Source organism: Sciurus vulgaris (assembly GCF_902686455.1).
Source record: "Sciurus vulgaris genome assembly, chromosome: X".
In the NCBI taxonomy this organism is placed as follows: Eukaryota; Metazoa; Chordata; class Mammalia; order Rodentia; family Sciuridae; genus Sciurus; species Sciurus vulgaris.
In genome coordinates, this window is record NC_136471.1 from 8,652,594 (window position 1) to 8,724,682 (window position 72,089).

The following is a 72,089-nucleotide window of genomic DNA, read 5'->3' on the forward strand; positions in this document are numbered from 1 at the left end:
AATTGGAAGCAATAATTACTGGGAAGTCACTTCCATAAGGAGGTGTGACATGCACGTTTCTTTTCCCTCTCTCCTGTTTCGTTCTCTTATTGTTTCATACATGACAGAAACAATGTTTTTATATTTTGGCGAAACTGAGATGAGCATATCTTTACTTCTCTCTCCCAATTTATGTCTCTCCTGTCTTTCTCTCACTCTCTGTCTCTCTCTCTCTCTCTCTCTCTCTCTCTCACACACACACACACACACACACACACACACACACACGCAGATGCATACACATCTTCAGTGCCATCACATACTGGGAACTTTCCATCTGTAGTTCACCTCACCCTAGCACTCAGCACATTGTACTTTAAGTACTCACTAGGTGATAGTAAGTTCCATGAGAGCAGAAACCTCATCTATTTTATTTACCACTGCACCCAGCCTCAGGCATAATATCCAGCAGAAAGGAGATTCCTAGTAACTATCAGGCGAATGAGTGAACAAACGATTATGGTATGAGTTCCTTGAAGAATTGTGTTGCTTTAAAAAAAAAAAAAAAAAGTGTTTGTACTTGTAGATGAACCAGAATGTCTTTTGTTTATTTTCATGTGGTGCTAAGGATCAAACCTCAGTGGCAAGTGCTCTGCCACTGAGCTACAGCCCCAGCCCAGTTGTGTTGCTTTGATTCCAAACCAAACTGAGGAGAACTTTTTCCTAGGCAGTGTTTGTGCCTATCTCCCCAACCATTACAAGGGTCACCACCCTGTCTGCCTCGTTCACACAGGATTCCAGTTCTCAGCAATGTGCAGGTGCTTGGGTGTTGGTTAAATGTCATAATTAATATATTATGGAATCATTTAATGAAGCAATGGTGATGATCCTAGAAATTTAAGGAAAAACTCTTTTAATATAAAATAAACCCTTTAAAATAACAAAATTAAGAATCAAATGTAATTTATAACTAAATTGTAAATCTCTACTTAAATGCTTTCTGATTATTGCTGTGTATAAGAGATGACTGACTTCCAAATTCTATCGACCTTTTTCCTAAAAATATTGTTTTATAATAAACACATTATGGAATTTCTATATTCTGTATAGGATTTATATTCTCATATAATCACCAAGTACATGTCCATACTAAACAATGGTAATTATATTGAGGAAATGTTAGCACATTTACGAATTAGGGCATGTCTAGATGCTTCTGTTAAGTATGGTCATTTTTGAAGCATGATATTTATCCACTAAACCCTTTAGTGTGTATGAAGAAGTGAGGCTATCTATACTTCCCATAGATAATTTAGAATTCCACAAAAATGGAATATAAGCTGAATAAATGCTTTTCATGCAAAGCATTAACTATATGAAAGTATTCTAAGTGATATCAACGTATCAGGATTTGAGCCCTCCCTTTTTCTTCTGATGCAAAGACAACAATAGGTTCTCTAACTGCTTACCTCTCTTTCTCATTAGGGCTCCCATACCCTAGATTCAGCTGCTCCAGCAACTATATTAACTTCTAAGTTATTCTTTCCAATTCTGGCTTTTCCCCACTCTAGTCCTTTATCCAGAACACCAAAATGACTTTTCTAAATACAGACTTGATCATACTGCTACTCTGCTCAAAGCCACATTGCCTATGATTGCCTTAGTTTGTCTTCATGATTTGTCTACCAAGCCAGTCTCATCCTTGCTGCCCTCCCCTTACACCCTAGGCTGGAGTTAACACTTCCAAAAAGAAAACATGCTCATCCTTGCACAGGTCTTTTTTTCCTGTTGTCATTCTATTTTTTTAAATTCTCTTTGTTCTTTATAGCTATACAGGACAGTAGAGTATATTCTGACATATTTATGCCAACATGGAGTATATCTTATTGTTCTAAATCTGCTGTTCCCTTACCCAACTTTTTCAGCCAAGATAATTCTAGCCACCTCTCTAGGTCTAGCTCTAGGACAGCTTTTGGTAGGTCTTCTTACCCAGAGTGCCTCCTATAGCTGCCTCCTATTCATTCTCAGTGCACCCTGTATATCCTTCTTTCATGGCATTTACAACTCTGCATTAGTATTCGTTTAATGCATGACTTTCTGCACCACTTGATTGTGAACTCCTTGGGGATTACAGCTGGAGTTTTGTATAGTGTTTAATAAATGTTTGTTACATGAATGAATGAATGAGTTAATGAGTTCATTATTTCCCTCTGCTATGGACATTAGCATTCAAAACAGTTCTTTTCCATTTGGGAATCTCTTTATCTCCATATAGTATAATGAGGCCTCTTAAGTTTACCAGAGGTCTGGGAAAAGGAAATGTAATAAATGGAGAGTATTTTTAAGTGGGCATGTGTGGGCATTAGCTTAAACCTTTTGAAGACAGACGTTCCACTCCAGAAAACATTATGAACAAGAATGTTGAAAAAATGGTTTGTTGCATAATAGCTGGAACTGAAAAGTTCTTTTCTTTGTCCCTGGGGACAATAAGGTAATAACCTACATTTCAGTACTCTTCCACCCACCTGTTCTTGATAGTGTTTACTATATGAAGAAAAAAAAAACCTTAAATTCTTTCATAGATACTTCTGGTCTCCTCTGAAAAGTGAAAAGAAATATATTTTCATGTTAATTGTTCCTGATTTTCATAATTTTATGAAGATCAGGTGATATTTACAAGTATCTTGTAGTGTTTAAAAACTAAATTGCTAGATCCTTTTCTGATCCCTAAGCATGATGATTGGGATTTTACAGCAGCCTGTGAGATATGCCTCCCTCAAATCCTGTTACATTATCAGCACATTACCAATCTGACATGAAAAAGCAAATCTAAATTGCTGGAAGAAGCTAAGAATTATTTCTTCAATTTACAAAAATGTGGAAATTTTGCCATCTGAAATCTAATAGACATGCTTGCTTTTGTGTAATTGGAATTACAGCACAATATTTTTTTTGTATTGGGGATTGAACTCCAGAGTCTTGAGCAGGCTAGGAAAGTGTTCTACTGATGAACTACATCAGAGCCCCCATGTTTTCAAAAATTTTATTTTGAGACAGTGTCTCCTTAATTTGCCCAGGCAGGCCTCAAACTTGAGATTCTCCTGCTTCAGTCCCCTGAGTAGCTGGGGCTATAGGCATGTACCACCACATCCAGCTTCATGGTACAATTTTGGGTTTTGGGTTTGTTGTTGTTGCTGTTATGTTTTTGTTTCTTTCTTTGTTTTTGCTCTGCTGGGAGATTAAACCCAAGGCCTCATGCATACCAGGCGAGTGCTCCATCACTGAACTACATCCCCAACCCTCATAACAAAATTTGTAAATTAAGACACAGAATCATGCCTTTTTTTTTTATCACATGTAGTCTGAGAACCATTTTTGCCCAAAGTAGCTGACAGATTCAGGGAGACTTTGATGTCATTACTACTTATAGGGAAAAGAGACAGCCTTTGGCAATATCAAACATAATGTGTTTTTAAAAAATCACACTGTAGTTTTTAATCTACTAGAGATAGCAAAAAGTAATTTTAAAGAATCCTCGACTTGTCTATTTAAGAATTAAACCAGAGAACTGGGTACTTATTTACCAAATCAGCTTTTAAAGTTTAGTTCCATAATCATTACTTGGTTTGATTGTCTGTAGCAATCATGCCTGGATTTCGATAACACTGGGGTTATTAGGAAAAAGAAATAAAATGAAATAGATAATGCTAGAAGTTTTATAAGTCATATGCTAGCTCTCTACTGTGATTCAGCAACTTTCACAGTTGCAAAGCAAAGCTTTCTCAGTCTACAGCCATCTGACCAGTTTCAGAGTCAGATTACGGAGGTTTTTGGTGCCTGAATCTACCCTTCCAGGAACAATGCAGCCAAAAGTTGTAGAACTCTCTTCCGCAGGCTCAGGGATTCTACATTTCTTGGCACTACTGGAATTTTGTCAGGCTAAGAAACCAATCGGCAATGAGTGGAGTGTTTTATAATATAAAATGGATGTAAGCCATAAGCATTGAGCCTTACATGTGGCCTAAACTTTGTACGTCACACAACAGATTCAGCACTTCAGTAGATGATGCGTTTTTAAGTCAGAAAGACCGAATACAACGTTTAAAGACAATGTTGTCCCTACAACTCATTCATTTGCATTTCAAGTAGACCCATGGTTTGTGTGTCAGATATACACAGAAGACTGATCTGTGGTCCATAGTCTCTGGTTTCTGAATATTCCAGGCTTCAAAGGCAGCTGTGAGCTTTTGTAGGAGCTCCTCCTGAGTGCCTGACAAAGCTTGATAGAAATCTGTGCATGGGGGTACAGGGGAGTTTTTGCTTCTACAGTGCTGTCATCCTGTGACCTTTCTAATTTACTATTTAAGTTGTTTTGCTATGAATAACTGTGGAAACTTATCCAGGTGCCATTGAATAGAAATCCTCCAAGCCTTTTCAAAACAATTTCATTTGTAATCAAGCAACAGAATGTAATGGAAATATCCCGATCCTGTCAATCAGGATTTCATCATTTCCACCCCTGCTCTTAACTTATGTGTCAACTTTCCCGAGTTCCATTCTCTTCAAAATGTTTTTGTTTCTGGATGGTCTTAAATGGAGGAAATTCTGCTCCCTTCTTTTTCCTTAGTTTTTAAGGCAGTTCTGATGAGTGACATCTGGTCCCACTGCAAGTTATTCTTATGGCCAAAGCTCACTGAGGTAAGCGAAGAGTTTTTAAATGTACACAATTTCTTCCCTATGCAGTGTACTTACATCATACCAGATCATTTTTTTTACCTGCCCTAAAAAATCAAATTGCTCTTCTCACACTGCAAAATCATCTGACTACTCTTATGAGCAATGCACTGTGGAGATAACAACAGGGTGTGCACAGAACAGACACATAGAAGACATGGCATTTCCCCAACTACTGCAGCATTAGCACTGTATGCTTTCATTTTTCTTAAACACACACATACATTTTGAATGCACTGAAAAGATATGTAAACTATAAATAAGGAGAATATAAAAGGAGAAGAATCCATACTTTCACTTAGTTCAGGACCTCATATGACAGGACAATGCAATTAGATACAGGCAGTTAGAAAAACAAGAGGTTGTAGGATGTTCATAAAACAGTGGTCCTACTAGAAACAAATTTGCCTTAGACAAGAGGAATTTGTGGCAAGTTATTTGAATCACTGGTGTCATAGACCCCAAAAGGGTTATATGTAACTTCAGAGGATCAGTGCAGAATGAAAATGCAGAGTCCCCTGTTCAAAAGTGATTCACAATTTCAAGAACCATTAGAGCAGTAGAGCATCAAAACCAAGTGCCAGACACTTTGAGCTTGAGTCCTTCTGCATCTGTTATGTTGGCTCTGCACATAGCTAAGACCTGGAGTGCCTATGCCTGAAATTCCTCTCAAGGTGGCCTCAGGTTACTCCTCTCCTCCCATTACTAAAGCTCTTCAAGGTTCTTTTTCTGTAGAATCCCTGAAGAAAATTCTTGCATTTTTTTTTTTTTTTACTAACTTTGCCTTATGCCTTTCAGTAGAAAATATGAATATCATTATGCGAAGGATTTGCTCATGACAAAAGGTAGATGTGTTTATTAAAATCGGCTCTCTAAATGATCAATTCGTGCTCTCAGCTTGTGGACCTCCTGTGGTTGAACACAGGAGGAGGGTCTCCTGTCATCTCTGCAATTCCTTAAACACAGGGACTCACTTCCTTTATCCTGAATCACCAGAGCAGCTTCCTGGATTCCAGTCCCCTCTCCTCCCAAAGCTCAGATAACTCTTTCTTCCAGCTGGCCTATAGGTCCTCTGTTTTCATCCAGTGGGACTAGAAATGAACAGGACATGAGTCAAAACTCAGCCACAACTGGTTTCAAGTGATACACTTCTCACTTTCTGTCTAGTACAACAAATATGTTTTATTATTCAAATATTAACTCATTGACCTACCTTGTCACTGTGTAAGGTAAAGATGATCATTGCCGCCTTGTTTCAGATAAGGAAACTGAAGCCCAGAGAAGTTAAATAAATTGCTTAAGGCCACACAACTGGTGGGTAGCAGAGCTGGGTTTCAAATCTTGGCATGCTGGCTCCAGAGGGACTGCTTTTCAACAGTCCTTTGTGTTGAATCTTGTGGAACAAGATGGCCTTTCCCTATAGTCACTAGGTTACTGGGGCTAGTACCCAAACTCCCTAAACCTCAGTTTCCTCATTGAAACACAAGTATAACAATGTCAAGCAATGATTACAAGGGTTAATATTAAAATGCATGTGAAATACTTTATAAGGCCCTATTCAATATTTAGTTCTGTTATCTTTGTTTTGCTTGAAAAGCATTTCATGATTTATGGAATCAAGTCTGAATTTCATATGCATATATATAATGCATATACATACATATTTTATATATATATACACACACACATGCATGTACACACACATTGTCAATGGACACAATACCTTTATTTTATTTATTGACTTTTACTTGGTGCTGAAAATCGAACCCAATGCCTCACACGTGCTAGGCAAGTGCTCTACCACTGAGCCATAACCCCAGCCCCTCTATGCTTATTCTTGCCTTTACATTTTCAACCTTTCTGATTCCCCAAGCCTTCAATTCAAGGCTCTGTACATGTTCTGCCTGCTCCATGTAGCTTTCTTAGATAATGCCAGTCTTGTCTCTACTGAACTTTCGCTTTTCTCATCCTGACTTCCAATATCCCTTTCAAGGACAAGTAACTCCTTTTCTCAAAGTGGTTATAAATTCCCTGAGGATAGGCACCATGCTTTATTTGGAGAGTATATCTTGTGTCTCTCTGATGTAGAGGTGGTCCTGAAAGCAAACATGGTGGCTAACAAGTATTCCATTTTTTCTCCAGCATCTTGCCTCACTGCTAGGCACACACTTGGCCTTCAGGAACACTTGTGGATTTGTTTTAGATGTGCACAGCATCTGCTCAAGTGTTCAGCGCACAGTGAGCACTCCATAAATTGTATTTTTAGAGACAAGCTGTTACCACATAAGGACTACCAGAAATTACTCATCCTCTTTGTGTAAATGGATTTATACAATTATAATGTTTAAGAGCTGAAATAAGGATGACAGAAAGAAAACCATGAGGCTTTTTTAAGCCCAAAGGAGCATTAGAACTTCTAGCTCAAATGTTTTCAATGGTATGTCATATAAACAGGTGTGAGCTTTGTTAAAAATAATTTGTTATTAAGGATAATGTTTCAAGTTTGAGAAGGATTTACTATTTTTTAATAAATTAACGTGGATTCCAGTGTTTCCTAGTAGTGAGCTTGTTTTATTCAATGGATTTCTTGTGCATGAAGGCTAAATCCAACCTAAGATGAGGCAGTTGACTCTCAGAGAAGGAAAAGACATGACCCAGTGTCACCCAGAGAGTTAGCAGCAGCAGGAAAGATAAATCCTAGGACTTCTGGTCTTTTATCTAATGATCCACATTCCCAATGTCCTCAGATCTTCCTTGGTCAACAAATAAGAAGAAATCTATATTATTTGTGAGTAAATTGAGGCAGCATCTGGTAAAATTCAGACTTACATACTAAAAATACTTGTGTCCTGGTCAGGAATAAGATTTGGGAAAGATTTCTCTTGGAGAGCAGCAACCTTAGTTTGTGAAATTCCCTCTTTCCTGGCTCTCTGTAATAAATCATTTGAGAAAGCATATATTTACCCCGTTCTTCCTAAGACTTTACCATGCCCTTATATAAATATCCATCCTTGGACAGTTGACTTTGTTCTAGAGAGGAACTGAGAAAATCTGATTGAAAAACATCAACACAGGCAGAGCATTCTGTGGTTTTATTCTATAAGAGCTGAATAATTAGCTTATTCTTAAAATTCACATTTGAGCTTTTTGCATAGTACAAACCAACAACTTCCTACTGAATTCACACAGAACAAAATCTGAATAAATGCAGCTTAAGATCAATGAATTGCTCCAATAGATCTGTCCTCCAAGTTACCCAGATTACTACTTACAACATTCTTGCTTTTCAGAGATCAACTTCATCAATAAAATACATTTGGTTCCAAACTTCCAAGATCAGCATTTGAAATGTAATCTTACTATAAGTCCTTAGTATCCCAATGGTATTCCTTTAAATTTACTTTTTTTAAGATGTTGGTTTGGACAAGGATAATCTGTATTTTCTTTTTCAAAACTTGCTGTAACATGACAGAAGAAAACACACAGCTAAATGTTGCTGGATTTCTTTCATTCACTGATGCCGTTAATAAGCTCCTCAGAAACCTCTGGGAAGCAGAGAAACTTTGGATGCACACTTTTTCCTCTTTTCACTCTTGCAAAAGATCGTGTCGGTAAAATATTATCAGATTGAGGGCTTTAATTCTTTGTTTCCAGTTAAAATCTATTTGACCAGATAGAGACACATTGGCTCAGCCATAAAACTATGGCTGAAATTTATGATCAGGAAGAGGCCAAATACCACTTGTCAGCTAAGAGCTTTGCTCACTGAAATGAATCATTGAATTTCTGAAGCTCTGCTGATTTTTCCAAATGTACATCAGTTTCCCTGATGATAGGAAGCTTGGCAGTATTCACTAAAGGGGTGGGATAATGAACTATAAAATGGGAAAAATACTATTTTCCCTGTAATGTTATAATATGGTCTTTCTAGATAGATTCATAGTTTAATTTTCCTAATCATTAAACAGAATAACTCATTCATCAACAGAAAAAGACAGCTCCTTTCAAAAACAGATAAATGGAAAACTCATCATAATCCTTCCCCAAGTAAGCAGTAGATTGTTGTGATTTATAAAGAAGAAAACTTATTTGAATCTTTTATACTCAAATTTAGGAAGAGGGATTAACCCAAGATGAATAGTACATTTGAATCTAGTGGAAATAAATCAGTTTAGGGCTATGTCCAGTCTTGATAACCGAAAGAAGAGGTATAAGGTTTCAATAATAGTTGTCTCAAGATCCAACTTAGTTTTGCGTGCAGCAGTCATTCTCAAAGTAGCCTAGAATCATAGACTGCGAAAGTGGGATATATCAGTTGAGTTCAAACAATCCAATACTGTTCCCAGATGGGGAACCTGTAGGTTCTTATATTATATAAATAGGTCTTTATGAAACAATTCTTCTCTGATGGAAATATGATGTAATATGGTCTTGAGTTCAAAAAATTTTTCTGCAACCTAGAAGACTAAAGAAATAAACCAATCAACTACACAGAGCCATTGAAAGAACTGAATGAGAAGTTCTGGAAGAATTCATCGTTCAGGTTTGTCAGGGAGCACATTTTCTCTTAACTGGGAGTGTCCCAATTCTAAAAGTGAAAAACAGGGCAATCTCACAGCTCAGCAGTAAAGCTACATTTAACTCTAGAATGAGATCATTGGGTTCAATGGACATACCAAAGTGTCCCTGAAAATTGGGCCTATCTGCATGTAACAAATGTTGGATCTTAACTTTGTGTTAGCATAACTATTCTGACATTTGCATGTGGTATATCTTTGCATGTGTGTGTTTCTTATAAGCTTTAAAAATGTTAAGAGTAGGGCTGGGGGTATAGCTCAGTTGGTAGAGTGCTTGCCTCGCATGCACAAGGCCCTGGGTTCGATCCCCAGCACCGCAAAAAAAAAAAAAAAAAAAAAAAAAAAATGTTAAGAGTAAACATTTTTAAAGATTTCCTGAAACAGCTGGTGATCCATTATAATTATGCCATGAACACAGATCCTCTAGTTTTCAACCTTTCACTTCAGTGTTCATAAGAGAGGTGAGTCTCATCCATTCATCTATCCATCCATTCATTAAGGAACTATTTATTAGAGAGTTATTGTACTCCAAAACACCACCAGGTTTAAACAATCTGAAAGTGAAAGAGGCTTCACAAGGGAGGGATTTAGCTGAGCATCACCCACAATAGAAACCACTCACTAATTCTGTGTGCCTGGCAGTCACTTTGTGACCTGAAAGGTACCATGGATTGCATGTTGTAGCCAACATTCTGTCAAGATCAAAATGTCCAAAAATGCCAGATAATAATCTGACAGATACCTAGGTCAGATGTTTCTTTTTATGGAAATGTTGATAGCAAACATAAAATATTTTAAAAGAATAAAAATAATGTGTAACTATTTACAAAGCAGGTGACTAGGCAAACACAAATCAGGTGCATTTCCAGCCCCTCCAGGAATATGAAAATCTATTTTCATGGTCTTTTTTCCAGTATCAGCAATGGCATTGTGGAATTGTTGATGAACACTTGTATATTACATGTGTTCATAATGAAGAGCTGTATAAATTTTATTCCCTTTTGTTCCAACTGATCTTTTCAAAGGATGGAATGATCTGGTATACTAACACTGATTCTCATCCTTTAACAAAATACTTTCCAATGTGGCTGCTCCAATTGTTTTGGCTATCCTGTGAATACTACATGAGTAAACAGAATATATTGCACATTATATTAACAATTTCAACAGAATTTAGTCTATTTTAAGCCATCATGTCCACCAGAGGAATCTCAAATCTTTTGTTATATTATACATATGTAAATGGTGTATACCTGGCAGATGTTGATTTTTTTCACCAAGTGCTAATACCAAAGAATTCAATTTGCCATGATACCACCATAATCACAAAAACAAAAAAATACATCTCTCTCCTTTTCTCTCTTTCATGTTCTATCATTTGTCTTAATTCTAGTCTTTATGAATATAGTAACAGCATTTCTGTTAAAGATTTCACCATTTCAATTTCTCGGATTTGCATGTCAGCCTCTAAAAATATGAGGTTATCGGATCACTTGTGGTATTACACCGAATTTTATAATCAAAAACAGCTGATTTCAGTGTAAATGTGTGTGTGTGGAGGGGTGACTGGGGATTCGGTGAACATTGCTTCAGTTTTTAGAGAAATCTTTACCTAACTGCTTTCATTGGTTTTGTTTACTTCCAATTTTTAAAAAATATGATTCTAACGCATATTCATGGAGAAGTATTAATACATGTTTTTAACAGCTCATTTTACCCTAAACATAAATAATAAAAACCCTAATAGGTAAGCATTTGAACATTATATATCAAGGCAAACAGGATGGTTGGCGCAATATTTTGTCTTGAATTCCTAAAGAATTTTTCTAACTAATTCGAATGTTGATTTTTAGTGAATATTTATTTATTAACTGAAATCTAACTACAGCATGAAATAATTGTGTAAACAGTTTGTCCAATAAAATACAATATTTGATTTGATCACATTTCCAATATTTCATTTTGCCTATTAACAGCCCAAAATATGACATTTATTTTCTTAAACAATGTCTCTATTTGGCACAGAAGTCTATATACACCAGAGCTCGTTTCGTTTAACATTTATTCCAAGAACTTGAGAACAATTATTTGCAACTAAATCTAACAGTATTTGTACAAGTACTTTCAAGCTAAAATACTGCTAAAAAATTCCAACACACATGCAATTCAGTATGTTTACATAATAACATATATTTATTATAAAACCTGTGACTCTAAGCACTTTGCAGAATGTGAATACAGGAGTCACTCTACCTTCTAATGAGACATTGTCATATCTGGGAGAGGAGATGCTGCTGAGCAGAAGAGTCCTGTGTCCAATTGAATTGAGATGGGTAGGCTACTTGGACTGTTCAGGAAGGCTACTGTGCCATCAGAGAATCGCTCGATAGCTCAATTCACACGAAACTGCAGCAGACTTTCAAGTATAAGCCCTTAGCAACCAAGAAACTGGTAGCACAAGCAGCACTGGCAAGACACACTCTTATTATGCACATGGGCTCCGTTTTAGGTAAAGTCGATATTGAAAATCCAAACATACAAAACAGATAAATCAGAGTGTGGTTATTTGTATTATAAAATGTTTTTCTTCTTTATAAAAGGATTCACAAGTTTCCTCTAAATTATAGCTCCCTTAATGCATTAAAATACAGTTGGATTTACAAAACTTCAAATTTACACATGACTTTTTGCACAACCATTGTGAGAAGCAAAGTACACCTATATACAGTACTTAATTTTCTCTTTCACAATTAAGTGTCTTAATATTGTATTGGTAAAAGACACTTAAGCCAAAACATTACCTTTTAAGCCACGGGAATATAAACTAAATATTGCTTCTAAAACATGAATATTCCAAAAAATTTAAGTAGGTCTGTGATTTTGTATTTACAGTCTTGGTAATCAACTTTACAAAGTAGATCTTTAGATAGCACAAACATATAGCTATCATCGGGCTCATAGTATTGGGCCCGATTCTGCAGTAATTTGTTTTATTTTGGTGTTTTTTTTTTTCCTTTTTAGCTGTATGACTCCAAATAGATGTTAATAGTGGCTACGTAATAGCCAACCTATTTATGATATATCAATTTTATATTGTAGTGCACAGATACATCTTTAAAAACTCATCCCTCGGCATTGCATTACTGTTTCCACTGCTACTCTGAGTGATTGTCATTCGGGCAAAGTTCTCCTTTATTTGCACTAAGCTCCTTGCCAGGTGGGAGAGAGATCCTGTGAGGGGGAGGGGGATTGGTAGCAGTGGGAGTGGGAGTGAGGAGGGTGGAGTGAGGGCAGCAGAAATCCTGTCTGCTCATCTCTGTGCACCCTCCACACACAGCATAGAGCCTGGCACCTAGGAAGCAAGCATTCAAAAAATACTTATTGAATGAATGAGATGAAGAAATGAATGATTTCGAATTGTCTGGAGGAAGGTTTTCTTTACTCTAGCAACCCAATCCAGTAGGTTTCTGGAATGTGTACAATCAAAATGAATTTTCAGCATTCAAAAAATTATAGAACCTCCCTTGTCAGTTTTTAAAAAGAACTTTAAAACCATAAACTATTGAGCCCTTGATAACATGGAATCACTTAGAAAAATTAAGTCACCTTACAGGAGAGATGACAAAGAAGAGGAAATTCAAGGTTCATTTCCTTATTCACCAAATGCTGGAGGGAACTAACAAGGCACACAGGTTGACCATCCATACCAAATTAGACTCTTGGCAATGGTGTCCATTCTGCAAAGTGGTACTTGAGTATTTCAATACGAATTTAGCCAGAAGTATACTCGGGAACACTGAAAACAACTAAGAGCTAGAATCAAAGGGAATTACCATTTGCCATTTGTAGGGTCAGACATCTAGATCTGTTCCAGGCAGGGCCCTGGGAACTTCATTCTGTTGACTGGAACCATTTGTGCTGTAGCTCACACCCTTTAGAAGCTGCATGTGACGTGAAAGGGAACTAGTAAAATCCAGCTGGAGGAGATAAAAATGAAAATCCTAAAATAAAATATGTTTGAAAGCATTTGAACAGATAAAGCAAAACCGTATAGTCAGTGGAGATGCAAATAAATTAATAAAACTCAAAGTGTTTATGATTACAGTAGAAAATAAAGCTTCAAATTATATGGTATATTATGTTTTTATATGAAATAGTCTCGACTACATTCAAATGATTTTATCTTAAAACCTAATGCAAATGAAGTATGAATCTAAGAAGCATAAGAATATAGAACAAAACCATAATTTTTAAGCAAAAGAGTTTAAAAGTTTGAGTTCTTCCAGGAGGCCTCACTGTGGAACTAAATTAATGTTAAAGTATCTTTCTTTAAGATTAATGAATGAAATTTTCTAAAAACAATAGCATTTTATAGAAGAGGCTTTACTTTGAGGATAAGAACAAACATGGAAATGAAATCACTATGATAATAGCTCTAGTCATATGGTTTAAGCCTAAAAACTAACTTAAGAGAATATCTGTTGTCTTCATAATAACATTGCAACATACCTACCTCTGTATTTTGTATTTATAATTGTACCACAGGAGGATTTTTTTTTGAAATTCATATGACGAGGTGGTATCCAGGAGCTTTCTCCAAGTTCAACTAGTGTAATCTCTAGCTCATCTTCTGTAGAATATAAAATTTCTATACATTAAACTTTCCTGCAGACCATTTCAGCCCACCATTTTCAAATTTGATCTAATGGATTTAAACAGGAATTTTGATCTCTTATCAAAGAATGTTAGCTTCTCACTATGGATATTCATATTCAGAAATTTTAAATTGTTAAGGACATTTTTTTCCTGAATGTATGTACACAATTATCTTCTATTGTTTGAAAAAGTGTTTTGCACCAGTGATTATTAATCCTAACAATTTGGATTAAAGTAACTCCAATTGAAAGCCTAGCACAGGAATTGTTAATAGTGACCAACAATATACTATTAGTCATTTTAAAGCTTTAAAATAAGTTATCATGATCCACTTCAATCTCCACATGATAATAAAGGATTATTATGTGCAGTAACCTATTTATGAAAAGGAAACAGTGTGCTTCTTTCAGACGCCATCACTTGCTTTAATAAGGAATTGAAAAGCTGGACTACTTTATATGCAGATCACCATCCCAGTTGCATAAGGATTTACAATAGACAAAACAAAACTATTTTTTGTTGTAAAGAAGGGCTGTTTGTTTAAATCACACAATAATGTTTGCATCTAAAATTATTTACAGGCTAATAAGGCTTCATAAATGTTATATAGACTTGGTTAGTTAAAATCATTTTAATGCTAAGACCAAAATGACAGGCTTGCTCAAGCTGACAAGGAAATTTTCAAGTAAAATATGCCTAATGAAGGCAAAAAGAGAAAAAGACGCTTACTGTCATGGTTTAGGTAACTATTAATTGATTTGGAGATGCAAATAGTACATGGTTTGGTAGCACCCCATTAATGTTTCAATTAAACTCAGGAGGAAAATGCTTTGTCAAAAATATGAAACGAGAATTCCAACTAACTTTAAGCCTAAAAGAAGTAGAAAGTAATGTGTACATTTTTATCTCTGCTGCCTTGAATTTACAGAGAACTTATTTGGGAAGTTTTAATCTCACCTTTGAAGTCTTCCTTCAAGGTATTTAATGGCTCATATGTCTTTGTTAAATGAGGTGTGTGGCGGCCTCTACTGGTGTGTGTTTATAGAAAATGTTTCAATAGGCAGAAAAAATATTAATTTCAATTAAAAAGTTAGAAATACAGACTCTTTCATTTAAATATATAAAAATATCTAATTTAATGCAGAAAAAATATATTACAAGTTGTGTAATGTATTCTTAATTAGGAAAATAATCTAAAACACTGACCATGTTAGCGTAAAATAATGACTTATGGAAGGGCATTAATTGTTCAATTCACTCTGATATTGGGTTAAATATATTTTATTAATGAATCGCTAATCCCAACTGAGGTGGCTTATTACCTCTAGTCCACTGTTAAATCTCCTTAGTTGACTTAAATAAAATCACTTAAACCCAGAGGAAAGGAAATATTTTACAGTTAAGTCTATAAAGTTCTAAACTAGAATCATTTGATGACAAGCTGGTTTCTATAACTCAAGCAAACTGTACGTTGACTTAATATAGCTGACATATAGATCTATTTTACAGTGTTTTCAATTTTAAAAATACAACACATTAAAATATGTTCAATTTATCAAAGCTAAAAGCAACATTTAAGTAATGTACTTAAAGTGCGAAGGCACTTTAACACAAAGAAGTGATACCCAGTGGCTATACTTGGTAACTGAAGATGGAAACACCAAATATCTTATTTACAAAAGAAGTTATAGTTTCAAAAGATCTTTGGAGATCTTCTACAAAATACTTTCCATTTTCATTTGAAAAGTCTGCCTATTCTTCCTTCATTCACTATAATCTCCTCTTTCCACTCCCACACTGAAAAAAAGAAAGCAGAAACAAAACCATAAACAAAACATATGAAAAATGCATTGTAGAAACATGTCCACAGATGGTTCCTAAGAAGAGAAGAGGGAAAAGTGGGGGAAGAGCGAGAGAGAAATAATTTAAAGGAAAACTTGCAAAGGCAAAATCATTGCTTCACCCCATCTCCCAAACATTTCCAAAGTCCCCCCCGTTAACACTGGAAAAGCGAGAACACAAACAAACACAAAAGCAAATGCAGTGCTTCCGACAGTTTTGGAGCAGCATCCTTTGATGCCATAGGGTTGTCAATGATTTCCCTTCACAGCTGACTGATTGCAGTTTGTTTTTCCAGAACTTCGAGGTAGTCTGGTTCTGATTGCGGCTTAGCTTGCAGTAAAGGGTGGTCGGGCTTTGACTGCCCCACAAAGCATTTTCTGGGAGTTCCATATAAAACGGTTTTATTGATTCTGTCTTGGTTTTGGCGTCGAGATTCATATGAAGGGGCAAACTGCCTTTTAGGTAAGGTACAAAAGTTATAGTGGACTAGGCCTGTGCTGGGGAGTTCCTTGACTCGCTCAGCAATATTTTGATAGAGCAGCTCAGGCTCTCTTGGTGTGGCCTGCTTTTCCAGCAAATCGGTGGCACTTATTGTATAAGCAAGTGTGGCTGGCTCTTCTTTTTTCTCCTCCAGGTTGCCATAGCTGAACTCTTGCAGATTTCGGTAATAGGCTACTGGGTCTCCTTCTTTCTGCATGTAGATGGGGTTTTGGCACATCTGCCCCACAGGTGGGGGAATATAGTTATAGACATGGCCATCTGTTTTATCATGAGTCTCAGTGTTGTAGGACCCATACTGTAATTGGAAGGAACTTACATCTAAGTTGTTGGCACTCCTGGGAACACTTGGCACTCCCTTCCGGCGTTTCAGGACAAAGACGAACAAACCGGCCCCAAAACAGACAGATAAGATGAAAACAACAAGCAATCCTAAAATTAAGACAGAGAGTGGAACTTCCGTGTGTAATTCAGGGTAGGAACTAGGAGACACACTAAGTGAACGAGGAATGTCTGTGTTGTGATTCATTGACAAAATGGTCCCATCTGACAAGTTTGGGCTATCTGGACAAATAGCCTCCCTTCCCAGAAATTTCAGTATCTCCCCTGCATGTTTGGCAGGAGACTCACAAGTCACCTCATTGATGATGACAGGGGAATTGGCATGTTCTGTCCAGTCCTTCAGCCCCATGATGTCACAGGTGCAGTCCCATGGGTTCTCCTGCAGATCTATCTGTATAAAAGCTGGAAGCTGATCCAGAACCCCTTTCACAGGCAGGTGTGAAAAATGGTTGTTTCTCAGATTCAGCCTGGTGAGGGCTGTGCCCCCAAATATGTTGTCGGGTAAGGACCGGAGCAGGTTGTTATTCAGGAACAGGAGCTGCAAGTTAATCAAAGCATCAAAGGTCAGCGGCTTAATTTCCTTAATGACATTGTACTCTAAATAGAGATATTGTAAGCTCTGCAGTCCATCAAACATAGAAGGATACAGCACTTCAAGGTAATTGCCATTCAGATAAAGTCTGCGTAAACTGGTCAGGTTTGTGAAGGCACCTTCCTGAATGACTGCAATCCTGTTGTTTCCTAAATGCAACAAATCCAGAGAACTGTATTCTAAGAGGTCATTCTTATAAACAGTTTGAAGATAGTTTCCTGTTAGGTAGAGTTTCTTTGGACTGGTAGGTTTGGGCTGTAGGTCAGAGATATTAGTGAACTTCCTTTCTTGGCAGTTAACGTTTAGACCATTGTCTGAGCTCTGAGAGGTGCAGACACAGCTACTAGGGCAGGTGAGGGGCACAGGGGACTTGGTCTGGTACACCATGATTGGCCCAAAACTCTGCCTGTCCTTTGACACAGTTACTCTGGGAGTAGGACGATTTCTCATTTTGGGTGGCCGGCTGGCTTTTGGAGCCCTGGTTGGGTTGAGAGCAGGATTCATTGTAGGTGACAGCCTTTGCACATGTGTGTCGGGGTGGCTGCCCCTCTGACTGGAGTCACCGACACTTTTTCTGGGACAGAGGTCTTGCCTAGTCAGTTGGGTCACATCTTTCCCATGCAACCTGAAAGGAGTTTCACAGACGATCTCCCCCACAAAAACAGTTATGGTGTCCAGCCAAGCCTTGAGAGGAAGTAAATCACAAGTGCAATTCCATGGGTTTTCCTCCAGTTGAATCTCCATGATCCCTCCGATGTGTTCAAGGACACCAGCAAAAGGCATTACTTTCAGCCTGTTTCCCCTCAAGTCTAAGTGGGTCAGCAGGACAAAGCGGAACACATTGCTGGGCAGCGACAGCAGAAGGTTGTCATTCAGGATGAGCACTTTGAGTTTATTAAGTTTGCTGAATGCCCCAGCCTCAATGGCACTGATGTAATTGTAGTCGGCCTGGAGGTACTCCAGGCTCTCCAGGCCCAGGAATGTGTCCTCCCGCAATACCTCGAGCTTGTTGTTATTGAGGTGCAGTCTCTTGAGGGTTTTCAGGCCGCTGAATGCCCCAGTCCGGATCTCCTGCAGTCCGTTGTTACCTAGGTGAAGAGTCACTGCGTTGGAGTAATTGACAAATTCGTTGGGATACAATCTCGTCAGGAGGTTTCCATTGAGAAAAAGCTGATAGATTCGATACTGGGGGGGCTGGAGCAGGCTGACAGTTGTAAATCCTTTGTTTTCACAGTTAATATTCAGCACGTTTTCCTTCTCTTCGCACAGGCAGCGGATCTTGCAAATGTCTTTGGCAGTTTTGCGACTCTCTGTCTGTAAGATCCCGGCCACGGTTAACACACTGAGAAACCAAACGCCGCTCAGCATCTTTAGGCACCTTCGGTGTCAGCTCAGGTACCTACAGGCAAACCTTAAGTGGGGGGCAGGGGGGGAAGCGGGTGCAGGGAAGAAAGAAACAAGGCAGGCTGATTAAAATGGCAAAGCAAGAAGGCGGAGTGGGAGGGAGGGTGAATGAGGGGGTGGGCCACACGGCAGAATGAAATCACTGCGTTTCTCAAAGCGGCTGCTCCTCTCCCTTCCCTGCCCACTTACCCCAGCCCACCCACACACTTGTTCCCGAACACACATGCCTGCCCCCGATTTCCCGGCGGGTCGCAGCCAGCCGCGGAGTCATTAGTAACCGAGTTGTCCTACTAAATCCAGCCCACCTCCTCCTCCCCGGGGGTATCTCGCAGGGATCTCGGGCGGTTCCCCCATTTTGGGCTCGTGGCAGAAATTGCTTTACTTTTTTTTTTTTTTTTTAACTGCGCAAAAAGGGGGGTGGGAAAATCAGGAATCTGGGATGGCGGCGGGGGTGGAGATGGGAGAGCAAAGACAGCTCAGGGAGAGGGGTACTCACACATCAGGAGAAGACGGGACCCCCCTCCTCTGCAGTCCGCCAGGAGTTTAGCATCTTCGGGAAGAGAGGGAGAGCAAGGTAAAAGAAGACGCCACTTCAGAGGGGATGCCCAGCTTTTTGTTGGCTGCTTTAATTTTGTTGGGGGAAGGGTGCGCATAAATTAAAAATCCGGCGGGCGGCAGAAGAGGAAGACCGAGGTTTGAGCCCAGAGAAGCTGCGCCGCCGGTGCCCTGGCTGCAATTGCGTAGGGAGGTCCGGGAGCTGCCGGCTGGGGCGGCGGGCGGCGGCCACAGCAGAGCCTGGGCGCGCGCTTCCAATCCGGTGTCGGCGGCAGCAGTGCGTCTAGCAGTTTGAATTTGAGAGGCTTAGCAGGCTCCCCGGGACAGGGCGAGGGTGACGTCACGGGGGGAGGGTGTAGGCAGAGGATCGAGGGCGCGCGGTGGGGGAGGGTGGGGCAGATGCTTCCCTTCTCTGCGAGTGGCTTTGCAAAGCTCTATTCCCGGCTGCGTCAGTTGATTCTGAACTACTCCACCTCCAACCCGGCTGGCGGCGGGAGAAGCTTCTGCAGAGGGACTGGCATCACCAGAACTCCTCAGACCTCTGAGTGGTGTTCCACCCCCTTTCTCTCACATACATCAGGCCAGTCACCTGGACATTCCAGGGGACTCTCATCCTACATTCCCAAGCAAGGCTTCAGAGCCTCCTAGGAAGGGTGTGTGTTTTTTGCCTGTTTGCTACAGGACTGGTGTCCACCAGCCAGCCTTCTAGCTTAGATGCCCTCAGTGCAGCAAGTGGGGTAACTGTGTAGGGGGCCAGGAGTCCGCCTAAGGGATTATGCTTTATTTACCTACTTTGTTCCAATGTGAGAAAATTAATTTCTTGGTGCTGACCAGTCATGCACATATTTGCCTGGACTCTGAAGGCCAGCAACTGTGAGCTTGCAAACTGAGATAAACAAACACAACCCCCAGGTTTATACTTAGATAATAAGGTTTGAACGTGTGCTTTTTGCCTGGAGTTAGGAGAAGAGGAGTGGGTGTCAGAGAGGCACTGCCAGGATGAGCCTCAGCTGGGAGTAGGAGCCCAAGGAAGGCCCATTACACCCTCCAGGCTGCAGGGCAGGGGGAAGCCAGGAGAACACAGGAAGGCAACACAGTAAGCCTGACTCCTGAGAAGCAAAGGAGACGTAAAAGGAGTCATGGCCCAGGACCTGGTGCACCTGGGTTCTGATCTAGTTTTTTTGCCAGGTATGTCACAAGCTTCTTCTGGACCTTCCTGCCTGCATTTGGTAAAGAGGTTAGACTCTGTGCCCTCCCAGCTTTGACATCATTTGGGTTCAAATAACCCAGTGCATTAGTAATGGCTGAGGAAATGCTGGATGTTTGCCTTCATTATCTCCTTTCTCCTTAATTATCTTACATCCCCCAGGATCCAGGAGTCTCCCAGTATAGAGTCTATTTGCAAGGTGTAAATAATATTTGCTGTTGCCTGGAAGGACTGTGGGCTGCCTCTGGTGGCAAGGGGTAGATATGTCAGGAAAAGGAGGGAATGAAAGAGAATGAGGAAAGGTATTGATCAATGATGTCCCTGTCCCATAAAACACTTCAGCTTGATTCCCTTACTCTCCAGTCCCCAACCTGCTGCAGATAGAGTAGACATAGGTTCTTATTGCCTGGGCAAACACAGGATAGAACATTGCACAGGGAAAATGAGCCATTTGAGAATGGAAAGCCCCCTGTTTCTCTCTTATTCTTTCCTGTTAAGCCCAGGTCATAAGATTGTGCAGTTTATACTACGTCTTCCCTTGCCCCAAGAAAAGCTAGGGTTATTTATAAACTTAGGCATCAAGGCAACCTGTGGCTCTAGTAATCTCCTGTGCATTTTTCTCTGATGTTTCCCCTTCCTCCTCCTCCTCCTCCTCTTCCTTCCAAGAAAAGGATACGAGCAGGTATCAGGAGCCCCCTTCACCCCAGTAATTCTTTGGTGGCCTTTAGCAGAATGCTTTCCCTCTTGAGGCTCAAATTTTCCTTCTCTGTGCCATTGGGCAACATGGAGATGAGCAGTCTCAAGGGACACAGGCAGCAGTGGATGGCCTCCTAGTCTCTACTGCAGTTGCATCCTTAGGTGCAAGCACAGTGATGCATTGCGAGCACAATTAGGCTGCCTTTCATAGCAAAGGGCATTCATTTCTACATATTTCCGAATATTAAAAGTACATTGTTCCTGGAGAGAGATGGTTTATTCATTCAGTCATTCATTCAACAGACACTTCCTAATTAGGTTAATATCTCATTGAGGCAGAAGCCAACATGACAGCTGGATGAGACCTTAGAAATCAGGTTTGGTTTACAGATGAGGACATTCCTCAACCAGGGAAAGTGCTGACTTGGTTGAGAAACTAAACTAAAATTAGAAAGGGAACACGGGTTCTGAGTCCCAGTCCAGCAGCTTTTTCAAAAAGCCTATCACTGCTTAATATGAATTAGAGAAGAACTTTCCACCTAGGCTTTGGTAGTGGTGTTTTATGTTTTACATAGATGTGTTCTTTTAATTTTAACATTTAAATTAAATATCAAATACTAGTTTTAGTTCTCAAATACAGTAATTCTCTTCAAGACATTGATGATGCTGACAGTACTCCTTGAAGAGAGAGACTATTTTGCTAGAAATCTCAGCGGGAGAAAGGGGTGGAAGGAAAAAGGGAGAGAGATGGGGGTTGGCGGCCTCTTGAAATCCTTGACACTTAGAGAATAAAGGAAATGTGGTGGTAAGCTAGCTGCGGGGAGCAACACCGGTAGCCCGCGGTGTTGTGACAGGTCTTCATTATATGCACAGCTTCCTACACGGGTCGGTTGACCCTTCCACCATTTCGTCTCCTGCCTGTGTATGAGCGTCTACAGCCACTTTCTGAAACATAGTTATTGGGAACAAAAATGCCTCAAACCCAATTAACACTCTTTAGTAAGTTTCATTGGGCTCTGCTGCTCGGATAGAAGCGCCGCAGCACCCTACTAAGAAAAGTAGGCTTTGAAAGGAAGTGGAAGGGTTCAAGGTGAACTGGGAGCCCAAAAGAGGCAAGGACGAACGCAAAACAAGGAAAACGCTGCTTCTACTCCCACGCAAAGGCGAGGGAGGCTTAAACACGAACTGCTCCGTCTCAGCCTCGCTTGCCTCCAACCAAGGAGAGAGCTTGTCTCAGGTCGCCCAAGCTTCCCCAGGACGCAGAGGGCGCTTGCTGGCGGGCGAACAGCCACCCTTCAGGCCAAGACGCGGTTGGGGGCCGGCAGGCCTGAGAGGGGGATCGCCTGCCTGCAGTCCCCTTTATCCCCCTCCCATCCTCCTGGCAACTCCAAGCGAATCCCATTGCTGAAGGACTCTTTCGGTGATCAGGGGTCTCGGTGCTGGGAATGGGGCACCCACCACTAGCGCCACCCTACCTTCCCACGCTGTAGCCGCCAGACGCAAAATGCCCCGCCAGGGGCCCGGCAGCCGCGACGGCTACTCGGGTTGCCCTTACCATGAGGCTTGGGCACCGTGGATAGTTGGAGCCTTCCGGGGAGCCCCAGCTCCTACCGGGTGTGTGGGCCACCCCTGGCAGCAGTGACCACCGGGCTGCACTACAAACGCGGATCCCGACCACGCCCGCGCAGCGGTCCAGGGTCGAGGAAGCCCGAGCAGGGATTGAGGTAGAAAGCAGTAACCTACGAGGTGCCCTGGCTGGATTGAGCCCATCCTCCCCACTCAGGTTCATCCCGAAAGGCTAAGGGAAGCCAGCTCATGGCTCAGTCACCAGGGCGTCCCCGAGTGTTCAGAACTTACCGAGCGATCGTGCCGCCAGGATCTTCCCCCGGAGGCACCCGCTGCATCTACGACTTGGGGAGGCGCAGGAGCCGGCACAGCTTGGGACCTGTGCGGCCCGGGAGCTAGGGCACAGGCGGGGTGTGCGGGCGGTGCCCCCAAGGCAGGCAGCTCCCCACTGGAGCAGCTCGCCAACGGGCAGCGCTTCTGGCAGGAAGGAGGGAGGGAGTCAAGAGGGTGGAGGAAAGAAAATCTGGAGGAAAGAGAGGGGAAGGAGGGAGGGAGGGACGGACGGCGGCCCCTCTCCCGCACTTATCAATCACCCCGCAGATCAAATGTCCCCGCTGTGCACCCGGGCGGGGGATGGACCAGCCCACAAAGAAGCCGCTGCTCCATTTCTCTGACAAGCGCTGTGGAGCGCTGCTCACGCCTCTCGGCCCCTCTCGCCTGGAACTCTGCCCAGCTCTTGCAGCTTCTACCATGGGCTGCAGCTTGGACTCGGCCAAGTGAAATAAGGATGGTACTCAGTCACTTCCACTTCCAAGGGGAAACTAAAACCAGTGGGTGGAAGTTATGGACAAGTGAAAGAGCAGAAAGAGCAGCCAGCCGTCCAAGCTGGACATCCTCCGGACGGCTGCCTCCCTTAACTAGTAAGCGCCCAATCGTGGGAGTCCGCATGCAGATATTTAAGACCTCCTAGGAGGATGGTAAACAAGGAATTTCCAAATAATGTAAAGCTGGGCTAGATTTGTGCAAATACGTTAACAAAAGCAAGCCCTCAGCAGCGTACCAGTCCTAATTTTAACTCTGATTCTTTTTATTCTTCAAGACGCTGCCTGGATCTAAGAGCATTCTTGCCATCCTTCCTTCCTTTAGTTCTCGTTTCTTCTTCCTCTTATTAGTAGTCCAGGTTGTGATTCTATTAAAGGAAGGCGCTCCGTTAAAGAGTATTTCAAGAAGGTGGTGCAATTTATGCCAAGAGCGTTGCGGTTCCCCTCAAGACCTGTTTTCCCTAGGGCCTCTCCTCCCCTCTCAGAGCATTCAGGATAAACTAGTTTCATTAATTGAAGCCAGGAATCGGGAGTTCATCTGATGGCCCTAAAACATTTTCCCCTCAATGCTGGAGGAGACTGGCCTTAATGGAAGTAATCACAGCACCCTGCCCTTTTGAACCCCTCTGAGAGTCTGGCAAGCCCCAAATTATTCAGGACATCCAGAAGCTTGGTGGTGGAGAGCAGAGAAGAGTGAGGAGTGCAAATCAGAAAAACAAACAAACAAACAAACAAAAAAACAAAAAACCAACAAAAATAACTTAGCTCTGTAAATAATGAATCTGCATTAGGATTTATCTGTTTCAAGGTTATTTCCCATATATTTGAAACAGGTTCTCACAGAAATGACTTCCACCTTGGTCTTGTCCTTTCCCTTGGGAATCTTTTGTGCTTCTTCCTTCTCTTCTTGGCTTTATTTCCATAATGGGTTTTTAAGGAGACTGTGCTATGCTGAGCCTTTTAAAGAGAAAACTGCTGATAATCTTGTATTATGAACATATGGAGTTTACTTTAGTAATAGTCCAAAGAATTATCTTATAATTTTATCTCTGGGTTTTAAGGATCATTACTGCTCCTTTTACTTCTTGAGAAAGCCTTTTTGAAATTTCCCTGCCATTCAGATAAGCAATTTCAGAAGAACATAGTTCTCACATATGCACATGGGCAGGCTATTTCCAGTTACATATTTAGAAACATTGCTCTTCATTTAAAAATATCCTTATTTATGTAAAACATCCAATGCACACTGTTTGCTACAAACTATAGTAGTGGTCTGGGCACATGATGCTATACTTCTCTGTCTTTACCTCATTTCTGACCGTGTCATCTTTTCATGTAGTTATTTAATGGGTGCTAAAAACAACTGCAAAACTAAGAGCTAAGAGGCCATTCAAATGCAGAAATAATGAGACAGGCATGCTGGAAAAAGGGGACAGTTTACTAAAAAGAGTGCTGCCTCTCCAGTCAAAGGGAACACACAAAAAGCAATAACTTGTATGCAGATTAGATGAAGAGCATAATATCAATGCTAAAAACTGATACTTTATTTGATCCACTGGAACCATGCAATATATGTCATGCATCAATTTTAATTAGCCTTGTAAGCAAGTTTCACATGCTTACCAGCTTTCAGAAAGCATTTAACAACCTGCCTTTCCACATGGGACCACACGGATAGTAAGATAAAATTAAAAAAAGCAGTCTTTTCTTTTTGTCAGCATAAAATTTTTAAGTAGGTGGGTAGCTTTTTCAAATGGTGCCCTGAATGCATACACACACAAAAAATGATGAGCAATACAGAACTTTCTGTGAGGGTTGTTGCATAGATAATTATAGTAGGAGAGAGCTTGAAGTGTGTGAAAAATGTAAATGTACCAATTTATTTGAAGGCTGTTTTATACTGACTTTCCAAAAAGTTTCTGTGTTGGGGGAAATGTCCAAATATAATTGCATAGCAAAGATGCTCATATGAATGCACTTTTGTTAATTGATAAAAAATCAGATTGTTATTCCTTTGGTTTGGTAGCATTGTAACTGTATCTCTATGATTGAAAGGCTCATGTTGTTAAAGGACTTAGAGATTCCTTATTGAAATGCCAGTGAGAGAATGGATAAATAAGATGAAAATTTGCCTGGATTTTTATGGCTTAAGACTAGAAGAAAGGCAGAAATTTCATCTAGGATGAGTAACTAAAAAATTGCTTGTTTGTAAGACGATGCAAAAACTGTGCAATTACTGTTGGGCACATAGTTTACCTGAGAATATTGTTTCTCCACCTTTTTCACATCTATCCCGAAAGCTTCAAATAAAGAAGAGAAAGATAGAAAAGAGAGAAAGTAGGAACCTCATGTGGAGTCAGTAATTCTAAGACAGATGTTCTGACTTTTCAGAGAATACTGATCCTTTTGAACCAAACATTTCAAAGAAGAGTTCCATAGGACACATTCCTAAATAAAGAAATGCAGCACAAAGAGGACATGACCTTAATACTAGTAATTATAGTTTAAAGGATATTGTAGACTTTGGTTCCTGATGCTATTGAAAACGTAGATATTTTTAAATTCAGTGCAATTATATTGATTATTTTGGCAGGCAGTATGACTTGGTTGAAATAGTGTGCCAGGAACCAGAGCAGTTTGACTTTATCAAGCATATCTGGAGCCCTTGGAGCCTAATGACCTGGGTTCGAATCCCACCCTGCTATTTTCTCACCAGGAGTCCAAAGTAGCCCCTGCACCTCTTTCAATTTCCCCATGTATAAAACTGGCTACTTGCAACTGCCACATGGAATCAGTAAGGACAGGATGTATATAGAATAGAACTCCTGAAACTCATGTTTCTTGAACTGAAGGATTCCTACACTCCCTAGAATGCATAAGTTACACAAAAACATAATAAGTGTAGTGAGAATACAATATTTTTATTTTAGTTGAATGATAAGATCAGGATTAGAAAAACAATATCAATCCAGTTGGGGCTATATAATGTCAAACATTCAAAAGAAAACTTCAAAACATTTCATCATTTTCCACAGATTTCTCCAAATAGTTGAATATATGTATATATGAGAATTTTTCCATCTCAGCATTATTGACTTATTGGACAAGATCATCAGTATTTGTTAAGGGTGGCCAACCTTTGTGCTGAGGAGAGTTAGCAGCAGCTCTGGCAGTATATACGTATCTGTATTTGTGTATGAGCACCTTACTTTTACTTAACGCTTGAACAGTTTGAAGGAGCATAATGTCCATTATGGCAGTGACACAGCCAATGCAAGATCCCAGGCTGCCTTTTGCTCTGCTTTTTGTCTACTACACTCTGCAGCCTGCCACCTCTTATGCCCTAAGTACCATTGGTGGAGGTAGATGATACGTACTGGTACTGCTTCTCAGGAAGAAATACATTTTCTATCATGACTCTCAGCACAGTTATAGATCAAAATGAGAGTTTTCAGAAACAATATTACCCTCATTATAGCCTTGCAACTGGAAATATTCTATTGTAGTTGATTTAAAAATATTGCTGGCTATGGCCTGCTAAATTGATTTTAGGAGTGACTAATAGATTGTATCTCATAGTTTAAAAACACTAGCACACTGGGTTCAGCAGGCAATGAAGGAAAATGAGACAGAAAAGAGAAAGGGGGCAACGTACACAGAGGGAAAAAATAGGAATAGAGAAAAAAAAAGGATATGTGGTGCAAAGTTGCAGAAAAATTTATGGTGCTCCACCAATTCTATCAAGTGCCACCACGCAATGGCTCCTATTCCCTAAGGGTTCTAGATCTCTCCCTTTGATGGCTAAGTCCAGTGATTCATCAGTTAGAACCATATTTAAGCTTACTGGACTTGGGAGTAAATATACATGGCAAAAGTCACAGGTTGCACAGATAAGGCTTGGGACAATATTAGTAGATATTTCATTTATTCTGACACATTCTATCCTATTAATTTCACTGCAAAGGGAAGTTTTATTTTGGTCTGGAGTTACAACCTAATATGTTCAGGAGGAAACCAAATTTATTGGGTTTGACATTGCACTTTATTGGAATGGTATAATGCAGTTGAGCCTGTGTACTGAGTTCTGTTGATTTTATTTATGTATTTATGTTAGGCTAGTATAAATATATGGTAAAGTATGTGCTGTGGTAGAGAGTTTAATGCTGTCTCTGCCAGAACATTTAAAAATGTCTGCATGCGGATGTCCAGTTCTAAAGAGTTACAGCCAGAAGAGCAGCTACTAAGGATTTGCATTAAGTATTTCTGATTTTTTAAAATGTCATCGTTTGTGAAGAGGACTAGTTTATTAATATTAAAAATGGCAAAGATGACACACTCCAGATCTACCCTGAAGTTGTAATCTGCACAAAAGGAACTGGGGTTTAGAAATGGTGGCTTCAGAAGCAAGGCAAATAAGATCTAGAATGTAAATAAAATCATTCCCAAGTAATAGCTGGATGTAGCATTCAACAATCACTACTAATCAATGGACTTTTTCCCTTGAATTCTGATGACTTATTATTCAGACTGATATCGGTTCTTCCATTTTACATCTCCCAGGTAGTTCATAAGTGACATTACAATGACACCTGACACCCAACACTACTCACCTGACTATGGCAGGTGAGGACACTGCTACATCAAATGTAATAATGTGATACCCCAGAACATATGTCAGATAACTTTTGCATCTGCCTATGGGATTACTATAGTTCCTAGGTAAAGAAAAAAGGATTTAAATGTCATGACTTTTCATAACGTAAATATTCCTAAAGTTCTCTGGGAAAAATGGACTAAAGTGTATCCAGAATGGAGGAACCTTATGGAGTATCTAAAAGCATCACCTTGGGGCAACCCCAAGAAACTCAAGTACTGTAGTGGGATAAGTGTCACTTTATTAATATTTTGAAAGTAGGCAGAAGTAAACTTATTTTGTGCTGCACATCATTGCTTCAGAATAATGAGTTCAGTATGCTGATCCTTTAGCTCGTTATATATAGATCTTGTCTCAGGTCAGGAAATGGCACCTTTTGAACCAGACAACTTATTTGCCATAATTCACATATACTGAATTGTTTTATTTTAATGTGTTTTTCAATAGAAATACTAGAATTTAAAGAGACATGTGCATGACTGCTAAATGATGAATTGTTTACAGCAAGGAAGGACAGTTGTCAAATTTATGAATTGATGTTCTACTTACAATTTTAAAAATATAATCACTCAACCAAAGATAATGCCTATATCTTGAATACAAATAAACATTGCATAACAATTTTGGATAACTCTGGGTCACTGCTGTGAAGTTCCAGTTGCTTGGAGTTCACTTATTATGATATAATCAAGAGTGAACAGATCTGTTTTTTACGTCATCAACATTGGTTTGTGCTGGACACCAGTGAAATTGCTAATCTTTTACCTCTGCTGTGGCCAGTAGCCAAATTCATTCTGTTACTGTAGGGGTGTTACTGATCACAGGCTTCCTAAAATTATGCTTCTTGGATTTTCAAGTTAGTGCTTTGGCTAAAATAGGGCACTAGAAGATCAATGAACATAATTACCTCTATTGAGTTAAATCTTCCAACTTTCTGATCCTTTTTCAATGTTCATATGCAATAGTATCTTAAGTATTTTCTTTTTAAAAAGCTACCATGATATAACTAATATTTTATGTGGAAAGATCTCATACTATGGGAGACTAGGGCTGGTTATCTGCATTTAAACTGCAGATTTATAAAACCACTTACACATTTAATTAGTCTCATTGAAATACTGAAGTAAAAAGCCACCTTTAAGAATTTTCTACTTGCAAAATGTCAGTGATTATTTTGGGTATGAACATTCACTAAAAGAACTCGATCAACTCAGACTTTGTGTGTTCTGTATGTACCTATCAAACTTCCCTTCCTGCCTCCCTCTCTTTTTTGTCTGCCATCATGATAGCTGAATGTTCCAGACGATTAGAGTGGTGAATCTGGAAGTGGCTCTACATTTAGGGTACCTTACTCTGTGCGCATGTCCAGCATTCACATTCCCTAGGCCCTTATAAAACAGGCAGACTTCTGGGCCCCATTCCAGACTCACTGAATTGAATTTTCTGGGATGAAGTCGGAGAGTGGTATTTTTGTAAGATTCTCACAGGAATTAAATGTAAACTGTAAGATCAATTCTAGTCCATCTTCATTATATAGATGGGAAAACTGAGGGTCAGAGAGGTAAGGTGACTTATTCAGTCACAGAGTCAGCTAAAACTTAGGTCTCCTAACTGTCATGTAAATTCTTCTACTTGGTTGCTTGATGTTTTGATATTTTAGTTTTAGAATTCTATTTTTTGGGGCTGGGGAAATAGCTCAGTTGGTAGAGTGCTTGCCTTGTAAGCACAAGGCCCTGGGTTCGATCCCCAGCACCAAAAAAAAAAAAAAAAAAACAAAACCTAGAATTGTATTTTTCATTGATGATCACCATTAAAATTTAATGCAGCACAATACACTCTGCTTATGAACCATGTTACAATGGTAAAGAGGGCATTGTTGGTCAGCCACATAAAGTAATAACATTTTATTTTCAAATTCTTTTGACTAAAAGTTTATTGCTATTCGTGCTTTGGGATAAACTATATAAAGTGGAATAAAATACTTAATAAATACTTGTTGAGTTGTAAAATGTGAGCATACATCTCAGTATTAAGTTTGAAAAGATTTACCTTATTATTGGTGTACAGATGCTGAAATGTCAAATTTCATGGAATTTGAAGTAGCTTACTTTTCATGTTATCATCTACAAGGTCTACTGAGTAATTTTGAGGACATTGCAGGAGACCAAAGTCCATAATAGGTTTTTTTTTTTTTTCATTTCATTTTGCTTTCTTCTTCATCTCAAATTTTGAGTAAAACTATATAAACCCTTCAGAATAGGCTTCAAAAGTCTCAGGGTTGAGGACACTATCATGAAACTCTCTTGACCTATAAGTGTCAACTTCAAGAAAATTTCTGCTAGAAACTTTTGAAGATAAAATAGAACATCTAATTAACATTTAGAAGAGGAAGATATATATCCATTTCATGTAAGCTGACCTGAATTTCAGCAGCAGGATCTCTTCTTGACACATTTGTAACTCATTTTAATTGCTAATAGGTACTGTGTGTACACACCCAAGGAAGAATGGGACTTAACCTCTGAGACTTACAAAGGTGAATTAACTTAAAATTAAACAATATATTTTTGTAAAAAGACATTTCATTTGGCATAATTTAATACCAAACCAAAGATATGTGATTGACAAGCACCAGTTTTTCAAGATAGTTGAAAGGATTAATGACATTTTCATACTGCATCTACATTACTATAATTATTTTCAAGGGGATTCAGGTGATTTCATTGGTGTGCAGTACAGAAAATAAAAAGTGAATAGACTTTGGATTCAAACACACACTTGGGGTTGAATCCCAGCTCAACAATCTAATCAAGAATGTGAGTACGGACAAGTTATTTAAATTCTCTGAGTCTGGATTTCCTCTTTCATAATGAATGAATATTTATAATGACCTAGTGAGGATTATCATGAGAAATACAAAAAGGAGATATAAAATGTTTCATACTGTGCTTGATATTTAGTAGGTGAAGAGAGACACATTCTTTGCCCAGTGTCCTTAGCTTGATCCATAGAGTAAGGAATAACATCTTTCTAGAAGTGATAGGAAGCAAACCAATCCCTGTTCCTTTTTTCCTTCCTTTTCTCCCCAAGAGAGATGTTATCTTTTTGGGCTGAGAGAATATAAACCAGCTTAGCTCAGTACTTTTTGTGTTGTTTCTTTCAGGGCCATCCACCCTCAGAATATGTGTAGTACAGCTTGAGATTTGGTGGCTAAATTCATTCAGAAGTCTTCATTGGTAAGTCCTTAAACTTAGATTTCTGTTATGTGAGGTATAATTTATCTAGAAACCAGATTTCACATGGGCATGCCATTTCTCTGTATCTCACAATCATTGGTAATAGAAGTGACTGTCATTCTTTGTGCATATGAAGTCCTCAGAAGAAGACAGACTTTAAAAATGAGCAGGTACTGTGGCAGGTATTGCTAGTAGCTTTACAGTGTTTGCTCTTTATTTCTTGCTTGGTCAGAGAAACTCAATTTTTATTCTAGCATATTACCTCCTAGAATAAAGACTATTGTTGTGGTTTGGATATGATTGTCCCTCAAAATCCTCTGCATTCATGCAGGAATGTTCAGAGGTGAAATGATTAGAATGAGAGAGCTGAAGTCTAATCAGTACATAATCCATTTGATGAATTTACTAATTTGAAAAGACTGCTGTATTGGGTGGTTAACTGTAGGCAGGTGAGGCATGGTTGCAGGGGATGGATCACTGGGGTCCTGACCTTGAGGATTATATCTTTTCCCACCCTGTCCTCCCTGATTCCTCCTCTTTCTCTGCTTCCACCATGAACTGAGCTCCTTTCCTCTACCACACCCTTCTGCCATGATGTTTTCCCTCACCTGTGACCCAGAGCAATAGAGTCCATGAACTGAACCTCTGAAATCATGATCCAAAATAAACTTTTCCTCCTTTAAGTTGTTCTTGTTAGGTATTTTTGTCACAGTGAAGAAAGGCTGACTGACACAACATGATCATGTGACTAAGTTCTTGCCAATGAGGGTGGGAGTATCATTTGGGAGTTTTAAACAGTCTCCTTAAAAAAGGGAGATGGATGATTTTATTCTGCCCTTGTAGATCCTGTTCCCGTAACATCTTGAACCATCGAGAGTAGTACTACCCTCTAGCATGGGGGACCAGATTTCTAGAATATGCTTGGTTCCCTAAGGACCATATGGAATCAACATCATATCAGTCCTCAATTGCCTACCTGTGGGCATTCTTTTTATAACATGAGAAACTAAACTTTTAAATTCGGGTGGTACTGATACCACCGTTTACCGTTTACTTCCTCAGGTGTTGAAGTATAATGCCAGAGAAGCACACCGAGGCAAAGTAGAAAGTAAGCTTTATTAAAGAAAAGTAAAAGCTGACTTCTCCCGGGTGGAAGAAGGGGACCCAAAGGCGGAACCCATTGGATTGAGCAAATCTGTCCTTTTTATAGGTTTATTCTCCTGTTCTTTCCCCCTTATCTCTTTCCTTCCTGCCTACGTGACTAGGCCTGGTTTTGCATTAAGTGAGAAGCAATGGGCAGGGCGAGGGCCAAGGTCATTCAGGCAGGCAAGGGCCCAGGGGGCATTAATTAGCAGCTCCTTGCCTGTAGACAAGGGCAGGTAAATTTGGTAATCAATGGGCTCTGCAGATCCTTGACATTCCATTCTCCCAGAGCGGTCTCCAACTTCCAGAGGCGATGGCTTTCATGGCCCCCATTTCCTCGATCTGACCAGATCCCCTATTTCTACACTAACTGCCTGTCCCCAATTCTAGCTTCAGTACTAACCCAAACACATAAAATTTAGTTCAAATGATTCTATTGAAAGAATGGACATTTTTTTAAGCTGTCTGAGGTCACCCTCCCAGTTATCTTAACTCCCTAAGGTCACCCTCCCAGTCATCTCAACTCCCTAAGGTCACCCTCCCAGGAATAGGAACAAAGCCCTTAAAGCTGTTCCAAGAAACAGCCCCAAACAGAGAATAAAAGGGTAAATTGAGCCAGATAACCAGATAGTGATCAAACAGAATGATTACCAGAAACTATTGACCAGAATCTACGCCCTGTTGTAAAACATTGTGAAACATGTTGTATGTTATCAGCAAACCCAGACCCCCTTTGAAATTTCCCGGCAGCTTTGTCCCCCTTTTTCCTTTCATGTGCGACCCCTCCCGATGTGTGGTTTCTGCCTTTATAAACCTACAAGATTTTCTGCTAGGGACTCGACTCCTGGAGTTGGGTCCCAGCGCACTGGAATAAACACCTCTTGCAGTTTGCATCAAGTGACGCCTCCTGCGGTTGATTGGGGTTGCCGTCCATCCATGGGACAAAGTTGGGGTTTCCTTTTGGGGGGGCCTTACATTTGGGGGCTCGTCCGGGATAAGATGGCCCCCCCTCATCCGCGGAGTCGACCATGGAGGTAAGAAGGGGTACCCCGAAGTTGTCTGTCTTTGTCTTGTGTTTTATTAGTTGGTCTGGTTCTGTGAGCGTGCTTTCGGTTTTGGTGGCAGCCGTTCGGTGACTCGTGAGAGGGGCCGGACAGTGGCCGGCAGACGTGCCTGGGGGGCCACAGGTTGCAGCCCTGGGGGACGCCCTAAGGGTGGAAGGAGAGCCAGGGACGCCTGGTAGTCTCCGTCGGTAAGGGCGCTGATGGGGTTCAATTGGTGGATCAGAGATTGGCGCCCGTCTGTATCTGGTTCTGTTGTGTGTTTGTGGCGGACAAGGTGGAGGAAGGGTTGGAACAACTGCGGGGTTCTCGGCCCGGGCTACTCTCGGGTGGACCCCAAAGGTTCCTTCTCTGGACTCCCCCTCCAGACAGCCCTGAAGGGTAACTTAGCAAAGTAGCTTCAGTCTCAAAAGTAATGAGAAATAAGGTCTCATAATTTTAACATCCAACCTGTCCGGATGAGATGGCTAAAATGCCTTAGACACAGAGTTTCTGTTAAAACCTGTTAGATCCTTCCAGATCTCAGTCAAGGCTTACATTGGAATATAAATAAAAGAAGCCTAAAGGCTCAGTAGGAGACCAGTCTCAAACCCAGGGAAAGAAAAGGTAAAAAGAGTCTTTAAAACTCCAGCAAAGTAAATGCTATATTTTTAATTATATGTTTTTTGAGCTCATGATTTTTTGATCAGTTCTATTTTTTATTCAACTAGAGTTTTTGAACATCTGTTACACTGCAATGGAGATTCACCTATAAAGTTACAAGGGCTTGATTTTGTGTTATTTGTATGTTGTGCTGTCTGATGTCATGTTTTGTCTGTATCAAAACTGAGCGCTCCTAAAATTAAAATTTAAAAATGGATCCAGATACTTTTAATTCACGTGATTTAAAAAGGGTTCAAATTGGGTAAACTAATAAAAGCAAAATGTCTTTGAAAATAACTCACAAGTCTCTAGGTGGTCAAGCTAATAAAATATTGATGTTAATAAAATGTCTAATATCAATTGTTTCTAGGACTTTTCTTCAACAGGGAAGAGACAGCAAATACTGTTCAGGACACTTGTCTGATATCTTGGTTTTTTACAGAATAAGTGAATTAGAGTTAACATGTATGGGATTACTCTAATGTGTTTGTAGAGACATCTGATTAATTTACAAAGTTAAAATGCTAATTGTTAAATAACGTCTAGTACTTTTAACTCCTTAAATTCCATGGGGTATCATACTTAAACATTATTGGGGTTTTCATAGGTTGGTAAATAAAAGGATTTAAACTTGCTTTGTGTCATCACTAAACTAAAGACAAGGTTACTAAGAGTTATGTCCTAACAAGTGCAATTCTATATACAAAGGGTCCCAAAAGTTTCAACTGTCTTTCAATTAGAGTACTATAAACAACAGAATATTTAATCTTATTAAAATAGAGTGATTTATCTAAATTCAGAAATTTCATAAGAGTTGTTTCAGAATGTGAACAAAAAGGGATCAACAAATAGGAAAGAGAAAATAAAAGATTCTGGGTATGGAAATATATTTAGTAAAAGGAAAAAGGAAATTTTTCTGGGTAAGAAAGTGCTTGTGTGATGAAATACATGAGGGTCTAAGTAAGTGCTAAGAAAGACTGTGTAAGTAAAGGGCAAGTTTCAACAAGTTTGTGTGTAACTAAGTTGGTTATATGTATGTGAGACAGCTAAAGCTATTGAAGGTTTTTCCTAAGGTGAAATACTAATGTTCTGATATAAACCAAAGTTTAATCTATATGGTAGAATGACATGGTAAAATGACAAGGATTTGAAACACTAATTTACTCTTGACTTTGTGTCTATTAAGTTTTATTCTTTAGAACAATTAGTCTTAAAAATTGGGGTGTATACAATTATGGTTAAACAACTATTATAGAGTATTGTACTTTGTTACAGAGTATACATTTCTCTTTAAAAACTCAATTTGGTAAGATAAAAGTGTCAAGGTATTTGTGAAATGGTCACTAGTTATTAAATGTGTTCATATTTTTCAGGACCACAAGTTTTTAAAGTAAGGAATTTATTAAGCTCTGCTATCCTCCAGATTAAACTTGTCTGTAATGGTAATCTTAAACTTATAAAGAGTAAATTTTATTGGGGATTTATTTCTATCATTTAATGTTCTATTATAGGACCTGCTATCAATAGGGTATGTGTAAAATTTGTTACTTTTTTCACCAAGATAAAGAATTTCAAATGTAAATGTATTTCTAAACATTAGAGTCTGATTTGTTTAAAGGTTAATATTGTGAAACATGAAAGAAACATGAAAACATTTTGCCATTTAATCACAAAAGGAAAGTTAAAAGCTCTCTCAGCCTTTCTTTGATTCATGTTTTAGATACTATGTTAAATTGTGTTAATTATAAAGTTTATATAGACTCAGGAAACAGTATATGTAAACTACTTAATGATATTTAAGGAAGAAGCAAAGATCAACATCAGAATTAGAACACTTAAGATCTGTAAAGAGCCCTGCCTTACCTGAGATAAGGCTCTGCCTCCCACCTTACTGCATGTTAGAGTGACTCCAAAATAAGTCAGACTTCAGCTTATTTAAAGTTATAGTCAAAAAATTGGTTCTTGTTGTAAAAGTAGTGTAATCTCAAATAGGGGATAGAATGTAGTTCTCAATCAAAATTCAAGATAGCTATTATACAAGCTGAATATATTTTTACTCTTGCTAATTTCATTTTGTAAAACTGTTACCTGTTAATGTTTTGCAGAAGTAGCTGCTCCAAGAACACACAACCTAGGTAACTTGTGATAATAAGCCATCACCTATAGAATAGATAGTGGTAACTTCCAGTACTAATGCAGACTCCAGTTAGATAAAAGGGTAAATAACTGTAAAGTTATGGACATTAAAGTTAAAGCCCATTACTCTTAATTTATGACTGGTGAGACTGGCTTGCTGGATAATTAAGATCAAACTTAGAAATTGGAGTTAAATACAGAGGTCAAGGAAAGTCCATATTTGGGTCTTGCCCTCAACGTTAGCCTGAACCCAGGGAATAAGAGAACTTCTCTAAGGAGCGTTGCAACTCTGGGTCACACAACCTCCTGATCAAGGAGATTGTTGAGACTAGAGGATGAAAAATTATCCAGTGCATCTGCTGCAGAGGAGGGTCATGGAAAAGGGGAAACATCCCTTGATGTTTCTAAAGGAAGTCACACCTCATCAAGAGACCCTGCCTAATCAAAGTCACTGGTGGAGCTAAGGAGCCGCTCTTAAGTTCTGTACAAGTGACCCCTGTGGGAACTCAGCTGACTCTTTAACAAGACAGGAACCAGGTCAATTTGACCAGCTTGATCTTAGATACCCAGCAAAACAGTTAAAACCAAAATATAGCCATTCTTGGGCAATTAAAGGAAATAATAATTAAATGTAACTTAAGATGTAGCCTGATAACTATCAGAGAAACTGCCAGAGTCAGAAGTTTTTAGTCAGTTTAAGGTCTGCAGACCTTCCTAAGCTACACAGGTAGACTTAATCTATGTTTGCCAGTATGATTATCTATTTCTAAGTAACAGAAGTATAGAGATCTCTACTGAACACAGGTTATACCAATAAAGGGATATTTTACAAAATCAGATGACATTAAGTAGCTTAACTATATTTTCTGGGGACATCTATGACAATGTTAAAGTCCCCAAATAAAGGCCTTGTTCTCTCCAGCCTTTGCTAGGCCTAGTTATGGGAACAATTTCTCAGTTCTTTCACCTCCTGGTGAGAGATTAACTTCTGTCATTTTCATGATACTCAGTGGCATATTTCAGATGCTGCAACATTTACTTTGTGCTAATCTCATTTCAGTACTCATGTCTTTTTGTTCTTCTATCATAGAAGCAGCCACCCCCAGATGACTTTACAACCTGCTCTTCCCCAACCAGGCTTCTTCCTGGGACCCCTCGATTGACCCGATTTTTTAAAAAGAAGGAACTCCAAACTGCTTGCCCCTCACTGCCCCCATTCAGCTTCGAAGCAGCCAGAATGACCGATGCCCCTTTTCATTTTCTTAACAAGCAGTTATGGGTTCCTAAAGCTAATGGGGGGAATGAAGCCAGAATTGGGAATAGGTAGTTAGTGTAGAAATAGGGGATCGGGTCAAATCGAGGAAATGAAGCCATGAGGTCATCTGCCTCTGCAAGTTGGAGACTGCCCCTGGAAGAATGGAATGTCAAGGATCTCCGGAGGCCATTGATTACCAAATTTACCTGCCTTTATCAAGGACTGTTTATCAAGGACTGCAAACAAGGGGCTGCTAATTGGTGGCCCGCCCCCTCGGCTCTTGCCTGCCTGAAATCGCCTAGTCACCTTCATCAGGGAAAGAATAAGTGCTGTACAGGTACTAATGCTCAGGCAATAATACCAGTCCCTCCGCCAAGGAAATAGCTTTGGAGAAGAGTATATAGAGACAGAAGTTCCATGATTAGAACTTACCAGAAAAGAAAATGGGGAAATGAAAGAATGGACATTTTTTTAAGCTGTCTGAGGTCACCCTCCCAGTTATCTTAACTCCCTAAGGTCTCCCTCCCATTGTCTCAACTCCCTAAGGTCACCCTCCCAGGAATAGGAACAAAGCCCTTAAAGCTGTTCCAAGAAACAGCCCCAAACAGAGAGTAAAAGAGTAAATTGAGCCAGATAACCAGATAGTGATCAAACAGAATGATTACCAGAAACTATTGACCAGAATCTACGCCCTGTTGTAAAACATTGTGAAACATGTTGTCAGCAAACCCAGACCCCCTTTGAAATTTCCTGGCAGCTTTGTTCCCCCTTTTCCCCCTTTCATGTGTGACCCCTCCCGATGTGTGGTTTCTGCCTTTATAAACCTACAAGATTTTCTGCTAGGGACTCGACTCCTGGAGTTGGGTCCCAGCGCGCTGAAATAAACACCTCTTGCGGTTTGCATCAAGTGACGCCTCCTGCGGTTGATTGGGGTTGCCGTCCATCCATGGGACAGAGTTGGGGTTTTCTTTTTGGGGGCCTTACACTATCCTAGGGCATCTTGCATTTTAAGAATAAATACACAACCTAACCCAGGAGCCACTTAACAGCTGTGTAAACCTTAGCAACTAACTCTTAAGACCTATGTTTCCTTCTATAAAATAATAAGATATGTTTAAGGTCTTCATCTGATGTTTTGGCCAGATCTAAATACAATCACTCTGGTTTGTTGGGCTAGCATTAGGGAAAATTAAGCCTGTCTTCACGGTTTGGCAAAAGCTCATTAATTGGATTTTTTTGATTATTTGAATGCAGACTAGTCTGAAATTTATCTTTGTACTATCTACAACAATATCCCTCAACAAATCTGCAGGGTAATTGTTGGCTTACTTTAGAAACCAACTGCTTTCTAATTGAAAGTTGGCAGCTCCTATTTGTATAGAAACGGTTAATGTACTAATTTTAGATGAGTTTTAAAAATCCATTTACTAAAATAGTTTGGCAGGATCTTATTAATATTACTCATATTATAGTGAGGTGGTCCAAGATAGAGCCTCAATATTTCTGATTCTTTGATGACTGGCAGCAGAGATAAAATCCTTTTCAAAAATTGCAGGAAATTTGCTTCCTGGAGCTGGAAGAGTGTAAATGGGACTTTGCCTTGGGGGTAGGTAAACTTTCTTTGTTCTGGAAGGGATTACTTGTGAGCCTTATTGACATGCAGAAGTATGTTAAGTACTTATTCTTTGTCCTCTGCTGTTGGAAGTAATCTAAGTGTAAATAATTCAGAATGGGATGCTTACTTATTCCAACAATGCAGAAGTTTACTTTGGGTGGGGGATGAGGGCAGGAAATCCAAGCATTTGTGGATGTTCAGGCATTTTCCATTTCCTCTGACCTGCCCTGGGACAAAACAAATCTTAAGAGCCTTGGAGTTGGGGTGAGAGAGGTGGTAGGAGAAGAAATCCTTGACAGCTGGTTTGCAAGACACCTTCCATATTGGGGTGTGTCCTTTTGGTTAGGGGATCCGTGATGTCTGATATTGAACTAAATTTTCCTTTTCTGAATTTTAATACTCTTATAAAATTCTCAACATTCCAGCACAATGTGGTAATCACAATTCGTTTTAGGGCTGTGTTAGTACTAACTTGGGGACTGGAGGGAGGCACTCTACTTTTGTAATCAAGTTTTCCAGAGCCAAAGAGGCTTTGCTTAATGGTCACTGGATGGACCAAAGTCAGTAGTGATTCAAAGAAATTGGAAGAGGCAGTTTGGGGCCACATGTTACAAAGAACAAGCAGACCAGATGAATTCACACACCTGGGAAATTATTTGAAATACACAGGAAGGCTCTGTGATATTTACGGTCAAGATTCCTAAGATGATCTCAAATTATTTTATTTAGATAGTCAAGAATGATTATTCTTAGAAGTCTAGAAAACTAGGGTCACTAGGTTTCCACAATACAATTGCCATTTCCATTGAATATCTATTCTAGTATTTATGGAAGAAATTTGATATGCATGATTTGGTTTATTGTTCATAACACACTTGATAGGCAGCATTGTTTTCATTACCAGACATGGAAAATTCTTAGAAATGCTTTGTTAATTGAATGCTTGTTTTACTATAATGAAAATATGTTTCTTTAACTTTTTAAAACTAGTTCATAATGGTTTTTCTTGCAGTTAATATGAAGATGTAACATTTTGGTAGTCTAATTATGATATATCTTGCAGGGATTACTGATCAATTGTATTCAAGGAAGAACGTGGGAATATTTCTGCAATTCCATAATGTATTAAAAATAATTATGCTTAAAATATATAATATATTACAGCTTACAATTAAACTAAACTTTTTTGGTAATTGTATTTCTTATTTTGAACAGTGATGCAAAATAACAATAAGAATAGTGTTTAATTTTCTCTAGTATTAAATGACCAAAAGTCACTGGAATTTATTAAAAAGCATCATGATTCAAATTTTATTGCCATGTTCTAGAAGGAATAAAATGTTTGTTGCTAATATAGTTATACTGTATGCAGACTTACTAATGGAAAAAAATGCCCCCAAATAAAAGAATACATTAGTAATGGATAATAAAGTCAGAGAAAGTCTTAATGATAAGCAGTATTACAGTTGCTGAGTCTGCTGCTCTTCTTAAATTTATTTATTTTTTACTGCTTTATTACTGTCTTACTATGGGGGGTTTAATACGTCTTTCTTTCTTTTTTTCTTCCTTAACCAACTAGATAGTTAAAGATTATATGCAGATATGCAATTAAGTGTAAGGGAAAATGCCTGACAGTAAAAGCCCATTGACTTTTCCCAAAATTAGAGAAATATTTATAGCCATTTAAAAAAAAAAAAAACCAAGAGTTGGTTGATTACCAGTGTGAGCTTAAGTAAGCTCCTTCAAGGAACTTTCTGTCATTCTGCTACATGTATAGTGTCACAGATTGAGCTAGTGACTTGGTATGATTTGGGAAGGGAGTGGCTATATCATCTTTATCACTCTCCTGTCCCTAGAATCTGGTACCTCCCCATTAAATCATGTCTTATGAAGGTCCTGGAGTTGTGTGCCTGGTGTAAAGGCAAAACCATAACCAGCAAAGCTGATATGAAGTCAAACAGGATAGAGGTTGGTCAGGCTGCCTGCAGACAAGTCACAGGGTTTAAGCTAGAGATGTAGTCAGATGGAAAGTTAGGTACTGATGATTTAGTTCAATGATAGAGCATTTTCTTAGCATGCTTGAGACTCTGGGTTCAATCCACAGTAACACACACACACACATATACCCCAGCAAAACTAGAAGCTGATATTCTAATGAAGAGTTATTTGGGCAAAGGTGCTGACAGAATTAGGACCAAAATTTTGTTCTTAGAGGCAAAGCAGTTTCAAATGACTTGGTAGATTGAGACAGACTCCCAAGGAAGAGTCTGGGCAGGAACAGTGGGCAGGAGTCTATCTCTCTGAGCTTAAGGCACAAATAGATTATGTCAGCATACAGACTTTGGGATTGAGATCCAGGTCCAACAAAACTAATTTCTAATAGGTTTCGTGCCTTTCCCAGTAGCTTACAGCAAAGTTTGGTATCCCAGGATGTAAAGACTCAAAGTTTCTTTGGACTGACTGTCTCTAGTCCCTAACAAGGAAAGTTAGATCTCTGCCTTATGAAAACCTCCAGTGCTGCTGGATGCTGTGGCGCATGCCTGTAATTCCAGTGGCTCAGGAGGCTGAGGCAGGAGGATCTTGAGTTCAAAGCCAGGCTCAGAAACTTAGCAAGGCCCTAAGCATCTTATTGAGACCCTGTCTGAAAATAAATTATAAAAAGGTCTGGGAATGTGGCTCAGTTGTTAAGCGTCCCTGGGTTCAATCCCAGGTACCAATAAATACATACATGCATACATACATACATACATACATACATAAAATGAAAAATTTCAGTGCCTAGTGCATAGGATGAAAACACATTTTCTAGGTATGTTAATGGGTTGATGAAAGTGTTTTTTGGGGAGTGTTTATGAGTTACTTATGTACTAATTTCTTCTCAGGGTCATTGCCATTCTCTTCTCTATATACTTCTCAATCTAGGGTTCAAATATCCCCCTCCCTCAGGTCTGAAAAACTAGAATGTTCACTGAATGTTTAAGAATCTATATTGGGCTGCAGGTATACTTCAGTGGTAGAGTGCATGCTTAGCAGTCCTGAGGCATGGGGCATGAGGCCCTAGGTTCCATTTTTAGCATGGCAAGAGAAAAAAAGAAAACAAACAACAAAACTATTACTTACCTAGTAATATCTTAGTTTCATAAGAAATTTACTGTCAACATCTGCATATTGTCTCTGACTTCTCCTCCGATGTAATTCAAGGCCTTATATAAATGTCAACAAATGTTTATGGAGTGTATTTTAGACAAACTGATGTGTATTTGGCACCATGAGATATAAAATATCACATGAGATATGGTGATTTTCATTGAGGACTATTCAATCTTAGAGTCAGAAAATATACCCATAGATATTTAAATAGCAATTCAAGGCAGTCTGTAAGTAGGTGCCAAAATAATATGACAGACCATTAAATATTGTATGGTTTGGAGTGATCCCAAAGCTTTTTTGTGGAGAAGGCAGAATCCGTAGGTTTAAGAAGTAAACATACATGTTCTAAATGGGAAAAAAATGGGACAGTAGAATCTACTAATTTATTTGACAAACATAATGCTTACTATGTAGAAGGCATAGTAAGTGTGTTGGGGGGTGTTTGGGATGGAACCCAGGGCCTTAGCATGGTAGACAAGTGCACTACCACTGAGCTATAACTCCTAGCCCAAGATAGTCTTTTGAGTACTTCATAAGTAATAGCTCATTTAATGCTCACAACCACCCTGTGAGGCAGGCCTAAGTAGTAGAAAAGTAAGGCCCATAGATGAAGGAAATTGTGCAAGGTCATACAGTTAAGTAATGGAGCTGGGAGTTTGACCAGATGCTGTGATTCTAGAATTGCACTATCTACTCTGGTAGCCACTGGTGGTTATTCAAATTTGTATGTACTAAAATTAAATGGAATTAAAAATTGAGTTCCTCAGTTACACTAACCATATTTTAAGTGCTTAACAGCAACATGTGTCTAGTTGCTACCATAGAAGCAGCACAAATATAGAACATTTTCATTACATAAATTTCTGATGGACAGCACTGTTCTACTATCCATGCATTTAACTATTCCTCCATGCCCTCTCTCCCTGGGGTAATGGCATGCCCAAACATGTAGAGGGCGATTTGCATATTTATAAGTCCTTGCATAGATAGATGTCTTGGGCTAGAACAAAGAGCAAAAGACAATTTTGCAAAAACAAGAACTGGAGACTTGTCACAAATACCAGGCCATAAACTGAATTTAATCTCTGTATTAATTTTCCATTGTTGTGTAAATTACTATAAAATTCGTGATTCAAAACAATTCCTATTTATTATCTCAGAATGTCCATGGGTCAGGAGTCCAGGTACCCTTAGCTGGGTTCTCTGCTCACTGTCTGACCAGGCTACAATCAGGGTTTTAGATGCATCGAGTTCTCATCTGAGACTGGGAATCTGCTTCTAAAATTGTGGGTTCTGTTGGCATTGGATCTGCGATTTTGCTGCTGCCATTATTCGCCCTCCCCCAACCACTTTACAACCCAGATTGTTAGCCCGCAAACTTCCTCGCCAGCCATTGGTCTGTTGTTATCAGCCCGCAGAATTCCACTGCTTAAGAAGGGCTCCCCTGCCATTTTTCTCTCTCTCTCTCCTCCTGGCTTTCTGCTCTCCCCTCCTGGCTTTCACTCTCTCTTGCGCATGCGCTCTCTCTCTCTCTCTCTCTCTCTCTCTCTCTCTCTCTCTCTCTCTCTCTCTCTCTCTCTCTCTCTCTCTCTCGTTCTCTCATTTTCTCTCTCTCACCCTGCACGGAGATACTCTGCCTGTCTGCTTGATAAAATCTCTTGTGTGAGTTCCCGTGTCTGGAGTGGTTTCTGGGTGCTTTCAGGTTCTTGGCAGAATTCAGTGTCTTGACACTATAAAACAGAGGCCCTCAGCATTTGGTTTTCCCACCATTCCCTTTCATGTGGTCCTCTTCACAGCATGACAGTTTGCTTCTTCAGGGTAGTCCCAGGTTTAAAGTTTCAGTTTATTTGGTCAGAAAAATCTCCCTTTTGACTAAAGTCAACTGATTAGGTACAGTAATTGATTACATGGTAAAATTCCTTCACATTTGCCGTGTAAATGCTTACATTTTCATACGAGTGAAGTCCCAATATATTCACAATTTCTGCCCAAACTTAAGAAGAAAGGATTATTGCAAGCTTTGTACAAGAATGTCGTTTTGTACAATTCCATGGATTTTAAGAGGTGAATATTTTTTTTTTTTTTGACTAGGGAAGTTACAAGAAGTAGTAACATACTAAATAAACTTACTCAGAGGAAGAGGAAGTTTATTTCCTCTGAGTTATTTAAGCTTCAATTAACTCATGTCAATTTAAAACCTTAGTCTTTTGATCCAACCATCTTGTCTATTAGTATATATTCTTAGGAGGGATATTCATATGCTTTTTCAACCTAATTATACTTAAAAAAATCAAATTAACTTTTTGGTGTTTTTTTAAATAACAAAAGTGTCATACTTACTGTAAAAATAAGTAAAATGGTACAGGGGTACATTGACTGTACTGTAAAATACAAAATTTACCCACTCTCGACCAACTTCCCCTTTTTCACTTTCCAGAGTCTTTCAGACTTTTTATTATGCATATCTAGACACATATATTCCCAATATTTTATTTTTAGTACTCTTTTTGCAGTGTAGCATGGAGATTATATATATTAATATATATGTGTGTGTACTATATATGTGTGTATGTACACACACATATATATTCTCAAGAAAGAGAGAGAAATGTATAAAATCATGAATGCAAAGATTGTAAGAGAGAGAATTCTAAAGAAAAAAGCTATTACAAAGAATAAATGCTCAGATATAACTCCTTATCTTATCCCTGTAATAAATTGTTGTTTGGTCTAAACCTGGTTTTAGCCTCTTAGAACTAAGGAGTAGCCATCTCTAAACTCACCTGAATCTTTAATCTTTGTTTTATGTCAAGAGCTATTTTCAGATCATAATCACAGCTCTGGTGCTTTAAAGCATAGAGGCATTTCGATATCAAAAGAATTTGACTTTGTTCTTTCTAGGGAGACAGACAAAAATGCCTGCTTGAAATAATCAAATGGCAGCAGAGTTGGCTTTTTCTAATCCCAGCTTTCTCCCTGGATTAAGGAGGATGAAGAAGACAGATTCAAGGAGAAGAAAAATATAACATCTCTCTGAAATCTTGCCATGGCCTTTTTGATACCCTTGGCCTGTTGGAGAGTCCTGTTATTGTTAGGCAGGCAAGATTTAAGAAGCTTGGGCCATGCATTTTATTGTGAATCAGTTTTTCAGCTGGTATTGATATACCTGAATTCTAACTATTGGCTTCTTGACTATTGTTTGTTATTAAGGTAGTCTTTGAGTGAAAAGGGATGCTATTGATAGGTATGCTGAGGCAGTATGTGTAAAGCTGGGCTGTCCCATGCAAACAGGGCATGTGATTGGTCAAATTTGCATCAGTTAGTGTCAACAAATGGTAAAAATTGTACTATACTTTGATTCAGGGCATAGTGGACACTGTACTAAGCACTTTACATACAGCATCTCACTTAATTCTCATAGCCCCCTATTCTATTGGCTAGGTAGTATCATCACTTACATCTAAAGGATTAGGAACGCAAGGCATAGAAAGGTTTAGTTACACAGCTCCCATGGCTAAATTTCCATGGGCAGAGACAAATTACAGGGGCTTACAGAGGGTGAGCGGTTGTGTCAGTTAGCTTGAAGACATGGGGGACGGGAATGAGAAAATGAGTGGTGATGTAGTTGAATTCCATAGACCGTGTGGCAACACCTCCAGCTGGGAATTTTAAAATGATTTTTGGAGAGACAAACATTCTTCAGGTGTTCAGGAGGGTCTGGGGGAACGGATTATTTTTGTTGCAGGTGGTAGTGATTCTGTTGTGTATGACAGCCCATTATTGTGAAGATGAGACCCACCCATTACCTCAGGCTGCCCTCAGATGCCCAGGGATTTCATTTGTCACACATCAGACCTGCAGCACAGAGAGATGACAGATAACCCAAGTGTGTTAGCAGTACTCCAATTCCATTTTTCTGTACCTACAGAACTGTTCGTTAGGAGCAAGCCAGGTTCAGTGATTTATGGCTGTTTTTGTGGCCAGAATTCCAGGAGCACTTATCCTCTGGATCCCTTACTTTAGCTATAAACTAAAGCTTGGATAAGCCTTGTCTCTTCAAGCAGATGTTGAGTAGCTGAAGTGTAGGAACCATACCATTTTGGCATCTCTTCAAGTGACTGTCACAGCACTAAGCACAGAGAGGTTGTCTATGAGAATTTTTTTCCTTTTGTATTAGTTTTCAAATGCTGCTGTACCTAATTGCTACAAATTTGGGGGCTTGAAATAAAATAAGTTGATTAACAGGAAGTCAAATCTGAAACAGATCTTATTGGACTAAAATCAAGGTAATGGCATGGCTGAATTCCATTTGGAGGTATTAGGATGGAATCCATTTTCACCTTTTCTTGTTTCTAGAGATCACCCGGATTCTTTGGCCCCTTCCTTCAGAGCAGTAATGGCTGATGGAATCATTCTCATGCTGAACTATTATAACCTTGTTTCCTCTGTCACATCTCCTCTGGTGCTCATTTTCCTTCCTCCCTATTGTGCTTATAAAGACCTTTGTGAAGACATTGAAACCATTGAGAAAATCCAGGAAAATCTCTTCATCTCAAAAATAGTCTATTGGCATTCCTACATCTTTATGCAACTTAAATTCCCTTTAACCACAGAAACAAATGTATTCACAGTTAATGGGGATTAGGATGTTGACATCTTTGGGAGAGGGGCTATATTCTGCCCCATACCATTTAAATTTTTTTGAGAAATGTTCAGAGATACAAAGAGAGATAGTACAATAAATCCCCATTTGCACTTTTCCCAGCTTTTTATTTAGTTGATTTTCAAGGATTATTCTGTGAGTGGTTTGAATATATTATTTCATATAGTGAATCCTAGTCAATTTTATTTCTTAGGTATTTCCATTTCTTGTTATATAAACATTGGGATTATACAGTGTTGTTTAACAATTGTTTTGTAGCTGAGCACAGTGGTGCACGCCTGTAATCCCAGTAACTCAGGAGTATGAGGCAGAAGGACTGTAAGTTCAAAGCCAGCCTCAGCAACTTAGTGAGTCCCTAAGCAAATTAGTGAGACCCTGTCTCAAAATAAAATATAAAAAAGGGGTGGGGCTGTGGCTCAGTGGTTAAGTTCCCCTGGGATCAATCCTCAATACCTAAATAAAATTTGTTTTGGTAATTTTTAAAATATTAAAAATGGCTATATGTGATTCAAAATACTTATAAATATCAAGAAAAATGAAAAGGGCATAAAAGAACCTAATTTCTGACATCTCTATGTATAAAAGAATACCTTTGAAAACTAATTTGTAAGTATTTTTTCAGAGCTTATATTTTGAAACCAATAATCTACTAGAAACTTCTACACACACACACACACACACACACACACACACACACACACACACATACATACACCATCCTTGGATTATAGTTTGTATTTAAGACAAACCATGTTATTAAACCCAAGGACACAGTTTTAAAGTAGCAACTGCTCTAATTTTATGCATTTTTGTAAGTATTTATAGGATTTTAAATGAAGAGGCATTTTTATTCCCTGGTACCTTAGTAATAAAGTGCCCAAATGCTATTTCTCACAGGTGCTATCACTTTACCTTTATCTATTCCTAGAGCCTTGTTGGAATATTAAAAAAAATAAAAATCCTAGATGTAGGAACTAGACTGGTGAATAACAGAGATGGGGAAAAGGGCAATATTTCTCAAAGGGTTCAAGTTTCAATTAGCAGGAACAGGTTGTGGTGCTCTATTTCACAGCATGGTGATTTTAGTCAATAATTCATTGGGCTGGGACTGTAGCTCAGTGGCAGAGTGCTTGTCTCACACTGCAGAGCCCTGGGTTCCATTCCCAGCACCAGACAAAAAATGTTTATTTACAAATATTTACAATTTTATTTTAAGTGTTCTCACTAAAAAGAAATGTTATTTGAGGTACTGGATACATGAATGCACCTAATTTGATCATTTTACAATGTGTATACGCATGGAAACATTACATTGTACCAAATAATATATACAATTATTATTTGTTATTTATAATAAAATGACACTTTAAAAACTGCAATTCTAGCCAAGGGAAGTATTCTAATTATTGTTCAAGTTTTTGTTGTCAGTGTTTAAAGATCTGACTTGAGATTTTGAATACATGTATGTTTGTATTAGTAAATCTAATGCTCATTTTTGGCAATAGTATACCATCTGAAATTCATAGTTCCTCGACTTAATATGGCTTCACTTCTCATTCACACCAAATGTGATGTAGGTGCTCCTGGTTAGGATGCTCTCTTGGAAAACTGTACTCACAGCTATGAACTTTGTGTTTGGGCTTCTTCCAGTATTATACCACCCATCATGCAGATGAGTGAAGAAAGGGAGAGCTTGGAAGACTGCATGAGGTATTTCATGCTCCAGGCCTGGATATGATGCATCTCATTTCTACCATGCTCCATTGACCAGAATTGGGTCATATAGTTCCAAATAAACATAAGGGCAGACTGGAAAATCCAGTTTTTCTCTGTGATCTGGAGAAAGATGAAACTATGTGGCAAACTTGCAGTATTGATAGTATAGCATTACTCTCTGATACATTTTGTGAAGAGGGCTTTTAGATTTTAGATTTGGAGGAGACCTTCTTGTCTGTATCTTATTTTATAGAAGTGGAGACTGAGGCACAGTTGTGGGGCAGGCAGTATCCTAAGGGTATCTAGATAGCAAGTTCAGACTCTTTCAAGCATCATTTAGTACAATCTACTGTCTAATGGAAAATGGAACCTCCTTAAAAGCACCCAGCATTCTGTGTTAGTTTTTCATTTCTGTGACAAAATACCTGAGAAAACCAACTTAGAGGAAGAAAGGTTTATTTTGCTTAATGGCTTCAGAGGTTTCAGTACATGGTCCCTTTGACACCATTCATTCCTTGGCCTATGGTGAGGTAGAACATCATGGTATGGAGAGTGTGGTGGAGCAAAACTACTTACTTCATAACAGCCAGGAAGAAGAGAGAAAAAGACAGGGAGAGGGAGAGAGAGAGAGAGAGAAAGAAAGATAGATAAAGAGGCTAAGGACAAGATACACCCTTCCAGGTCATAACCCCCAGTGACCTACCTCCTCCAACCAGGCCTACCTCCTACAGTTTCCACCATCTCTCAATAGTGTCACCAGCTGGGGACCAAACCTTCAACATATGAGCCTTCAGGGAACAGTCCAGATCCAAACTATAACACATCCCTATAATGAAAGTTGATTTTTAATTTAAAGAATAAAGAAAGGGACAGATTTACAATTGCTTAGAAATATGTAATTTCCTAATATTTTAATAGGTATTAATTTTCAAGTCATGGACTAGTACATATTTTTTATGGTGCTAAAAGTTCATTGCTCATTAATGAGTTTTACTCATATTAACTTGCATTTTTGGAAAACACACATGAAATATATAACTAAAATACATAATATTCATACTTGCTATACTTTCACATGTTGTCTAAGATTTCAGGGGGAAATATCAGTTGTATTCTGCATAACCAATATTTCTAAACCTTTCATTAGTATTCACATTAATGATAAGTGAATGAAAATAAAAATTTTCTAGAAATTGAAATGTTTTTATGTTAAATTTAAGATTTTCATTTTCTAGAGTCTATTATAATGTCAGCTCTTATGAGATTGTTATTACCATTATCTTGTTCATTATATATATATATATATATATATATATATATATATGTTACACATGTAGAAAGTTTTGGTTTATGGGGCTAGAAAGAGGTAGCAAGTAGAGAATTACATTTGCACAAACAAATCTTGCAAGATTATTCCCACTTCCTGTTGAGGGGGTACCAAACTTTCCTGCATGGTTATTGTGTGGGATGAATACTATTGCTCTATACCTACATTCAATTAGCTCTGAGCCAGCTTCTACATGTTAAGTTGAAAAATTCTTGGAGTAGTTGATTTCCCCAGGTCTTGTCAAAACTCTTCCTGTGGATATGTGCCTCCTTGGTAAGTGATCTGTAATAGGCTAATGTTTGTCTTAGCTACGTTGATCTAGGGTTTCAGGCCATTCTAGGATACTGCCTAGCAGCAACAGAATTAACAATACCTAGTAATTATTGAGTTGTTTCATACCAATTACTGACTATATGCTAGGCACTGTAGTAAGGGTCTTGCATTCATAAACTCATTTAATCTCAAAACAAATTTGTGTGTGTGTGTGTGTGTGTGTGTTTGTGTGTGTGTTTGTGTGTGTGTGTATTTGTGTCAGTCTGTCTTTCTTGTTCTTTTTCTTCCCAGAAGCTTCCAGTAGATTCCCTTTAAAACTTCATTAACCAAAACTACATCATTTTCCCATGCCTAAACCAGTCATTGACCAAAAATGTGACCAATTATTTTTGGCTTAGAGAGCAATCAAAACTTACCACTTGAGCCAGGGGAAGGGCATTGCATTCAGAGGAGGATAAACAAAACTGGCTGTGCTAGCAAGGAAGAGAGGAGAGGCGTGGTCATTGGGTAGGGAACCACCGGAATGTACCACAGTATCCAAGATAAAACCAAATTGGAGCAAATTCGGAGACATTCTTCAAACACTAAACATCAAAATGAAAATAAAATTCAATTAGTATTTGTACCAGCTACATTAATGAACATTAACTAAAAAAGCTACAAATTTTCTGGGCATCTCTAATTAATTTCTTATTAATGGTTTGCAGTATAACTCCAGGCAAGTTAACTTGAACATTTGGCATTTCTTCTGTGATTATGACAACTCAGTAATGAAAATTTTTAATTTGAGAAACTGGAAGTGTCATTCAGAGTTCTGGCTTAGTACTCCCCAGATGTTCATAGATCGATCTATGAATATCACCAAGAAGCTACAGGGTGGGGAAAAACATATTAATAGCCACTGAAAGAATTTGAAAAACCTTTCAACTCTCCTATATCAGAGAATCAAAAAGCTTGATACCCACAGGCATTATTTGGAAAATAATGCCTTCCCAGACACCTGATACTACCACCACTTTACATAACTCAGGGGGTACTTGTGACGTTTGGCACTATTGTAGGCATCTCTTTCCCTCAGTCAGTCAGATGAATTGACCTTTCCATATGAAATATTTGTTGTATATGGAATCACAATCTCTGTAATTTTTACTGGCTTTTCACCTATTATTATTCTCACTTTCTAATTATTAAATTTTCTATAAGTAGTTTTGGGCTTTATCTCAACTTAACCCTGGAGCCAGTCCTGAATTTTCATTATTGCCTCTCAGTATTACCAGATTCCTCTTTCTCCATAGGTACATCTTTCTTGCTAATAGGTAACCGGTAAAGCATAAGAATCTATTTCTTTATCTGGAAATAACAATTGAAAAGATGTACTTTGTCCCAAATATTGCAAACCCATCTATTCAGTACCTTGTGGATATTATATGCTTATTATAACAGTGTTCAGAAATTCTGCTTTGGAATCACCTTCTCAACCATTTCTTCAGAAACAGACGAAACTAATTTCATTACTTTGTAGTCAGACCTTGCTTTTGCCACAAAGGATAATGTACACATGGTTCTTTTTTTAAAATTAGGCTTAATTCTTAATAGTACTTTTTGAAAATTTTTTTGAAAACTTACCTTCCACAATGAAAATAAGCCAATGAGTATTGAACATACTTTTGAATAAAGAATGTTGTAGGCTTTTTCAATTGGCTGTTATGTTGAGAGTGATAGGGATTGAAATTTGCTCATTTTGAAAGGTCCATTTGAAATCCAGTCTCATCCCGTAAAGCTTTTCTTAATCATTGCTGGAAGTGAGCTCTCCCCCTCCCCCTTGTCCAGTGGATTACTCAGAAGGCACTTAATTATCTGTATGCAACAATTTATGAAAAAGCAGAGCCAGTCATTGCCAGCTGACCTAAACATGCAGCTTGTGCGCTATTCAGCTCTCCACCTTTATCCTAAGCTGCAGCTGCAGAGGCAGAACTCACAGGAAATACACACACCCGTGTATGCCAGAAGCTATTTTATACAAGTGGGATTTTATAAATAACCACAAGCTCTTCTTATCCACCAAATCTCAACACCCTAGCTCTCCTGCATTCCCTGGGGGAACTGTGTACTTTCTAGAGGAGTGCCAGGAGAAAGAATAGAAAGCCTTCAAGTTCACTCCTTTGAGTCTTTTAACCCTCAGCTGCCAACGTTTGCATGTGCCATGACAGGTAACTTCAGATTACCCAACTCCTTATCTTAAAGAAAAAAAAAATTAGGATTGAGATTCCCTGTGTTGTACTTTATCTGCATTTCCAGAAATAAAGTGTTCTTCAGTGAGAAAAAAGAAAGGTCATTGGACACATTCATTATCAAGAAAAGAAGATGGTAAGAGGAATTCTTAAGCAGTGCTATCCGAACGAAATTCTGAGCAAGAATAACATTTTCTTCTTTACATTACCACATATTTGAAACACACTCCTGAGCTTTTTGATGGCAAAGCTGGAGAAGGTGAAGTGTGCCTCGTTACCTAAAGATAATGAATACGCAGGTGTGCACCACTTGGTCCTGACCCATCTGTTCTGTAATGTATGATAGACTCTCCATGTGGAATCCCACTGTGGCCATTTCTCAGGTTCATCTTAACTAGTTAAGTAGCTCATAGTCTGCCCTGACCAGAGCAAACTTTCTGTAGCACCTCGGTTCTAACAGAGCTTTTAAACCCATCCATCTCTTTTTCTTGACTTTGAAAGACTCCAGTGATAAATGGTTTACCCCAAAATGAGTAAAGAAGGAAGATTTTCTCTGCAGAGAGAAGGGAGAGGTGAGTCTTTGTGTTTTGTATTGCTGGAAGGGGTTTTTATTGTTTTGTTGTTTGTTTTGTTTTGTTTTGTCTTCTTATATATTTTTGTATTGCAGGGCTTCATAGGAAGATTCAGATAACCTCAAAATCTTGTCTCTCAGACCCTAATGCTCACATCAAGGATCCTCTGTAGGCATGCTTCATGTGAAGAGGAGTTCTCAGAACTTTGAGAGCCTGAGCCCTGGATACCAGCACCTTGGAAGAATGCTGAAAGAAGTGAAAGAAAGTTACAGATGCTCAGCTTTTCAAACTGCATTCTCTTCCATTGTCAGCATGATTGCTCCATAGCCCAGTCCTTCTCTTGAACTATTTGCTTGGAGCTTCTTTAGGGCATGGGAAAGGATCTAAGGGTTTTTAATCTTATTTCCTCAAACTCTTCCTCAAATTACCCAGATGGTAATTTCTACCATCTGTGGTTTCTTTTTTCTTTATTTCTTTTTTTCTTTTTTTTTTTTTTTTTTTTTTTTTTTTTTTTTGGTACTGGGGATTGAACTCAGGCGTACTCAACCACTGAGTCACATTCACAGACCTTTTTTGTATTTTATTTAGAGACAGGATCTCCGTGAGTTGCTCAGGGACTCACTAAGTTGCTGAGGCTGGCTTTGAACTCGCAATCCTCCTGCCCCAGGCTCTGGGGGCTGCTGGGATTACAGGCATACAGCACCATGCCTGGCTGACCCATCTGGGGTTTCTTTGAAATCTCTGGTCTAGTTGCCTTTTGGATATATCTGGCAATGTAGTGGCTTCCCCCCAACACAATTTTTTTTCCAATAATTTCAGGAACTTAGAAGACAAGAGAAGTAGATCAGTGCTCAGGTCACCTTTTAAAAATTCAAGCCCATATTTCTCATATACTTTATACCTTTATCTAGTTTAAGGAACTTCTTAAGCACTTTGCACCAATGATCAGCTAATCTGGTTATATAATTATCATCTGAGCTAATGGCCTTTCAGTTAGCCTCCCTTGGAGCTCAGTGGGTGCTGTGTGGGACTTTGTCCTCACTCATGCCAAATACTGATTCTGTGACTTTTGTGGTGATTTATGTCCCATTTATTTTTGTGATGTCCTTTGTAAATATCTTTATTAGAGAAATAAGCTATGGTATTTAATATGAGGAATATTCATAATATTATTGATATTTCTACCATTGCTTCATTATATTGGTCGATTGAACGCAATGAAGAATATCCCTGGTTAATAGCAGTGATAGATTTTAAAGGCAAATTGGGCTGAAATCTTCCATTTAAGAAGTTTTCTTTTCCCTTATAGTGATTCTTTTTCACTACTGAGGTAACAACTAAGCTGACTTTATCCTCACTCTACCTATCATGAATGAAGCCTCTTTCTACAACATTCTACGGTCATTTACTTGCTATTTCCCCATTCTTCTTGGAGTGATTTAAGCTGATGGCGCCCATGGAATGTTTGAGTTATACAGTGCAAACTTGAATGTAAATAGTAAATTGGAAGATATCAATAATTAATTGAGATGCACCACTGAGAAATTCTCTACTTGGTATAGCTATTTGATCATGCATAAGATGGCTACACATAAACAGAAAAACTGCTTACTGCATGGAAATACTTCTTACAGTTCCTGTAACCGTATTAGTCAGCTTTTTCACTGCTGTGACTAAAAGACCTGACCAGAACCATTGTAGAGTAGGAAAAGTTTATTTGGGGCTCATGGTTTCAGAGGTCTCAGTCCATAGACAGCAGACTCCATTCCTCAGGGCTCGAAGTGAGGCAGGACATCATGGTGGAAGAGTGTGGCAGATGGAAGCAGCTCACATGATGACCAGAAAGCAGAGAGACAGGTCTCCACTTGACAGATACAAAGGCACACCCCCAGTGTCCTGCCTCCTCCAGCCATACCCTACCCTCTTTCAGTTTCCACTCAGCCAATCCCGTGGAGGATTATTTCACTGATTGGATAAAGACTCTCATAACCCAGACATTTTGCTTCTAAGCTTTCTTGCATTGTCTCATCTATGAACTTTTGGGGATACCTAATATCTAAACCATAACACCAACTTTATTATCATATAAGTGACAAATAAAAGTTGTATGATTTTAATGTGTATAATGAGATGTTTTGATACATGTATACATTGTGAAATGATTATAACAGTCAAGCTAACTAATACATCCGGCACCTCAGATACTTATTTTTTGATGTTGAGAGTTCATGATCTACTCTTAGTAAATTTCAAGTGTACAGTGCATTATTTTTAAGCTGTATTCACCATGCTCTGCATTAGATTCCCAGAAGTTACTCATCTTGCTTAATTGAAACTTTGTATCCTTTAATCAATATCTCCTCATTTCCCCACTCCCAGGGCCTGAGAGACTCTACTCTATACTTTTATAAATTCCTGTTTTTAGATTCCACATGTGAATAGATCATGCAGTACTTGTTTTTCTGTGCCTTATTCCACTTAATGTAATTATCAGCTCTATCAATGTTGTCACCAATGACAGGGTTTCATTCTTTTTGATGACTGAATTGTGTTCCATTATGTATTTTGCTACATTTTCTTTATATTTCTGTTGTTGGATGATCATTTAGGATGTTTCCTTTTCCTGACTATCTTCCAAAGCCCCAGAGATAAAAAGACCGACCTGGAGGATGGGCCGTGGGGCATCCCGGGGCACAAGTGTGTGATGGTCACTCCTATGGAACTCAGCAGGGACCACAAAGTTCCAGCCTCAGTTTGTTCTCAGAGCAACAAGCATGGCATGGGGTTAGGCGGTCTTCAGTCTTGGAGACAGGACAGGGTTGCAGGTCTGTCTTCTTGGCCTGGGAATATCCTCTCTCTGATGAATTCAGATGCTTCCTTCTGCATTTGTTTGCCTGTCAGTTACTTTGGAGGAGCAGTTCAAACCCTGCCACAGTGCCATTGCCTTGGGGGTCTTTCTTATCAGCCCAGAAGTAGTCACATTAGCTCCACTCTGTTGGCTTCAGCACCTGCTGTTCAGGTATTGTGTCTGGGTGAGGGAACATCACACAATTTATCATCTTCTCTGTGTGGTCAACTTTATTTTCAAGATTATATATTTTTTTCTTCATTGCCTGAGGTTCTGTCTTCCAAGTGGTCTCATCTGTTGGTGATACTTTCTGTTGAAATTTTAATTTGGCTTATTGATTCCTTCATGTCAAGGATTTCTGTTTGATTTCTTTCTTTCTTTTTTTTTTTTTTTGGCGGTGCTGGGGATTGAACCCAGGGCCTTGTGCATGCGAGGCAGGCACTCTACTAACTGAGCTATATCCCCAGCCCTCTGCTTGATTTTTTTTCAGGATCTCTATGTCTTCATTGAAGTGATCTTACACTTCCGGAAGTTTATTGCTGATTTTATTCCTTATATCATGGAGCAGTTTTACTATGTACATTTTGAACTCCTTCTCTGACATTTCTTCTACTGTGTTGTCAATGGATTCTATAACTAGAGCATCTTGGTTTGTTTGGAGGACTTTATTTCCTTGTTTTTTCATGTTTGTGTGTCTTCCCATCTAGCTGTGTGGATCTGAGGCAGTATAGTTTCTATCCTGTAGACTTAAAGTGTCCCTGAAGGCTTCTAGTATGTTGCCTTTAAGGGGAAGACCAATATTTAACACCATAAATCTGGGTTTTAGCGTTTGTAGGCTCCACCATGCTTTTGTCCCAAGATGCCTCCTGGATGACAGGCAATCAATAAACTCTGGTAGAGAGTGAAAGATATGTACCCCCAGCCCTTTTTATATTTTATTTAGAGACAGGGTCTTGCTGAATTGCTAAGTGCCTTGCTAAGTTGCTGAGGCTGGATTTGAACTCATGATCCTCCAACCTCAGCCTCCTGAGTTGCTGGGATGATAGGTGTGTGCCATTACATCCAGCAGTGTAGTTTTTATTTTCCTTTTGATTTTTTCATTAACTCATCAGTTCTTCAAGAGTGTGTTGTTTAATTTCCATAGAGCTGTAATTTTAGAATTTCCTTTGGTTATTGATTTATAGTTTTAAAACTTTGTGGCTAGAGAAGATATTTGATATAATTTCAGTCCTCTTAAATTTAATAAGACTTGTTTTTGCCCCAAATATGATTGTCCTGATAAATGTTCCATGTGCACTGAGAAAAATGCATGTTCTGTTACTATGGATAGATTGTGCTCAGTGTGTATGCTAAGTCTACTTAGTCTATTTTGTTGTTCTAGTCCATTGGTTTCTTGTTGATATTCTGTGGAATGAGCTAATCAATGTTGAAACTGGGTTATTAATGTTTTCTATTATTTTATTGTTATTTCTCCCTTCAATTATGTTAATATTTGCTTTATATATATAAGCATTCAAATGCTGGGTGCATACATGTTTGTGATTGTTATATCTTCTTTATGAATGTATTCTTTTATTATTGTTTAATTATTTATTATGACCTTTTCTTATCTTTTGACAGATTTTGCCTGAAAGTATGTTCTGTTTGATATACATATAGACACCCATGCTCTCTGTGGTTTCCATTTGCTGCAACCCTTCACTTTCATCCTTTGTTTCCTTAAAGTTAAAGTAAGTCTCTTACATGTAGTGTATTCTTTGATTTTTGTTTTCTTATTCCATTCAGTCATGCTATGTCTTTTTCTTGGAGAGTTTAAAACTTAATTTAAAACTTACTTTTAAATTTAAATTAATTATTGATAGTAAAGCATTTACTATTTATATTTTGTTGTTTTCTGTATTGTAGTTCATTTTTCCTTTTTTTGTCTCTTATTGTCTTCCTGTGAAATTTGATGAATTTTGTAGCAGTGTTCTTTGTTTTCCTTTTTCTTTTGTGTATCTACTATAGGTTTTTAGTTTGTGGTTACCATGAGGCTTGTGTGAAATATCATTACAAGTGTTTACAACCATTATTAAACTTTTTACAACTTCAATGACATACAAAACAACACCTTAATTCCCTCATTTTCTTATTGATATCATAATTTATCTTTTTATTTGTATATCCATGAACATTATTTACGTATAGCTATTTTTAATATGTTGATCTTTTAATTTTCATACTTTAGTTAAAAGTTGTTTATATATGATTTAATAGTGTTAGAGTTTTTAAAATTTGACTGTTTACTTACCTTTACCGTGGGCTTTATAATTTCATGTATTGTCCTGTTACTAATTGGTATCCTTTCATTTAAAATTGAATGCTACCTTTAACAGTTCTTGTAATTATGTCTATTGGTGATGAGTGCCCTCAGCTTTTGTCTAGGAAAATCTTTATCTGTATTTTTGAAGGACAGCTTTGCCAGGTGTAACATTTTTGATTGCTAGACTTTTCTTTCAGCATTTTGAATATATTATTTCACTCTCTCCAGGGCTGCAACTTTTCTACTGATAAATCCAGTAATTGCCTTATGGAAATTCCCTCATAAGTGATGGGTTGCTCTTGCTGCTTTCAAAAATTCTTTTTGGTTTGTCTTTTGATCATTTGATTATAAGATGTCTCAGTGGATCTTCTATGGGTTAATAATATTGCAGACCTTAGAGTTTCATGAACATGTATCCCTATATGCCTCATAAGATTGTGGAAGTTTTCAGCCTTTCATTCTTTAAATTAGCCTTTTCCCCCTTTCTCTCTTTTCTTCTGAGATTAGGTTCATTTGTATGCTGCTTTCTTTAAAGTTGTTTCATAAATTCTCTAGTCTTTCTTCATTATTCCTAAATTTTTTTCTTTTTTCTCCCCTGACAGGTTAATTTTAAAGGAACTGTCTTTGAGTTCACAGATTCTTTCTTCTGCTTAATTGAGTCTGATCTGTCCCATTTTAAATTTCATTTGTTTTATTTTTCATCTTCATAATTTTTTTGGTTCTTTTTTATGATTTCTGTCTGTTGAACTTCTCATTTTTGTTCATGTATTATTTTCCTGGTTTTGTTTAATTGTCTGTGTTCTTTTGTAGCTAGCTGAGTTTCCTGTAAATAGTTTTTTCCTATTCTTCATCAGGAAATTTGTAGATCTCTATTTCTTTCTGTTCAGTTGCTGAAAAATAATTTTGTTCTTATGATGGTTTCATGTTTCCTTGATATTTTTATGTGTTCATTGAAGTTTTGATTTGCTATTTTTGCATTCTAAGGTACAGTCATTTCTGCCAGTTTTTATTCACTTCTTTCAGGAGAGAAAGACCTTCACCAATCTTCCCAACCAGTGATTCAAAGGGTCAGATATTTTCTATAGATGCACTCACTCAAATTTTCTTTTTTTTTTTTGTGTGGGGGATATTTTAGGATTACATACCTTTGCTATATCGTGCAAAGCCAAGAGGTTAGATTGAGAGTCTCCCATTTACATTCTCTAGTATGGTGTCCTAAAATGGTGAAATTTAAGTGCCTTTTCCAATCTAGGAGATTAAGTTATCTGTGTGAGCTTGTGTATGATCTGCAGAGGCTCATACATGTCTGTGGGAACACATATGGGGAGTTTACTATGTGCAAGGGAGGGTCCTGCAGAGTGTTAGAAATACCTGTGAACTATCTGGGGTTTCCACAGGTGATATATCCTACCAGGTTCATGTCCAGTCCTCTTGAGAGTTTGTCAGCCCTTTGTTTGAGTTCCTGCCTGTTTTCTCTTTTCCTCAATGTCCAAAGACTATTCAGCTCTGCCTATCTTCTCTATGTTCTGGGTAAGAAAATAAATATGTGGATCACTTGTACAGAATCCCTCATGGATGAGCAAGCCAGGCATCCACTGTGTTTTCCATTAAACCTATGTGTTTTATTCAGCTGTTTTGTTTCTGGGACCAAAAGACCTAACAAGAACAATTAGATGAGCAAAAGTTTATTTGGGGGCTCATAGTTACAGAGGTCTCAGTCCATACACAGCCTGCTGGAGATGGGCAGAACACCTTGGGGAAGAAGGTGGCGGAGGGAAGTGGCTCAGTACATTAAATGAGGAAGCAGAGAGAAAGCTTTACTGACCAGGGACAAAATATAAACCCCAAAAGACATGCCCCCTAAGAGACCCCATCCTCCAGCCACACCCTACGTGTCTAAAGTTATCACCTAGTTAATCCCTATCAGTGGATTAATGCACTGATTATGTTAAGGTTCTTATAAGACACTCATTTTACTTCCAAACTTTCTTCCATTATCTCACCCATGAGCTTTTTGGGGACACCTAATATGCAAACCATAACAGTATGAAAGAAATTGTGGGATGGCTCGCATGTAACTAAAATGTGTTGCTTTGGGAAAGGGGTGATACGCTTAGGTGAAATTGTTCTTCTCTCTTCAATGTGTGTTCTCAGACTTTTTTACTCCAGCAATATGCTGGGACCTATCCAATGGATTTCTGGGCCTTCACTAAAAGTTCTCTGATCTGTAGGTGGTTGTACAAATCAGTGATTTAGATAGAAGGATGAGAGATGAAAATTCCTGTTCTGTCATCTTGCTGGCATCACTCCGCTTTGTACTTGAAACCATCCCAGCTGGAACTACTGGAGTCATCGTCAACTCATTCATGCCTTTCTTCACTCCTCTGTCTGCCCCATGGTCTGTTAGTCACCAGAATTCTCACAAATTGCTTCTGTGCTCACCGCCATCGCTTTACTTCAGGGCCTCCTTGACTCTTGGATCAACAATTACAATCACCCCTGGTCTCCTTGCTCTGATTGAGCTACTCATCAGCCCATTATCAGAGGTCTCACTCTACAACTCAAATCTTATCACCTTATTTTCCTCTTGGAAAGGCCCACAGCACTTTCCATTGCCTGAAAAAAGAAGGTCCCAGGCCTCACCAGATTTTCTTCTCATTACTTCTTTGTTTTGCCCTTGGCATTGATTCATCATTCCCACACAGCTTCCTGCTTCCCTTTAGTGCAAGTTTTGACCATACTTTCCAAGTTTGAGTTTCTTTCTCCTGCAGTTTAGTCTTCCACCAAACCTAATAACCAAAATTCTTGGTTCAAGGTGCTGTTCTAATTCTCTTTTCTGGCTGGGGATGTAGCTCAGTTGGTAGAGTGACTTGCCTTGCAAGCACAAGGCCCTGATCCCCAACACCAAAAAAAAAAAAAAAAAAAAAAAAAAAAAAAATCTCTTTTCCATGAAACTAATAATCCCAAAACAATTTAGTCATTTATTTCAATACACATCCATAGATCATTAACATACTTTTCCCCCTTTGTATTAGAAAGTTTCTGGAGGGCAAAAAATATTTTTGAATTAATACCTATCTTCCATTCCTTAGAAACCTTGGAATGGACCCACCATTTGACCCAGCTATCACACTCCTTGGCCTATACCCAAAGGACTTAAAATCTGCATACTACAGTGATACAGCCACATCAATGTTCATAGCTGCTCAATTCACTATAGCCAGATTGTGGAACCAAGCTAGATGTCCTTCAATTGATGAATGGATAAAGAAACTGTGGCACATATATACAATGGAATATTACTCAGCCATAAAGAAGACTGTAATTATGGAATTTGCCTGTAAATGGATGGAACTGGAGAATATAATGCTAAGCGAGATAAGCCAATCCCAAAAAACCAAAGGTCATATGTTTTCTCTGATAAGTGGATGCTGATACATAGCAAGGGGGTGAGGAATAAGGGAAGAGTGGAAGAACTTTGGATTGTGTAGAGGGAAATGAAGGGAGGGGAGGGGCAGGGAGGAGGAAAGATAGTGGAATGAGACAAACATCATTATCCTACGTACATGTATGATTACACGAATGGTGTGACTCTACACCATGTGCAACCAGAGAAGTGAAAAGTTGTACTCCATTTGTGTACAATGAATCAAAATGCATTCTGCTGTCAAGTATAACTAAATAAAACAAAGAAACAGTCTATCTCCTGCACCTCCACCACTGCTAAAAGCAGAGGGTAACATACATTTCCATCTGCATGGTATAATTCTATGCTAAATGTCTGTCAAATGCTAGATACTGAGAGGTTTTTAAAAATTATTTAAAGACCATTTTTATTCCTTTTCTTAAATCAATTAAAACCAGATATCAGGGGTGGGGGGAAGGGAAAAATAACTGATTGAGACAAACATCATTACCCTATGTATATATATGATTACACAAATGGTATGACTCTACATCATGTACAACCAGAGAAATAAGTTTTACCCCATTTGTTTACAATAAATCAAAATAATATTTAAAAAAATAAAAAAAAAACATAGAAAATATTTTCACCCAATCAGTGGCCTTCTTTTCAATTTCTTGGTAGTACACTTAAGGCACAGAGTTCTACATTTTTTTGAAGTCAAATTTATATTTTGGTAAGGGGTATTTTGTGCTAACATTCTTTGCCTAGCCCAGGGTTATTAATATGGTTTTCTTCTATGTCTTCTAGAATTATATTAGTTTTGCTTTAATGTTTCATTCAATGATCTCTTTTTATTTATTTATTTATTTTTATTTTAATTAAAAATCATAAATTTACATAGGGCAATGTTGTTTGATTCATTCTGTTATTATTTCCCTTCCCCCTCCCCCCACCCCTCTTTTCCCTCTATACAGTCCTTTCTTCCTCCATTCTTACCACCCTCCTTATCCCTAACCCTAAACCTAACCCTGACACTAACACTAACCCCACCTACCCCCCCATATGTCCTCATCCGCTTATCAGCGAGATCATTCATCCTTTAGTTTTTTTGAGATTGGCTTATCTCACGTAGCAGGATATCCTCCAATTTCATCCATTTGCCTGCGAATGCCATAATTTTGTCATTCCTCATGGTGGAGTAATATTCCATTGTATATATATGCCACAGTTTCTTTATCCTTTCATCAACTGAAGGGCGTCTGGGTTGGTTCCACAATCTGGCTATAGTGAATTGAGCAGCTATGAACATTGATGTGGCTGTATCTCTGTAGTATGCTGATTTTAAGTCCTTTGGGTATAGGCCAAGGAGTGAGATAGCTGGGTCAAATGGTGGTTCCATTCCAAGCTTTCTGAGGAATCTCCATACTGCTTTCCAGAGTGGCTGTACTAATTTGCAACCCCACCAGCAATGTATGAGTGTACCTTTCTCCCCACATCCTCGCCAACACCTATTGTTGCTTGTGTTCTTGATAATTGCCATTCTAATTGGGGTGAGATGAAATCTTAGGGTAGTTTTGATTTGCATTTTTCTTATTACTAGAGATGTTGAACATTTTTTCATATAACTGTTGATTGCTTGTACATCTTCTGTGAAATGTCTGTTCATTTCCTTAGCCCATTTGTTGATTGGATTATTTGTATTCTTGGTGTAGAGTTTTTTGAGTTCTTTATATATTCTGGAAATTAGTGCTTTATCTGAAGTACGAGTGGCAAAGATATTCTCCCACTCTGTAGACTCTCTCTTCACATTGCCGATAGTTTCCTTTGCTGAGAGAAAACTTTTTACTTTGAATCTATCCCAGTTGTTGATTCTTGCTTTTATTTCTTGTGCTACGGGTGTCCTGTTAAGGAAGTCTGATCCTAAGCCGGCATGTTGAAGATTTGGAACTACTTTTTCTTCTATAAGATGAAGGGTCTCTGGTCTGATTCCGAGGTCCTTAATCCATTTTGAGTTTAGTTTCGTGCATGGTGAGAGATATGGGTTTAGTTTCATTCTGTTGCATATGGATTTCCAATTCTCCCAGCACCATTTGTTGAAGAGGCTATCTTTTCTCCATTGCATATTTTTGGCACCTTTGACTACTATAAGAAAATTGTATTTATTTGGGTTTGTGTCCATGTCCTCTACTCTGTACCATTGATCTACCTGTCTATTTTGGTACCAATATCATGCCGTTTTTGTTACTATTGCTTTGTAATAGAGTTGAAGATCTGGTATTGCCATACCCCCTACTTCGCTCTTTCTACTGAGGATTGCTTTAGCTATTCTGGGTTTCGTATTCTTCCAGATGAATTTCATAATTGCTTGCTCTATTTCTGTAAGGTGCATCATTGGGATTTTAATTGGAATTGCATTGAATCTATATAGCACTTTTGGTAGTATGGCCATTTTGACAATATTAATTCTTCCTATCCATGAACATGGGAGATCTTTCCATCTTCTAAGGTTTTCTTTAATTTCTTTCTTTAGTGTTCTGTAGTTCTCATTGTAGAGGTCTTCCACCTCTTTTGTGAGATTGATTCCCAAGTATTTTATTTTTTTTGATGCTATTGTGAATGGGGTAGTTTTCCTAATTTCTCTTTCTGAAGATTCATCACTTATGTATAAAAATGCATTGGATTTATGAGCATTGATCTTGTAACCTGCTACTTTACTGAATTCACTTATGAGTTCTAAGAGTTTTCTGGTGGAATTTCCAGGTTCCTCTAAATATATAATCATGTCATCAGCTAACAGGGATAGTTTGAGTTCCTCTTTTCCAATTTGTATCCCTTTAATTTCTTTGGTTTGTCTAATTGCTCTGGCTAGAGTCTCAAGAACAATGTTGAATAGAAGTGGTGAAAGAGGGCATCCCTGCCTTGTTCCAGTTTTTCGGGAGAATGCTTTCAGTTTTTCATCATTTATAATGATATTGGCCATGGGCTAAGGGTAGATGGCTTTCACAATGTTAAGGAATGATCCCACTACCCCAATTTTTTCTAGTGTTTTGAGCATGAATGGAAGCTATATTTTATCAAAAGCTTTTTCTGCATCTATTGAAATAATCATGTGATTCTTAACTTTTAGTCTGTTGATATGGTGAATGACATTTATTGATTTCAGGATGTTGAACCAACCTTGCATCCCTGGGATAAAACCCACTTGATCAGGTGCACTATCTTTTTAATATATTTTTGTATGCGATTTGCTAAAATTTTGTTGAGAATTTTTGCGTCAATGTTCATTAAGGATATTGGTCTGAAATTTTCTTTCCTTGATGAGTCTCTGTCTGGTTTAGGTATCAGGGTGATATTGGCTTCATAGAATGAGTTTAGGAGGGTTCCCTCCTCTTCTATTTTATGGAATACTTTGAGAAGTTTTGGAATGAGCTCTTCTTTAAAGGTTTTGTAGAACTCGGCTGAGAACCCATCTGGTCCCGGACTTTTCTTTGTTGGTAGGCTTTTGATGACCTCTTCTTTTTCATTGCTTGAAATTGATTTATTTAAGTTGTGTATGTCTTCCTCATTCAGTTTAGGTAATTCATGTGTCTCTAGAAACTTGTTGATGTCTTTGAGGTTTTCTCTTTTGTTGGAGTATAGATTTTCAAAATAGCTTCTAATTATGTTTTGTATTTCAGTTGTGTCTGTTGTGATATTTCCTTGTTCATTCCGAATTTTAGTAATTTGAGTTTTCTCCCTCTTTCTCTTTGTTAGCGTGGCTAAGGGTTTATCAATTTTGTTTATTTTTTCAAAGAGCCAACTATTTATTTTGTTAATTTTTCCGATTGTTTCTTTTGTTTCAATTTCGTTGATTTCAGCTCTGATTTTAACTATTTCCTGTCTTCTACTACTTTTGGTGTTGGTCTGCTCTTCTTTTTCTAGGGCTTTGAGCTGTAATGTTAAATCGTTTATTTGTTGATTTCTACTTCTATTGTTGAATGCCCCCCATGAAATAAATCTTCCTCTCAGTACTGCTTTCATAGTGTCCCAGAGATTTTGATATGTTGTGTCTTTGTTCTCATTTACTTCTAAGAATTTTTTAATTTCCCTCCTGATGTCTTCTGTTATCCATTCATTTTATAATAGTGTATTATTTAATCTCCAAGTATTGGAGAAGTTTCTGTTTTTTATTCTGTCATTTATTTCTAATTTCAGTCCATTATGATCTGATACAATACAAGGTAGTATCTCTAGCTTCTTGTATTTGCTAACAGTAGCTTTGTGGCATAAAATATGGTCTATTTTAGAGAAGGATCCATGTGCTGCTGAGAAGAAAGTGTATTCGTTCTTTGTTGGATGGTATATTCTATATAAGTCGGTTAAGTCTAAATTGTTGATTGTGTTATTAAGATCTGAGGTTTCTTTATTCCATTCTTCTTTGGAAGATCTATCCAGTGGTGAGAGAGGTGTGTTAAAATCACCTAGAATTATTGTGTTGTGTTCTATTTGATTTCTGGAATTGAGAAGGATTTGTTTGACGTACATTGATGAGCCAATGTTCGGGGCATAGATATTTATGATTGTTATGTCTTGCTGATTTATGCTTCCCTTAATCAGTATGTAATGTCCTTCTTTATCCCTTCTGACTAGTTTTGGCTTGAAGTCCACATTATCTGAAATGAGGATGGATACTCCAGCTGTTTTGCTGTGTCCGTGTGCATGGTATTTTTTTTCCCATCCTTTCACCTTTAGTCTATGGGTATCTCTTTCTATGAGATGGGTCTCTTGCAGGCAGCATATTGTTGGATTTTTCTTTTTAATCCAATCTGCCAGTCTATGTCTTTTGATTGACGAGTTCAGGCCATTAACATTCACAGTTATTATTGTGATATGATTTGTATTCCTAGTCATTGTACTCATTTTTGTTTTTTGACATGATTTGCTTTCTCTTTTATTTGGCTATTCCTTTAGGCTCGTTCCTCCTGTTGCTGATTTACATCGTTGTTTTTCATCTGTTCCTCATGGAATATTTTGCTGAGAATGTTCTGTAATGCCGGCTTTCTTTTTGTAAATTCCTTTAGCTTTTGTTTGTCATGGAAGGATCTTATCTCATCCTCAAATCTGAAAGTAAGTTTTGCTGGGTATAAAATTCTTGGTTGGCATCCATTTTCTTTCAGGGCTTGGTAAATGTTGTTCCAGGCCCTTCTAGCTTTTAGGGTCTGAATTGAAAAATCTGCTGATATCCTTATTGGTTTTCCCCTGAATGTAATCTGATTCTTTTCTCTCGCGGCCTTTAAAATTCTGTCTTTATTTTGAATGTTAGGTATTTTCATAATATTGTGCCTTGGTGTAGATCTGTTGTAATTTTGCATATTTGGAGTCCTATAAGCCTCTTGTATTTGGTTTTCCATTTCATTCTTCAGATTTGGAAAATTTTCTGATACTATTTCATTGAATAGATTGTTCATTCCTTTGGTTTGTATCTCTAAGCCTTCCTCAATCCCAATAATTCTTAAATTTGGCCTCTTCATGATATACCATAATTCTTGTAGATTCTGTTCATGATTTCTTACCATCTTCTCTGTTTGGTCAACCTTGTTTTCAAGATTAAATATTTTGTCTTCAATATCTGAGGTTCTGTCTTTCAGGTGATCTATCCTATTGTTTATGCTTTCTATGGTGTTTTTAACTTGGTTTATTGTTTCCTTCATTTCAAGGATTTCCATTTGTTTTTTTTTTCAGTATCTCTAACTCTTTATTGAAATGCTGTTTTGCTTCCCGTATTTGCTCTTTTAACTGTTGATTGGTGCGATCATTTAATGCCTGCATTTGCTCTTCATCTCCTCGTTTGCTTCCCTGATTGTTTTAATCATGTACATTCTGAACTCGCTTTCGGACATTTCTTCTGCTGTGCTGTCATTGGGTTTTATTGATATAGTATGTAGGTTTGTTTTGGACATTTTCTTCCCTTGTTTTCTCATATTGGTCAGATGTCAGTGGGACTCTGTGATATTGTAGATTTCCTCTGTTGGCTTATAGTGTCCCTGTAGATTTCCAGTGTATCACCTACCAGCCTTCAGTAGCCAGAAGTCTTGGATTAATTTGATAATGCAGTGCTTCCGAAGAACGCTGCCCCTAGCCCGCTACTGGTTCCAGGGAGAGAGACCTGGAGAGGTCTCTTGCTGCCCAGCCCTGGTCCCAGAGGCTGGTTGTAGGTCGGAGGTCTCCACTGGCTTGGGGACTTGTGGCTGACTCTGTGTAGACAGGCTCTCACTGGGCGATTTGCCCTGAGAAGCTAGTCTAGAGAGGCGCTTCCCGCCAAGGGGGCTGGGCTGCTTGGGGTAGTCCCTGGTGCCCTGTACTGGTCACTGAAGCCACCTGCGGGTGGGCCGGAGCTGGCAGCGGGGCGGGTCGATGCTGGCCGGGGCGGGCCGGCCAGCGCACTGCTTTTGTGCAGAAAGGCTCTCACTGGGGGGCCTGTTCCGAGAGGCTGGAGGATCTGTCCCTCGGGAGGAGCCCACCGCCACACTGCACAGATCTGTAGGGACAGGGAGACGCTATCTGCCCTGTCCTACTCTAGTAAGCCACTCGAGTCTGGGCCTGCCGCCCAGCTGAGCTTCGCTGGGTGGGGGAGACTCACCCCGTGGTTCTATTTTAGTCTGAGTCTCTCAGTGCCTCCCCTTCTTGAATCCTGGGTTCTGGGGTGAGTGAAGATGCAGTCACCCTCTAGTCCGCCATCTTGGTTCGCCCCGTGGAAAAAGCCTGCAGCTGGAGGGGGACAAGGCTGCCTGGAGAGGTCTCTGGCTGCCCAGCCCTAGTCCCGGAAGCTGCTTGCATTTTGGATGTCTCCGCTGGCTTGGGGACTTGTGGCTGGCACTGCGTCCAGAGGCTCTCACTGGGCGGTCTGCCCCGGGAAGCTAGCCTAGAGAGGCGCTTCCTGCCGGAGTGGGCTGGGCTGCTTGGGGGAGTCCCTGGTGCCCTGTGCTCATCTCTGAAGTAACCTGTGGGCGGGCAGGAGCTGGGCAGGGCGGGCCGGAGCTGGCCAAGCTGTTTCTGTGCAGAAGGGCTCTCACTGGGGGGCCTGTTCCGAGAGGCTGGAGGATCTGTCCCTGTGGGAGGAGCCCACCGCCAGACTGCACCGAGCTGCCTGGGGGAGACGCTATCTGCCCTGTCCCACTCTACTAGAGCCACTCGAATCCGGGCCTGCCGCCCAGCTGAGCTTCGCTGGGTGGGGGAGACTCACCCCGTGGTTCTATTTTAGTCCAAGTCTCTCAATGCCTCCCCTTCTTGAATCCTGGGTTCTGGGGCGACTGGAGATGCAGTCACCCTCTAGTCTGCCATCTTGGATCACCCCCTTCTGCTTTTCTCTATATATCAGTGACATCACACTATATATTTATTCATTGATTCTTCCTGCTAAAATGAAAGAGTTTCTTGAGTAGGAACTTCTAGTCACTGCTGTATCCCAGCACCTTGTTTACAGAAGAGGCTCCACAGTTTAGCGAAGATCAGCCCCATCATGAGCACCTGGGCGGGCCGCGGGGTCCCTTAGCAGCAGGTGCCGCTGCGCCAGGTCCCCCAGCGTGGCACTGGCTGTATGGAACCGAGGAGAAACTGGCTGAGACCATGCTGCGAGGGCACTGGTTGACCCAGAAGCCTCGACTCGCCGCTCAGACACTGATCAGAAGGTGCCTCCTGAAACCCTACTGGATAGTCCTTTCGAGTCTGTTGAGCCCAACGCCGACCCGTAGTCCCCTCAGTCTGAACCCACCTACCCACCAGAGTCTCCACCAGCCCCAAGCCCCGCCTCTGCTCCTCCTCTCCCCCAATGATCTCTTCTGAGTTAATTTCGTTTAACTTTGGATTATGGAACATTTTGAACTATGAAAATAGAAGAGTAAAATAAACTCACACAATAACCCCCCTAAAAAAGACCAGATATCATAGTCAATGTAGTCACATATGTATGTATAATAAGTATGTATAGTATTAAAGTAGTATACACATATTGTTTAAGAAATTTACAACATGGCTTAAAATTGAAAAGCAACATTCTCTTATTCCATATTTCCAAATCCTCAGTCCTGTTCCTCAGAGAAACATAGTTTTCAGCTCTTTTAACTGTTTCTTTTGAGTGCTACTGATAAATTTTTTTTTGAGTGCTGGGGATTGAACCCAGGGCCTTGTGCTTATAAGGCAAGCACTCTACCAACTGAGTTATCTCCCCAGCCCCTACTGATAAATTTTTAAATAATTTGTATGCAGAATTGTTTCTTGATTTATTGGTGGTATATGTTATACAACTTTACCTTGTGCTCCCCAACATTTCTCTGGCAGATTTTCACCCTTTTCTGCTCTTCTCTTGATTACTTTTATAAATTTAAATAATAGAGTAACTATTTTATTGCTGATTTCAACCACTTTCAACAGTATTTCTGAGCTACTGTGCTTGTAAGATGATGCTTGGTGGACCTGCTGAACAGCTGTGATCCCGGAGATATCTCTTCATTACTTTCTTGGGTTAGTTATATTGTTTCTTGGACTTTATTTTTTCTTTTAAAAATTTATTTAGTTTTTGGTACTGAAGATTGAACCCAGTGGCACTTTACACTGAGCTACCTCCCCAGTAGCTCCTTTTTATCTTTTAATGTGAGACAGAGTCTCACTAGATTTTTGAAGCTGTCTTGGAATTTGTCATCTTTCTGCCTTAGCCTCCCAGGTCACTGGGATTACAGGCATGTGCCTCCATGCCCAGCTTTATTTTCCTTTGTCTGTTTATTCCCTTATGTATCTTCTGTAAGCTTTCTAACAGGAGCATTAATTTTGGCAAGTTTGAACATGTATTTTATCTTTTTCTCACCCTTGAATTGTTTGACCCTGTATTTTTAGGATTTTCAGGGGTGTTTGTCACAACAATATGTTACAATGGCTATTCTGAATTGTCAGCTTTATTCGATTAAAAATGTAAAAGATTAAGAGATTTCTGGGTGTGTCAATGAGGATGTTACTAGAGATCACTGGCATGTGGGATCACTGGCATGTGGGATAGGAACCTGAGTGGGGAAACGCCCTGAATCTGGGCAGCACAATGCAATAGGTTGGGGGCCAGATGGAGCAAAGAAGGAGGAAACAAATACAGAGGCAAACTTCATTGTTCTGAACAGGAGCATCTATTGCTGCTGTGATCTCCTGAGAACATCAGAATCCAACTCCTTTTTATGATCATTCATATGTATGTATATGTGTGTACATATATGTATGATGCTTGGCAGACATACATATATACATAGGTGTGTACATATATATCTATATATGGATTTATATATATAGATCTATATATATGTATATATATAGATCTTATTCATTCTGTTCTTCTACAGATGGCTAGTATATTGTTAAGATGTGGAACTTTTAATCTTTATTCAGTGCTGCACACTTAGTGGGCTATATATTTGGAATAATCAACTCCTTCATCTCTAGGAAATTCTCTTTTGTTTCATCTCCTCTTGTTCATTTTCTCAATTCTGTTTTTTTTTCCAGAACACCTGTTTTTTTTGGTTATTAGACTTTCTTTATTGTCTTTTTTTTACATTTTGTCTCCCATTTTCTTTTTTTTAGTTTTATTATGTTTTGAAGATTTCTATGATCATGTTTAACTATTTTTCAATTTTAGCTATCATTTTTTTAGAGTGAATTTTTTAGGAATTATAATTTTAATTCTTGATAACTCTTTGCTATTCTTGGACAATACCTATTTTATAACACCTTACTTTTGTATTTTATTTGAATGTAAAACACTTCCCTCTGACTCCACAACTCCCTTAAAACTGACTACACTAGCTATGGCTGCTGTTGGTGATGCTGCTCCTTATCACTCTATTCCTTCTTCTCCACTTTCCCTCTTCCTCCTCCACTTCTGCTCTGTGAATCATTCCTATTTCCTTTGATATCACTTTTTTCTGTTTGTCAATCTTTTAAAAAGTTTAAAAATGTGTTTATTATTTTTATACAATAGTATGTATTTTGACATATACATATATGGAGTACAACTTCTCATTCTTCTGAATGTACATGATATAGAGTTTACATTGGTCATATAATCATATATGCACATAAGATAGCAATGTCTGATTCATTCTACTATCTTTCCTATTTCCTTGATTTTTCTGTTTCATATCAAAGATTTCCCTCAAATATCTACTGATTCTTGCTTGTCTATTATATATAAGAATGAGGCAATGAAGAGTTGTGCTTTTCCTGTGTATATTTCTGACTTTCTAGATTTCATTTAGATTGGACTGATAGGAATTAATTATTATGCTTTGGAACCCATAAGTGACAAATGGTGGGGGATTGTTTTCACGCACCAAATCTCACACTAGTTTTCCCTGGGTGATTCATTCAGTTT

General features: G+C 38.8%; 1 protein-coding gene across 4 annotated transcripts; it reads right to left on the reverse strand.

Annotated features, from left to right (window-relative positions):
- Positions 1-10,010: 10,010 nt before the first annotated feature.
- SLITRK2 (SLIT and NTRK like family member 2) lies at positions 10,011-23,784 on the reverse strand. 4 transcript variants are annotated; one of them, XM_079124169.1, is made up of 4 exons: positions 23,709-23,784; positions 22,940-23,469; positions 19,121-19,174; positions 10,011-18,619 (listed from the first exon to the last, which is right to left on the reverse strand). In XM_079124169.1, the coding sequence occupies exon 4, from the start codon at positions 18,586-18,588 to the stop codon at positions 16,051-16,053; it is 2,538 nt and encodes an 845-aa protein (XP_078980295.1). In that variant the 5' UTR covers positions 18,589-18,619; positions 19,121-19,174; positions 22,940-23,469; positions 23,709-23,784; the 3' UTR covers positions 10,011-16,050. The 4 variants fall into 4 exon arrangements, 2 of the variants coding, with proteins under 2 accessions (XP_078980295.1, XP_078980294.1); XM_079124168.1 differs by having other exon boundaries at positions 10,012-18,631; positions 23,709-23,783; XR_013761150.1 differs by lacking the exons at positions 22,940-23,469; positions 23,709-23,784 and having other exon boundaries at positions 10,012-12,642; positions 13,124-18,631; positions 19,121-19,668.
- Positions 23,785-72,089: the final 48,305 nt, after the last annotated feature.

What these genes read in the sequence shown, in the direction of transcription:
- SLITRK2 (XM_079124169.1), bottom strand. Translation starts at nt 18,588, where the DNA reads ATGCTGAGCGGCGTTTGGTTTCTCAGTGTGTTAACCGTGGCCGGGATC.